This window comes from Vigna angularis, chromosome 8 (assembly GCF_016808095.1).
Source record: "Vigna angularis cultivar LongXiaoDou No.4 chromosome 8, ASM1680809v1, whole genome shotgun sequence".
In the NCBI taxonomy this organism is placed as follows: Eukaryota; Viridiplantae; Streptophyta; class Magnoliopsida; order Fabales; family Fabaceae; genus Vigna; species Vigna angularis.
In genome coordinates, this window is record NC_068977.1 from 28,510,449 (window position 1) to 28,582,537 (window position 72,089).

At 32.9% G+C, this 72,089-nt stretch overlaps 2 protein-coding genes across 2 annotated transcripts; both read left to right on the top strand.

Moving 5' to 3' along the window:
- The first annotated feature begins 35,599 nt into the window (after window positions 1-35,599).
- On the top strand, window positions 35,600-39,487 carry LOC108344122 (polygalacturonase). Its single transcript, XM_017582588.2, has 5 exons — window positions 35,600-35,731; window positions 38,009-38,065; window positions 38,196-38,504; window positions 38,606-39,124; window positions 39,251-39,487. Exons 1-5 carry the CDS (start codon window positions 35,600-35,602, stop codon window positions 39,485-39,487), a joined length of 1,254 nt encoding a protein of 417 aa, XP_017438077.2.
- Window positions 39,488-59,733: 20,246 nt separating this feature from the next.
- On the top strand, window positions 59,734-62,590 carry LOC108345438 (transcription factor LAF1). Its single transcript, XM_017584034.2, has 3 exons — window positions 59,734-59,988; window positions 60,681-60,810; window positions 61,733-62,590. The coding sequence occupies exons 1-3, from the start codon at window positions 59,853-59,855 to the stop codon at window positions 62,334-62,336; spliced, it is 870 nt and encodes a 289-aa protein (XP_017439523.1). The 5' UTR covers window positions 59,734-59,852; the 3' UTR covers window positions 62,337-62,590.
- The last annotated feature ends 9,499 nt before the right edge of the window (window positions 62,591-72,089 follow it).

The window sequence follows — 72,089 nt, forward strand, 5'->3', positions numbered from 1 at the left end:
GTAATTTATAATTTTTATTTTTTACTTACTAAAAAATTATAAAATAGTTAAGAATATTTTAAAAAATAGTTTTTAAAGAGGGTAAGGTACAGTGACAAATGTAGTGGAATTTATAAAGTCTAAAGAACCCTTCTAATCAAGTTATACTAGTTTTTGTTTTTGTTTTTTTAGGATTTGAAAATCGGAATTAATTTTTACTGAGTCGTAGTAAATTTGTATTATGACATTTTTATTCCAAAAAATAAACTCCTGTTTTACAGAAAGAAATGTACTCCTTATATTATCGAAAAAAGATCTCTTAGCAACATTGAATAGCTGTGAACAAAACTAGGATATTATTTTCATCCCTTATGACTTTTGTGTTATTGGTAGTTATTACTTTTTGGAATATTTAAACTATCGTCTTGGAGATGATGAATTGAGGTTTTAAATTTATCACAGTTTTTGAGACTTTCATTAAAATATTTGCCTTGTAAAGTCTCAAACTTAAATAATAAACAATAAATAAAACCAACTATTTGTACCACTGAAAGATGAAAAAGAAACTTACATGTCATAAAAGTAAAAACAAAGTAATTGAAGAGGGCTGTATAATATTTTAAAATCAAGAAAATAACAAAAGTAGTTGAAATAGCTAATAAGTAATATTATTTTCTGACTAACTTTTAGCCCAATTTAATTCTTGATTTACGATAATAATTTCTCTATTTTTAATCTTAATTTTACTTATAGTATATTTTGTAATTTTAATACAATCTTAGATTTTTATTTTCTTTTATAGACAAATATTATTTATTAACTTTTTAAATGAATTCACAGTCTCTTTTACTTTTTTTTTTTCCTTTCAAAATCAGCCTTATATAATAAATGAGTACTCACAGCTTCTCATACACTCATTCCAATTTTTAAAATTTTTACTATTAAGTCAATTTTATACAAGACCAACGGATTGAATATGGATAATATTTACACGTACCTAATCTGTAATAAAAAATTTACATGTTATCATTATGTTATTTGTTAGATATTCATTTAAAAAACATTCAATGAATATTTTAAAATGTGATACTCAAAAATATTTATGAATATTTAAAAATATATATTTTTTAAAATTTAAATAAAATATAATATAAATTAAATTAAAAATAAAATTTAATTTTAATTATTAAATTTACATTTAAATTATTTTTAATTTTAATTAAATTTAATTTAATAAAATAGAAATATGTAAACACAATTGTATTATATTTTATACCTGACTTATCTTTAATAAGTTCTATTATTTGTTAAGTTAATGTAAAATCCCAAAATATATAGTATAGACTATATTAAAGAGAAGTTACATGCATGATAAAGTAATACAATTATTCATCTAGAGTATAAAGTGTTACCTTTACAGTCATCCAAAAACAACTATAAATTTAAACTTTATATAAAAACAAATCAAAGGAAACTTAAAACTATACACAAGATCACTATTAACTAATCCAACTACTCAGCAGCATCATCTCCATCCAATGTTTGCTCTAGAGAGACATCTTCTTGCGCTGCTCACATCCAAAGGATGATCATTGTAGAAGAAGAACAACAGAACATACAAAACACAAGCACACAACTGGGTAAGCTAGTTAAACAAAGATTAATCATACATCGGATTAGTTAACTTCATATAAGCATATTATTCATTCACATCACTTAAACCATTCACACATAACACCACACTGACTTTGACTGTTTGGACTTAGAATGATTGCCGAGCTATGGCGGATTGTGCATTCGTGGTGGCTTCTACTGCTTTGCAAAGTCGTTGTCAATGGGTTTCACCCTACCACACTCACGAGGTTAGTCCGTTATCACTCACCTTGGATCATACTGGAAGCACCCAAGACTAGGACCTCCTGTTACTCCTCACGACATGGATCGATCCTCTCTACTTGAGAATGAAAGACCATTGGAGTTTTAAGATAACCCCCAAGACTAAGCTCCTGCATCCATTCTAAACTTACTTGAATCTCAACTAGAGATTTCACTTTGAATCACAACATAGAGCACCACCATATCTCCTCTCCTTGAGGATAATGGAATTACGTCCATTAAACATACTTGAACTTATACTTTTAAATACAACATACATTAATAACCACTGATATTACATGATACAATTTTAACTTACTTCATACAACACTCAATATTTCATTTAAAACAACTTAAGATCACACGAAAAATTAAACTAGAATTGAACCCCTCGCACAGCGCACGTCTTTGCATAGCGAAACCATAAGCATCTCGCACAACGACCTAATTTGCCTTGCGAAATCCTTAGACAGAGACCAACTCCTCATAACCACTCGTATAGCGTCCCAAATCGCTATGCGAGACCCTCAAACAAAGACTCAGACTTCCTAAATACTCGTAGAGCGAGACCCACTCGATGTTCGAATAAAAAGAATAATGGTTCTAGACCCCAACCAGTCGCTTAGCGATTTGATTCGCTATGCGGATTTACAAACAGAGAGTAAACCTCAAACTTTACTCGCATAGCGCACCCAATCGTTGTGTGAGTGCCTTGGCAGAGAGCACCTCGGCAAGGTGACTCGTTATGCGAATCCATTCGCACAGCGAGTCTGCATAATCTACAGAACGAAATTCTACAGAATTATGCAACTCAACCTCTCCTTACCAATTCTACTCAACTTTGTCAACTTCTAACACTCCTAATTCGTTGTATATACATAATTAGACTTGACTAAGTGATTCTAGACCTTACTAACCTCAATCTAAAGTGTTTATGCATCAAATCCCACTCTAAAACCTCAATTCCATCAACTTAGATACCCAAATCCTAATTGACCACTTTGAACCTGATTTTAACCAGTTTGTTGACTCAAACAAGTCACAAATGACCTGTCTAAACTATCCCAGCAACTTCTAACAACACTTGACCTCTAATACTCAAATTCACTACCTCACTTCCGATAAATTGACTTAAAACAAGCACAATTTACTTCACTTCATAATTCATCACTACCACAACAGATTATTCACATCAACTACCTCCAACATACACAATTACAACACTTATAATTCATCCAAAACAGTTCATCAACAACATATTACATTTTCATACATTCCACATTCCAGTACATATTATTTAATTTACTCAGGATACAACCAGTGATACAAAACAACATACTAATTCAGAATTTATCATACACACATATCATATAAACAACTGAAATAAAGTTTCTAGCTTCCCTTACCTCAGAGGCACACAAATCAGCTCACAAATATCTCAACCGTACCTTGTACCACAAGGGAACTCAAGAGAAACCTACAACTCACCAATTGGTGATAAATAACAGCTCTTAGAACCTAAATTGAGCAGAAAATCAAAGAAGGAAACTGCGAGACACATGCAACAGTACTATGCTGCATGATCCAAAACCAAGAACAAGAGAAAAAAAAGGCAAACAACTTACCAGCTGGAAACATAGAATTGATCTGTCAAGATCGAAGCTTTCAACGCCAGGATTATCTAGGCACCTCCTGATCGTCGAATAGAAAACTCAGCGGAGAGAAAGAGTAGAGAGAACTCTGAGGAATAGAGTTCTAGAGAGATGAAATGTTCTTAGAATAATGAGAAGTGTTTATAAAATTCTAATTATATTATAAGATTATTTTAAAGTAAAATAATCTGTCTCATTATTTTAACACACCTATCTACTCTGTAACACTCTATTTTTTAGGTCTTTACAGTTATGAGTAATAAAATTTTGTAAATATCAATTATCATCACCGATTTTATCTATAAATATATATGGATATTTTTGTTATCTCCGATTTCACATGTGTTTAATTATTTTATTTTAAACAAACTAAACCATTAGCCTTTCATGCTCACTCATATTGAAAATTATAATTAATTATATCAAAATAAAAAACAAAAATATAAAACTGGAGATTTGATCATTGTAAATTTTCAAACATAAAATCTAACGTTCCAGAGAAAAAAAAAATACAGAAGCAAAATCACGGATAAGTTAAAAGGAAAATGACTAGTTTAGTATAAGATTTTATAATTCATTGATTGAATCTATAAAATTTAATATTTGTCAAAAAAAATATTAAAGTGGAATATTACCTGGAATTTTAAAAATACGATGAAAGCTTAATAGTTTTATTTATTTAAATAATCCATTAGGAGCATGAATGATACTCCTCCGGATGGGTCATAAGCATTAATTAAGGAACTGTACCATCCTACATATTTTGGGTCACAATTATATCAGATTGTAAGAACACCTAATCATGATATTAGCCATTATGCATGTAATGATGAAGAATTTAAATTTTCTAGTACCACTTTCTACTGTTACAAAAAGAAAATTACAAAACATTAATTGTGAACATCATAAGATGTTTATTTTGCTAAAAGTGATTTCATTTTTTTTTCTTCTAAAAAATGTTTAATTCATCTTAAAAATATATATTTTGATACACATAATTTTTTTTACGTTTTCTTAATATTTAAAAAAAGAAAAGTTACAAAATTTTAATTTTTATAATTATTTTATTTTTATATTATATATTAAATAAATATAAAAATGTTTCACCTTTTAATTTTTTTTTGGTAAAGATGTTAATTTTAGAAATGTGTCAAGGTGATGAAAGAAAGAGAGAAAAGAGGGGCCATGTGTGTTGTCAAAGTAAATTGGAATAACTGGTGATATTGTACTTGCAATGATAAAAAGATATGAATGAATGAGTCAAATCTCTTTAAGATGCTGAATATTTGTTGCATCAGGACCAATGAATCTTTCCTCAGACTTCAGCCTGCAATAAATTAGACAGATTCCTACTCATGGATGATTTTGATTGATCCCAAACTGTTCACAATCATGCCTTCAAGTTACCCCAATAGTTTTATGTTTTAATTATCTTTCAAATTTTAATGATGGTTTAGATTCATTTTTGGGCCCACGGGGAAGAACTTTAGAGAATTAAACTTAAAGTAATATATATTTTATGAACAATACAAAACATCAATTATTGAGAAAAGTAATCCAGTTTTATGCTGAAATCCTTCAAGAGTCCTAGCGAGAATTGAAACAGAAAAATGGATTTGAAGTGGGTTCACAGATTTTCAGTTTGGATGCCTCATTAAGGTTAAATTTTGTTACTTATTTTGGTTGAAAAAAATTTAAGATGGTACCTCTTTAATTTTTTTCTTCAATCTCAATATTTGAATTTAATTAAGTTATTGGAAACATAAAAAATTGGCTAACGGCACAGAAGCACACTATGTGTGATTTTTAATATTTAAAAAAAAATTGTTGTCCATGTCTATGGTATGATACATGATATTATCAATATCACATGATGATAAGATATATCAAGTATATCTTCAATTTAAATATATATATATATATATTTTAATTGTCTCAATTTTTTTAAAATAAAATAATATTTTTTATGTTTAAAAGGATTAAATTGAAATTAAGATAATAGCAATTGACACTAACACATGACATTGTCCTGCCATGTGATACTAATAATGTCTCGTGTCACATTAAAGACTTGACATGTGGAGTTTTCAAAAATTGGAACGCAGTTGAAACAAAGAATTAAACGGTTTTAACTTGAAAGTGGAGATCAAGAGAGAAATTAAACCCCTAATTAAATGGATTGTTCATTTATTCTTACACTTCTATAAATTTTAAGATCACAGTCTAGTTATCCATCTCGTTTTGGTCCATAAAAATTGAGCTAGGTTGGCCTATCCTGAAGAAGAAAGGTAAACTAATTTCTTTAACCTCTTTGATATAACATTTGGCTTGTAAGTTAGTTAGTCCATAAATTATTTGTTTTGTAACTTTTTTCCTTTATTATAGTATGTGAAATTTTAGGGGGCATGACTTTAATAACCTTATTTTTATTTAATTGAATTAATAGAAATAATAAATTCTATAAGTCTATTTATTAAAATAAACAATATTCAAAATTTTATAATTTCTTATTTTTAATTAAAAGTATATTGAAATAGAAATGATTTTGAGTTGGACTGAAATAAGGAAAGAAATACAAACAAGCAATTCTTGAATGCACCAAAGAAGAAACACTAATGAACAAGTTACTTATAAGACACATAACATGTTGTATTAGATTCATCGAATTTTAAAAATTTAAGTAAATGCAAGCTATGAAAAGAAAATATTGGTTGATCCATCATTGGCCCTTGCGAGTCGACCATCGTTGATCCATACAGATTAATCTATCATTAATTCATACGAACTACTAGTTATGTGAGACAAGCCTAAACAAGTCAACAGACTAAAATACTTGACTCATCTCACATTTTTTTTCTTGCGAACCTATGAGTCGATATATAATGTCATTTATGATAAATTTTTTCTACACCCTTATCTAATAAAATTCCACTTTTATCATATTTTTGATAGTATAAGTGGAAAATAAAAAATGACTTGCATATTGTATGATTCAAAAAATATTTTCTTCTTAAAATTATATTTTTGAATTGCATGATTCAAAAGGTAAAATTAACTTTTAAATTGTGCTATCCGAAAGTTAAATGAATTTCGGATTGTACGATCTAAAACTCACTGTTTTTTTCATAATCCTCTTCGATTTTTGGAAGTTACTTTTCTAAGTTTCAGATTCTCAAAATTAAAAATGACTTTCATATTACATAATTCAGCAAAGAAAATAAAGGAATTTCTTATATGTGGGTGCAGAGGAAAATTTATGAAGGTGCAAGAAGAAAACTGCAAAACGGATTGGGGTGAAACTTTGAGTGGGTTTTGTTTTGGAATTTTAAGCCCGTCATAACAATCAAACAAGGGTACTTCATACACCACCCGACATTGCTCCCTGCACCACCACATTTTTTTTAAATTCCAAAACTATTTTTTATATTTTAAAATATTCTATATCCCACCTCTATTCTTTAACGGATGTCAACATCCGTTGAAATTTTTATTTCATCAACGGATGTGTCACATCCGTTTAGTTTTTTTTTTAGTTTTAAGTTTTCTAATTTATTGTATTTTCAATTAATATATAAATATTATTTAATTTCTTTAAAATTATTACTTAATTATTTATAAATTAATTTTATTTTATTTAATAAAAACATTATTAATAATTTAATTTATGTATAATTATTTAAATAATAATTAAAATATTTTTAGTAAATGTATTAAAATGGTGTCCCGACATCCCTTGAAGTTTTTTTTTTATTTTTAGTTTTTAAATTTTTAATTTTTTGTATTTTAAATTAATATGTAAATATTATTTAAATTTTTTTAAATTATTACTTAATTATATATAAATTAATTTTATATGTAAAATAATTATTATTAATTTAATTTATGTATTATTATTTAAATAATAATTAAAATATTTTTTATAAATCTATTAAAATGGATGTGTCACGCGATATTTGTTGAATTTTTTTTTTCTTTTTTTTACTTTTTAGTTTTTTAAATTTTTATATTTTAAATTAATATATAAATATTATTTAATTTTTTTAAAATTATTATTTAATTATTTATAAATTAATTTTATTTAATAAAATAATTATTATTAATTTAATTTATGTATTATTATTTAAATAATAATTAAAATATTTTTTATAAATCTATTAAAACGGATGTGCCACATCCGTTAACATATGTGACGACATTTGTTGAAGTTTTTTTTTTAGTTTTTAGTATTTTAAATTTTTATATTTTAAATTAATATATAAATATTATTTAATTTTTTTAAAATTATTACTTAATTATTTATAAATTAATTTTATTTTATTTAATAAAATAATTATTATTAATTTAATTTATGTATTAATATTTAGGTTTAATACCTAATTTTGTCCCGAGTTTGGTTCGGAAATCTCAATTTAGTCCCTCGTTAGAAAAGTAATATTAATGGATCCTTACTTGTACATTTGTGAGTCAAGTTAGTCCCTTCCGTTAAATATAAGCAAACGGAGTTAATGGAATGATGATGTGGCAGTAGTTAGTGGTTATGTGTCAAAATGCAATTGTCTGCGTGGCAGCTCCCTCTCAGATCAGAAACCAGGTTTCTTCCTTCTTCTAGATTCACAACAGCGTCTCTACTTCAAACAAAAGAAGCCAAGAAAGCTGCCCTTACCCCTAATTCATCTCCTCTTCTTCAACACAAAACAGAAACCCCCACTTTCTCATGGCCAAACAAACACCAGGCCATGGTTTCGCTGACGCTCCCCTCCCACCGGTCGGAGCCACCGCCGATACCGCGTCCTTTCGACCTCAGGCCCCACCGGAACCACTGCAGATCACAGCGCCGCTACCTTCTCTTCTTCGCGCGCCAGGCCGACACACTCTCCTTCTGTCTACCGCGAAAAGCCCTCCGCCAAACCGGCCACCGCGCCTTTTCCGCGACACTGCTTCGTCAACTCCAGCCACCGTGCCACTGCTTCTCTGATCCCGTCTGCTCTCTCCGACATTGGCAACCTAGGGAGAGGTTCGTCTTCCTCGCACGTCCAAACCTCCACCCGACTGGCAGCCGTGAGCCACCGGAGCCGTCACCAATCGAGGCGAAATCTCTCCTCCTCCGTCGCTCGTCGCACGCGGGAAGTTCTCTCCCTTCTCCGTCCATAGTCGTCGCCACCACAAAGGCGCAAACTGCCGCCACCGAGGCTGCTGCGATGGGTTCTCCTATTTCTCTTTCAAGGGTTCTTTCGTCTCCAGCATCACCACCGGACCGAAGCATTCTTCCCTCTCTTTTTCTCATTTTTTTAATTTATTTACTGATTAATTTGGCATTGATTGATTCGATGTTTTACTGGGATTGAAAATGACGAGTGTGTGTTGTGTACATCTGAGTGTGAGGGGTGAATGCTGGATTTGTTCTGCCCTGTGTGTTGATTGGGTTATGTTTGTTGGGGGTAGTTACGGTCGAAGAGCAATTCGATCGAAATGATTTCGCGGGCGACAATCAGGACGAAATAGAAGGTGTGATTGAAACGAAGGTGACGAAGACGAGACGAAGAAGAGTAAGAGAGTGAGAATGAGCGTGAGTGAGTAGCGAGTGAGGAACCTCGGGTTTTGGCCATTTCATATATAAATTTAGGTTTAATACCATGTAAGCACGCACACAATTGCGTTTTGACACCTAAGCACTAATTACTGCCACATCATCATCCCATTAACTCCGTTTGTTTATATTTAACGGAAGGGACTAACTTGACTCACAAATCTATAAGTAAGGATCGATTACAATTACTTTTCTAACAAGGGACTAAATTGAGATTTTCGAACCAAACTGGGAACAAAATTGGGTATTAAACCTAATATTTAAATAATAATTAAAATATTTTTAAAAAATCTATTAAACGGATGTGCCACATCCGTCACATCTGTTAACGGATGTGGCCACATTCGTTGAATTTTTTTTTTAAATCAAAAAGTAAACTAAAATATAAAAGGCTTAAACCCTCTCTTGGTCCTAATTTTTGCATGAAAATCTCAGTTCGGTCCTCATTTTTTCAACTGTCTCAATTGAGTCTATATATTTGTAAAATATCTCAATTGAATCCAAATATTTGTAAAATTGAGCCAATTTGGCCCTAACCGTTAAGTTGTTACAAACGACGTTAAAATGTGCTGAGGTGGTTATGCTGAGATGGATATTTTATTAAAATAAATATACTGGCAGTGATGACATGAAATTTAATAAATTAAAAAAAAATTAATACGTCAAAATATTTTATTACATGTTGAACGTTCTTCTTCTTTCCTCTTTTTTTGCTGGTTCTGTTTAAAAGTTGCAAGGAGGAGATGGTGCTACTCAAGGAGGCGATGACGCGACTCAAGGAGGCGTCCTTTCTTTCGTTGGGCCTAGTAGAGTTCCTCCTTTCTCGTGGTGCGGCGAGACGTTTTGGGTGGATGATTTTGATTTCTTGTTTTGCAGGTTTTGATTCACGGCGTAATCCTCTTCCTCTTCTAAGATTGCGTTAAGGTTTCAGTTTTCTCTTCTAAGATTGCGATTAGGGTTTCAGTTGTTCTGAAGATTTGGGGGTTTTTCTGTTCGATCATCTGATTTCTTCTTCAACTTTAGATGTAGGGTTTCATTCCATTTGAAATTGGGTTTCCCACGTTCTTGTGGTTCAATTAAGGTTGATGGGTGCGATACGAGATTCGTCTCTGGAATTGAGGGTTATATTTTGAGAAATTTTGGGTTTTTATGCGTTTTAAGGTCTTGGTTCGGAGTGGCTGTGGGTGGTTGCTGCAAACGGAGCAGCCATAGAGGTTGCGGTGATGGATGACCGTGGAGTTCTCAGGCTTGGGATGGACTGGCGGATTTCTTGGAACATAGACGAGTAAAATCGAACGCTGTTGATTCAATCCTTGCTGGCGTAGCGCTCGGGTGCCGTCGCAGCGACGGAGGCGGAGCGAACCTCCGAGGAGAAGAAGCAGAAGTCGTCGAGGGTGCATGACTCTCCAACGAGGATGATGACGTAAGCAAACCTTGCGGTGACAATGAGAAGGCCGATGATGAGTAACTATGTCAAAACATTTTTGAGTAAGGCCGGCTTCCCTGTGGCAGGCTCTGTGGAAACAGATTGTACACTTTTCTTCAAGAAAATAATAATTACGAGAAAAAAAATAAATTAAATAAAAATATGCTTTCAATATTTCTTCAGAGTGAATGAGTGGTTAGCGTCGAAGGATAAAACAGAAAAAAAAATTAAATGAAAATATGCTTTCAATATTGCTATGGATTCCTACTTGAGTTCTATGAAACAGTGATGAAAAAGAAAGAGAAGAAGTGATAAAAATAAGAGGAACGCGGTGTGGAGGTTAGTGGTGATGGAGACAACAGGTTGTTTCTCGAGAAAGAGAGCAAGGTTTGCCTTCATCCACCCACAAGAGACAAAGAGCTTCCAAATGGTATAATTTTTCTAATTTTTTTTAATTTATTAAATTCCATGTCACTGACAACATATTATTTTTAATAAAATATCCATCTTAGTATATCCACCTCAGTACATTTTAACGCCGTTTGTGACAACTTAACGGTTAGGGAAAAATTAGCTCAATTTTACAAATATTTGGACTCAATTGAGATATTTTACAAATATATAGACTTAATTGAGACAGTTGAAAAAATTAGGACCGAACTGAGATTTTCATGCAAAAATTAGGACCAATGGAGGGTTTAAGCCAATATAAAATATGTAAACGGATGTCAATATTCGTTCATGGATGTCAACATCTGTTGAAGGTGAAATAGATGTTGAAATTTGTTTTATAACAAGGACAAATTAAGTATAGAGTGGTACAGGGAAGAGTTGGTGGTGGTGGAGGGAGCAATTCTCCAATCAAACAAGATGAGGTCCAAATTGCATTTGCTCAACACTTTAACTACAAAAAAAATTACATATATATATATATATATATGTATATATATATAAATATATATATAAATGTAAACAAAAATTCTTCAAAGAATATTTGATACTTAAAAAGAAAAAGAAAAAGTTTATTTTAATTCATTTTCTTAATGTAATACTGCTTCTATTCCCATCTAGAAGAAAAAAAAACTAACACTATTGCATTAAAAGGATATAGCCTCGGTTATTTTGGGTTATAGACACCGGTTCGGGAACCGGTGCATATCTAGACGAGGTAAAAAGGTTACCTCTTTTTGCCTCGGTTGTGACCCGAATCGAAAAATGATAGAATTTTGCCTCGGTTTCTGCTGAACCGAGTCAATATCTTGGATTCTACTGCCTCGTTTGAGACCTGAACCGAGGTAGTATAGTGAGTATAGTGTTTTTCGATTTTCCAATGTTCCAGGCCTTCCATCACATTAACTTATTATCATTTTCTCTGTTGCATCTTTCAATCTCAAACACTGTAAAACCACAACCAGAAAAAGAAAGCAAAATCTCACAACCAGAGAGGAAAATATCCAGAGAGGCTAAAATCATATTCAGATTCTTTCATAAATATAACAGAATCATACAATACAAAAAAGAAAACACAAAAATGGAGCCAACAACGACGACTTTGTTGAGCAACGGCGGTCCGACGACTGGCCTCGGCTCCAACGTGAGGTTGCGAACGACACTTCCCTAGAAGCGAATCCGCGAAGAGGCATCAGATCTGTAGATCTGAGATTGGAATGAGAGTCGGTTGGGACGTTGGGGATCTCTGTTGCGGGTGAGCCGGGCCTTCAGATCTGTAGATCTGAGATTTTTCACCACCAAAAGCCACCGCCAACAGCAACCACCAAAAGCAACCGCCAACAGCCACCGCCAACAGCAACCGCCAACAGCCACCACCAACAGCAACCGCCAACAGCCACCGCCAACAGCAACCGCCAATAGCCACCGCCAACAGCCACCGCTTCACTCCAGAGACGGGGCCGCTTGCTCTTCAGTCCAGAGATGGGGCCGCTTGCACAGGCGAGGTGGTGGTGGCTCCTTGTAGTGGTGGGGCAGCGCCGGGGCAGCGACGGGGCCGCTTGCTCTTTGCTCCAGAGACGCAATGGCAGGTGAGGTGGAAGCTGCACTCGAGCCGTCGCCCAGGACGAGGTGGTGGTGGCTCCCGGCAGTGGCGAGGCAGTGGCGGGGCAGCGGCAGCGACACTTACAACAGCAGAAGCGAGATTGGAAGAGAGAAAAGCGAGCTTGGAACGAGAGAAGCGAGATTGGAACGAGAGAGAAGCTTCTAGGGAACGAGAAAAATAAAAGGAAAGTGAGAGAGCTTCTAGGGAACGAGAGAGAAGCGAGAAAAATAAAAGGAAGAAGAGAGAGCTCCTAGGTTTTCTCGTGCTTCAGTCCAAGTCCAAGCCCATATGCCTCGGTCCATTTGGTAACCGAGGCAGTAACTTTTTCACCTGAGGTATATACCTCGGTCTATTTTGTCAACCGAGTCAATATATCTTTTAGACACCGGTTATTTAATAACCGAAGCATATAATGATTTGAAAATTACAACTCTGTCACCGCGTCTGCTACGCTTCGGTTCCAAAAAAACCGAGACATAATGTACGAGTTAAAAATGCGATTTTGTACTAGTGTAATTATATACTTATTAAAAAGGTCAATTTTAGTTGTATTAATTTTTACTAATATTTTAATATTCTTCCTAACACGTAAATAGAATGATCGTGGAACCAAAAGTCAAATATTATTAAATTTGGATATATGTTAGAAAAAATATCAATAAATGAAATAAAAACTGTCATAAAATTTACATATATTTAAAACAAAAGAAATGCGATTTTTTTCTTTATATATAATTGCATAGTAATAATGAAAATTGTGAAGATTGTTGAATTGATTAGTTTTTAAATTTATTTATATAACATGTGTAAATTAAGTCTATTAAAATAATGATTAAGCCAACTATTAGGGGATAATGCTAAAAAGATGCTAGTCCCTAGAAGGTGGGAAATACTAAATAAAAAAGTGACCAATGTAGACATTGGAAGTGAGTTGAGAAAATGCATTGGTATTTTCTTTACAAAATGTATAAATCTTGTTTTGATGAAATAATTACTTATTATAATTATAATTCGTAACATGTTTGTAAAAGCTTGTTTAAAAAATTAGAAGAAAAAAATATTTTTATTTTATTTTATTTATGAGCATCATAGAGTTAAAAAAAAGTACTCTCAATTAAAAAATGCTTACACAAACATATGCAACAAATCTAAACAAACAAGTTTATCATTAATGGCCGGTAGTAATAAAGTTATTATATACACTAAACCAAAGAATATACCCCTTTAAAAGAAATTATATTCCATTATTCATTTAAGTTAGTGTACGATTTTGGCATATAAAATTCAAAAACAAACACAAAGTGTTGGTCAAATTCTTGATAATGATTGTGTATAAAAGTTCGTAATCATTGTTAATATTGAAGTTGCTAACTGTTGACATTAGTTCGAAGTTTCGAAAATGGAGAAAAATAATTAATAGAAGATGACTTAATACCCATGCGTAAGCCAAAAAGGCTTTTGTTGAAATGCTAGTTATTCCATGTATGGAGCATCTCTTTCATCTGAAAGAGAAACTAACTAATAAATTAATTTAGGAAAAGAATCCCATGCAAGGGTTTTATTAGGGTTCTTCATGGTTGGTTTGATTTGGATATTTTAGCCATTTGACAGCTATTCTTTCAATTTGAAAATGAATGTCTTCTTCAATAATCTGACAAATTAAGCACTCACAGATATGAAAATGTCAATCATTGTAAGATTTTGATTCTGTTGGTCTGTCGTTGAATTATGTATATGTATTCTTAAATCTTTGTTCTTTCGGACACGGTTTGAGTTAGTTCAATTTTGATCTAAACGTGTCTCTAAATCTTATTCTTAATGTAATGCTAAAAGGGTTTGTAACTAATCATATGGGTTATTTAATTAAATTATTAAGAAACTATCACCAGACATCAAATTGTGATTAAGTACATATTCTGAGAAACAACCGCACACTGTTATACAACGAATGATTATATATGAAGTTCCAATTTTCGTAACAGAACACATTTCTATTTAGATAAAAGAAAAGTAGGTGAGTCGATCGGATTTGATAAGATTTAATTTAATTACTTAAATGTAATTTGTAAGACCTCATTAAAAACGTATCAAAAAATCTTTTGAACGAACGTTAGGTGTACAACAAAGAGGATTCGGAAATCAAATAGTAAAAGATAGCTGTCGGCAGATGAGCGAACACTCGTTTTGACGTGGGACGAAAAACTTGATTTTCAGAAAATTCACGTCACACTCTCTGCATACACCCTTCTTCCCCAAACTTTGAAAATCCCATTTCTCTTCCTTCTCACTAAAAGCTCTCCCTTCTCTCTACGAAACCTCACCCTTTCTCTTCTCCGATCTCCGTTCAGGCACCGTAGAAGCACTTCCGGCGTCAAGAGCTTCAGTTTAAACCGATCGGTTTCGAGTTCTGAACTGGTAAGTTCTTCTTCTTTAGTCTTTCGTTCTCTGACACATGCAAACCAAGTTCTGGTTGCATGAGTTCATAGTCTCGTTCTGAACCATTTTGGTCTGTTGTTGGTTTAGTTTGAAGAATTGTTGGGCATTGAGGGTAGAAGGAATTGTAATCAGGCGAACCGTATTCTGTCTCTAGGAATGTTCGTTCACGCTCAGAGGTAAGGGAAGCTTATGTAATTTAATTTGTATGTTGCTGTGCTGCATGAACGTTCGTTGATTTGATGATTGAAAATAAAATATGATTGTACTATGTTCTGATGTATGAAATATATGAAATTTCTATGATATGGATTGTAGGAAGTATGAAAATTGACTATGATATGAATATATGAAGTTATGATTTGAGAAATTGGATTGAGATAAATGATTTCTGAATATGAAATATTTGACATCCGGGCACTGACGAGGGCGGGGAGTGACGCCGGTGCAAGAGGCATGGTGCAGGGGGCACAGACAAGGAGCGGCTCCTGGCAGTTTCGAGTGGAAGGGGTACATGGACGAATCGAACATACACCGGAATGAGAGGGATCTGGAGACTGTGTAGGTATGAGACTATACAGTTGAAAGATAGCTTAAAGGAATTGATTTGACTACTCATATCACCAAATGCATTTGCTTTTCGGTAGCCTGACTCATAAAATTTTTTAAAATTTATATTCATCTCGAATTATTTAGACTTTAGATTGTTAAGATGGTGGGTTATTTTGATTAGGCATTTTGGATTACAAATTTATATTAAATTAAATTTTTTATAATAACATAAAGAAATTAAATTTAAGATGGTGGGTTATTTTTTAACTAAAAGAAATTACATTATAATTTTAATAATTATAATTGTAATGAATTATAATTTTACATAACTTATTCTGAAAATTTAATAAAATAATATCATTTAAAAATTTAAAATATTAATATTAAGTCTGAATTGAATCATGATATCCATAAAATTTTAATGTGGTATTCAAACTCGAACATATTTATCTATTTTATTTATTTTTTTATTCAATTTATTCAACCGTAAAGCAAAATTTAGTTTAATGTCGAATACAATTTAGTTTATTATTAATACGTGTTTAATAAGGGAAATATTTTAACATAAAATTGTTATTTTATTGGTGGTGGATGGAGTTGAGGAAAAATGAGATGTTTGTGTATTACCATCCTTAATAAAATGCCACGAGGCAAGCTTAAAGAAAGGTGATTTGACCATTTTCTTTCTGTAAAATGACCGATAAATATTTTATTTTAATTAATCCATAAATCACCAGTTAAATAAAATGTGATCAGATATATTTAATTATTATTATATCATCTTTATTAAATTAAATATTAATTCATATTAAAAAATAATTTTAAATTTATATATTACAAAATTTAACTTTTTTAATTGATGTGAAATCTTTATATATATATATATATATTAATATAAAATTAAAAATTAACAAATAATTTGACAGTAATTCGACAGTGAATCACGCTATAAACTTAATAAAAAATAATTTGGGTTAAATATGTTTTTAGTCCTTCAACTATCAAGCGATTTTGTTTTTCATCCCTATTTCAAACTTTGTACGTTTTGATCCCTCTCCTTAAGGAAATCATAATTTTTGGTGCTCAAAAACTAACGCCGTTAAATTTAATCTCACGTGGCTAACGGTATGCCACGTTCTTTTATGGTAAAATTGAAAATCTGTAAAAATAGTCTGAGCTGGCTAACGACCCTCCTCCCTCTCTCGACCTCCACCCCCAACACCATCACCTCTGCCTCGGTCTTTCACCTCAGCCCCGCCGCCCTCCACCGCCCTTCGGCAACCTCCGCTGCCCTCCGTTTTTTCTATCAGTTTTGCCGAATGAAACTATCTTTATTTCATGGTATTAATTGGGATGTAATAAAGAAAGTAGAAGAAGACGATAAAAACAAGGTGGTGAGACAGAGACGTTACTGCCTCGGTTTTTAAGGTGATCTTTATCATACCTGAGGGAGAAAATCTGGAAAAAAGGGAAATTTATTGCCAGTTAAGGGAAATTTACTTCGCTCCACCTCTTTGCAGTTCATCAGCACCGGTCATGGGCATCATCGGGTGTACGGGAACCAGGCCGGAATTTGGCATGGCATGATACATGTGTTGTTTCAAACCGTTTCAGGTTCCATTTGACTTTCCTTGGAGTCCGAATCAGCAACAGAGTTTGAAAGTTTAGTCTTTACTGGGGGAAGGTTCGGAAGAGAAGGAACGTAGGGCGCTGATGAGGTGGAACAGTACGATGAGGAAACAACCGGGGCGGGAGAACCCAGATCCGAAACGGAAACGTTGTCTTGGAGAACGAGTTGATCCTTGGGTCGTGGGTCGCGTTGGTGTGTGTCGTCGGAGTTGTCTAATCCGAAGAGGTAATCAGGTACTTCCGAGACCATGGAAGAGGCTTCAGAGCGGCCACGCTCGAGACCCGAAACGCCACCGTTTAGTGCGTCGAGGAACCAGTTCTCGCGTTTGGCTGAGCCGTTCAATAGCGAGCTGATGCTACTGGTTAGAGAGTCTTCCCCTTCGGGGAAGAGGAAGAGCCGAAGCCGCGCCGATCACGGGTTCTGATTCTGTGCCACGCGGTCAATGGCGTTGTGATATGCGTGGATGGGTTTCTTCTCTGGAGCGCGATTTAGGGTTGAGTTTTGTCATGGTTGGCGATGGCGACTTGCGCGAGAGGTTGGTGGTCGCGGGCTTGCGTGAGGACGAAGTTGAAGGGGAAGGTGGTGGTCGAAGAGGAGAGAAGGAGAAGAGGGTGGTGAATAGTGGCACACCGTGAACGTGGCACAAGATTACTGTGAAAGCTGGTATCATGTGTGGCATACCGTTAGCCACGTGAGATTAAATTTAACGGCGTTAGTTTTTGAGGACCAAAAATTATGATTTCCTTAAGGAGAGGGATCAAAACGTACAAAGTTTGAAATAGGGACGAAAAACAAAATCGCTTGATAGTTGAGGGACTAAAAACATATTTAACCCAAATAATTTTTATTAAAATAAATTTTCAATAACTCTAATATTATTTAAAAATTATATTTTAAATCCAACTTAATATTAAAATATACTTTATATTATATAATATAAATCTACCTAATATTTAATTCATGGAAAATTTCCAACAAAGAGTAATATTTATATGTATCCAAACGAAAAATAACACATTTCTTAAATAACTATAAAACGTATATAATCATAACAAAAAAAACGTCTAAGTAATTCTATTTATTATTTGATTTTTTAAATAAAAAACACTTTTTAATTTTATGTTTTTCTTTCTCACTAACAACTTACTTAATCTTGTTTTAATTAAATTATTTGTTCTCTTTTAAAATATGAGTTAATGGAGAAAAATTGATAAATAAGCTAAGAATCAAGTTATCTCATTAATGATAAAATCAAACAAAAAAATTTAAAAATAAAAAGTACTTTAAAATTAATTAAAAATATTTAAATTTATAGTATTCAAATTTTAAATAAATCCTAGATAATACATCCAACAAATTATTAAATTATAGGTTATAGTTTTAAATGTATTTTTGTTTTATCCTTTTGACATTCTTTAAATTTGAAGTGTATTTATTTTTCGTACTTTTCTATATTTTGAACACTATTTCCTTACTGTCACCGACACCATTTGAGAGACCTTGTCAATGGAAGAACTTCTCCCACATCATAATTGCTTACCATTAATTTATTGCTTATTTTCATCATAACAAGTACCAACTCCAATACTATTTCATCATCATTCCCACAGTCGTAACAATTATTCCAATACTTTCTCTTACAAAATTAAAATAATATTTTTATACTTTTCTTTTATTTGTTTATGTAGTTTCATTTATACCGTGAAAGTGTCGGTCGCCCAGTATATTAGTACTGTAAATAAATTCTTATTAAAACAATTTTTCTAAAATTAATCATTGTAATTTTTAATTTTTAAGGTACTGGATCTTTGATTGAATTAGAAGATGTAAAATAATAGAATTAATGTTATTATTTATTATTAATTCAAACAATTTTTAAAATTTTTTCTTACAACATCTTTAAGTATGCAGTGAATGTAATCTCATATCTATATTTCTTAAATAGTTTGTGTATTTTTTTATTTTATTTTGCGCGCTTTCTTTTCTTTTTGTCTCAACTAAATAAGCTTGAATTCCTTTTCCTTTCCGTGTTTTTTCTTTTCTTTTTTATTTTGCAATGCGAACTAACTAAACATAAAATATCCTAGATTTTAATGTTAAAAAATAAATTATATTTTCCAAATTATAAACTAAATTAATGTTTAAAAAACTTTATTATTATTACTTATTTTTTACTTTTACGTGTGACTTCTAACTTATTGGAATCCATTGTATACTTTTTTAAGTTTTATCATGTCCAGAAATCAAATTAATATATATATATATATATATATATATAAAATTATTTTTAAGACACAAATTTAATAACTTTTTTAATATTTTATTTATTGCTTATTTTTATAATAAATAATACTATTTTAATATTTTTTATATAATTTTTTTATTTTCTAACTTATTAACATAATATAATTTTATCATGGTATAAATAAATTTTATTTACTATAGTATAATAATGTAATATAATTATTATGAATTTTTGTATCACCATTTAAGATATATTGAAATTTAGAAAGATGAAAAATCTATTTTACATTCTAATTATTTTTAGTTCTTGATTTTTTATGTGATTTTGATCAAAGTGATGTATTATCATTCAAAAGTTGAAGTAAATAAACATTATTTTTTTTAATTTAAATATTCATTATCCTTTTATATATATATTTTTAAATATTTATAAATTTTATCAACTAAGTTTCTATAAATTTAATAAATATTTTCGTTCTCATAAAATTTTGTTTGGTATTATAATTTAAAATATATACAATTATATTTTTATTTCTAAATATTTGATAATATTATAATTTCTTTATTATAATTTTTTATTTTTTAATAAAAATTAATTAATATTAAAATAATAAAAAATGGGATATTCTATACCTCCATCATTAAGAATGAAAATGAAACAAAAATTTAATATCGACGTAGAGAGGAGGATATATTTTTTTTTCTAATAAGATTATGAAACTCATATATGTAACATTCCAAATTCTCAGACTTAAAAATTTGTAAATTATGCATTGAAGCATTACATTTTTTTTAGGCTCGGATTTCAACTATAAAACTATAACTTGAGTTCTTCTATCTCTTCCTTCCCTAACACTGAGTGAGACGACATTTATTCATCTGCTCCCGTATAACGAATTATACAATCATCGCGCATACCCAAACACAAAAACACAAACAAGTAGGGTGAGCTAACATGCAACCAATCATTTATAAAACATGCATGCAAACCTCATATAATAATTATGTCAGACATACTCATACCATCATACAACAATCACATCATACCTACTCATCCATTACTTTGATACACATGGTAAAATGACATCACATATAAAAGAACAATTAAAACATACCCTTTAAAACCACGACTCACACACTCACACGACTCATCCGGATTTGTATAACTATCGCACTATTGGTCGTCTTTGCACTTGCATAGTTCAGCTAGCCCTCCCCAACACTAGCAAGGTAAATCCCCCAACCTGTCTATGTCTAAATTCAAAGACTATAGACGAGGACCTCCCTCTACTCTCACCACTTACATTGTTCTTCTCTATTTGAGCATGAACAATGCTTTGAGTGTAGGGATAGACATACCAGTTCAGAATTCCTTACAGTTATACAGCACAACAACACCCCACACAATCACTTTCAGTCATCTCTCCCTGAGATGTCCAATTCATACTCACATACATCATTATAGTTCACAACCTCGTTATTTCCAACCACTTATACCTCATACATAATGTACATGACAATTGTTAAACATACAATATTAATCATACATGCACATACTTCATACATAAATCACATCATATTATGCATTCCAAACATATACTTCCCACATAAATCACATCATACTATGCATTTCAAACATTCCACTCTTCAAAATACAACTACACATACAATTTAAGAATATAATTATTCAAGATTTTTACTCAATTCAATAATTTACTATTTTGTAAAAACATTACTCTTCACTCATATCATTAATTAAATATCTGAACCCATCAAACTAATTAAAAACATGTTTAGATCATGTGGTAAAATATTTAGTTCAATCAAAAGGTTAATAAGGTAGAACTCATAATTTTTGTATAAATGGTCCAAAAACGGAAATTAGCAATATTTACATCCATGAGAAGATACGAAATTAATATCTCTAAATTTGTAACTCCGATTTTAAATCTGAACAGTCTAAGTCATTAACTATGTGTTAGAAACTACATATTAAAATTTCATGTTAATCCAACAGTTAACTAGATAGATATTGAGGTTTTACCGAGGTAACTCAGGTGCAGAATTTTAAGTGGTTTTCGGTTATACTCAAAAGGCGGAACTAATTTCTCTAAGCACAGACATCTAATTACAAATCTGAACGGTCAAGATGACTTAATATGTCTTATGAACTACATACTAAAGTTTGGACTCAATCTAATGGTTAAATTAGTCATAATCTATATTTTACTGAGAGGACTTAGTAACAGAACTACATGGGTAATTAATTTACTCAATCATGCATAATTTATTTATCCAAGTACAGACTTCTAATGATAAATCCGAACGGTCAAAGTGAAGAAATATGTCTTAGGATTAATATATTAAAATTTTAGCTAAATCCAACGGTCCAAATAATTATAAGAAAAGTTTTACCACAGTAACTCGAAAATAGGAAAATTATAATCATGAAAACTAAATTTATACAAGTGAATAGATAACTACCATTACCAAAATTTAACATGTTCATAACTCATATTCACTATCATAACATGGATAAAAATCATATATAATAAAGGTTAGCTCCCTTACCTCTATTCCAGACGTAATCTCGTGCTTAGAAATTGTTCTCCGAGAACTTCCAGAATTTCCCCTTTGCAACTAGAATTTCCTCCAACTATCTTCTCTCAAAATTTTTCTAAATTTTTGGTGCAAGTTTTAGCCTTCCCATCCTTGCTATTTATAGTCCAAAATTTTACTATTCATCATTTTTTTTAATATTATTTATTATTTTAATTTCACCACTTACATAATGGATTCACCACTTACATAATGGATTTATAATGGAGTCATAATGAATTCCTTAATTATGACATCAATTATGAATGTTTTCTCCATTATCAATATTTTTAATTTTATTTTACATTATTTATTTTTTTTATTTTTTTATTAATTATTACCACTAATAATAAAATTGTTACTATTAAGGTAAATATTTTTTTAAGGATCTTACAATATCTATCTCCATATATATATATATATATATATACATAAAAGTTTATTGTGCTAATAGATTTGGTAGATGTGTTTAAAGTGATTTTATCTTTCTTTTTTCAGATGTTCATCCATATTTTTAAAATCGATTCAAGTCGGTCCTTTTTTGTTTAATAGTGTAATTATCCCTCTGTCCAAAACTGGATGAGTTGTCTTGTTATTAATTGCATGGCATGCTAAGATTAATTGACTTGGTAACGTATCTGAAAATGTTAAAAGTTTAAGTGATTAGGTAAAAGGAAAGGGTTAGGATTCGTGCAAAGCGCCACCACAAAACCACTATGCTGCTGTTAGCGCTACCATAGGTTCATCTTCTCGCGTAATCAAACCTCCATAGCCACCACACCATCAACCTCCATGCGTAAACATCACACCATCTTTGTTCCGAATTGCAAAATCAACATCCACCTTCACTATGCACCTTCAACAACCATGGTGACCTATACAAAATCAGAAACACATCAAATCCTAACTCGTGTCTTACCTCCACTGCAACCATGCTCGTTCAATTACGACGGTGCCGGCAGAAAAATCCTAAACCAAAATTGCAACCTCTTCAAACCCTAATCGCGAGTTCCTTGATTGAAAACCTGCATAAAAAATCAGAAAAGCCTAGAAACTAAATCGCCTAATTCGAACATCTACAACCAACATTCGAAATCCCTAACTTAAATCGCGCCACAAAGGCAAGTTCATCTCCTCCATCACCTTTGTGCACCACAAGCAATTTTCGCACAAATAAAGGTAGAAAACCTTGGTTTGAGAAGAAGAGAGTTTATTGCACCACAACCATTCTACAATTGCATGAAACCTTACTTTGGATGGAAAGGGGCATGCCATGTGACAGTCCCTCATTGGTTGAGTTTGTCACGACTCAATAAGGGGACAACTTATTTACTTTTGGCCAGGAGATAATTATATCATTAGCATTTTTATGGCCATAAGCAAATAAGACCATCTTGAACTATTTTTACAAAATATATGAAAACAAAGTAGAACCACCTTAAACATACCTACCAAACATAGGGTTGAAAATAAATATTAAATTATATATATATATAGTTATGTCAAAAATAGTTGCGATAATCATAAGTTATGAAATTTTAATTTTTAAAATATAACTTTAACTAATTAATTTATGTATAGAATTATGTTTTTTCTTTTTTCTTTTAAAAAATGCTCATAGAATAGTTTCTTAATTTAAAAACTTACGAATTAAGATAAAAGCTAGACTATATACTGTCAAATGTATTATAATTACTTATTACTTATACTTATATTTCCAGCATCCAATGTATTTTTTTTTATGATATCGTTGCTTAACAATGTTAAACAATATTTTTATTTCTAAATTAATAACATCTTCTTTAAATGTAATAACAATAGGAACATTATCTTATTAGTCGAAGCCGCGATTGCATGAATTACCGTTAATTTTTTATCTCTCTCGTGTCTTTTCATAATAAATATACGCGTAAAAATTTAATTATATAATTAGTTACTCTGAATTTATTAATTTATTATTTTTGAAAATGATTTTTTTTTCTTTATTATTTTCACGTCAAACAAATACACAATTTTTACTCTCTTTTTTCCTGCACTGTGTTTTATTTTTTTCTCTTTGAAATCCAACGTAGGGTAAATATTATAATTATCAAATATAAAGTAATTAAACAATTAATTGTCCAGTGAGTGTGAAAGCAATCTAGAAATGTAAATGTGTTTGCTTGTGTGTTCTTTTGGCACTCTTTGGTTGCTCGTTACGTAGTGAATCTCAGTTCTTTACCAATAATGGAATTGTTTACATTCAGTGTAAGATAAAATAGTAATTTTACATTATAGATACACTAATACAAAAATGGTTTTTTATACCTCTTAAAAAAGGCTTTTTATACCTATTTTTTAGTAGGTATAGAAACAAGGGGTATAGAAAGTTTACGATCTTTTATACCTATTTTTAAATTGGTGTAGAAAGTTTTCATTTTTATACCTGTGTTATTCATAATAGATATAAAAGTCTTATATTTACACCTAATACTATGAGAGCAGGTATAAAAAGTCCTCGATGTTAGAGAGAAAATTTTCTTTTTATACCTACTGGTGCTATAATAGGTGTAAAAAGTGACATTTTTTTTGTAAATATTTTATTTGTATGTACTACTATCCATATTCAGACCTGCATAAGATTCAATCCCAAAATACAATTTAAATAATCAATAACAAGTAAAATAATCAATATTATTTTCATCAACAGATCAAAATGTAATATCTACCTAACAAAGTTCCTAACTATAGTTACTTAACATATTACACATAAAATAGTTCCTAAACTCAAAATGTAATATTGAAACATCCAATCATTTACAAATGGTTAAAAGAAATGCAGCCCATTGCTCCCGAACATCCTTTATGACATGTTGTTCCATTGGAGACGTGTCATCAAATATCTACACAATGAATAGTTTGAGTAAAGTTATAATATTAATGGCTTAATATCTTAGTTATAAAATGTTCACATTACCAATTTCCATGAGTCAACGATATTTGCGGATATAATTTTCTGCATGTCCCTCATGACATAATATCCGCACTCAAAGCTTCCCGGTTGACGTGAGCACTACAAGTTAAATTTATAAAGTATCATAAAATTTATAATTGTATTTATAGTTTGAAAGATTAACTACTTACAGTTGGTGCAATGAACTACAACTTCTTTCTAGAGACGATATGTGTTCCCTGCAACCTTGAATATGCCTCAACCACTCTATAAAGTTAAATGTACATTGAAATGAGAACTTAGTAAAATCAGATATGTCTACACTACAAATAAATTATTAAAAACTTACAATATTAGTGTATTTTTAATTGCCAAAGTGTGAGGTTTTTTGTGCAATGAACATAAGAGAACTACAAGAAACTGTTGAGGAAGAATTAATAACAATTGTCAGTGACCCCTGTAGATTCAAACAATAATAGTGTTAAATAACATTTACATAAATAAAATTTATTAATAAAAATTATATACTTACTGTTGCAAATAAGGTGCTAAGTACACTTGCTTTTTTCCGTTTACAAAAGCCTCTAAGAGGTAGTTTTGGACCTCTTCACCTTTATTCCCAACTCCTTGAATGGCAACAGGGTCAATAAAACCATAAATGTGATCATTCTTCTTTTCAATGGTCAACCGATGTAAATACCTTAAACATTGAAAATGAATAATGTTAGAATAAAATATTGAATATATTTAAACTTCATAAATGTAGAAATTTACTTACAACAACCAAAGTTGTAGTACTGATATACATAACATATCAGTGCCAGAGAGAATTTCAAAAATATCCCTTTGACATATGAAGAAAGAGAGTGAAGATGTCCTGTTTGTGACTTCAGGAGGCATTTGTAACTCTATAGGAGAAAGGGAGATCTTCACTGCCAACACACCAAGTTGTTCTAGAATTATGTGTTGTTGCGGCTGCAACTGTTGTTGCAGTGATTCATTCATATATTCATGCCCTTGTGCTTCAACCTAGTATACATATTTAAAAACTTACAAAATATTAATATTACTAATAAAAAAAACAAAGTGCATAACTAAAACAATTACCTTCTTTACAATTGCTCTTGATAATCTAAGGGGCCAAAGGATAAAATTTCCAAGGGCATGTCCCACTGTCTGAACATCCTCAGTGGGCACAGGGACTCTAGCTGTAGCATTTCGTACGTCTACAACCACCACTCTCATCATATCAGCTGTAATGGTTTCATGGTGTATGGTTGACCCCAATGTATACATTTTACCTAAGTTAACCAAATAATATTTGTAAAATATATCAAAGAATATGATTCAACAAACAAGTACATTTAGACAATATAATAAGATAAATTACCTAAGGCCACCAAGCACTGTAGGGCATCATCACTAAACAACTCGTAGTCTGCATCAATAGTGGGAGAAGCGTTTTGAGGAGAAACATCACAACTCTCCTTTGTGCTTATACAAAGATTAGAAGGTTGAGGAAGATTCCTAGGTTGGCTTGAGGAGGAGGCTAATTCTGCTCGCACATCTGCTAACAATTGTGCCCGCATATCAGAGTACTCCTTCTTCAATTGTGCTCTCATATCACCGTACTCTTTCTTCAATTGTGCCCAAGTATTTCACTCTGTCTGGACCATACCACAATTCATTTCTCTGCTCACTCATCAACACAGATAACACTACATATTAGTCACACAACACAACCCAAAAAAACCAAAACCAGTAAGAAAAAATATGAAAAGCACAAACAAACAAACACTTGAAATTTTGTATTCTCAACTTTCTTCACTTTTACTAACTTCTTCAACAAACAAACAAACAAACCAACATAAACAAGGAGGAACTTATGAACTCAAAGGTTCACGTCTAAACATAACTAAGATCCAATCACATTTCCAAGACTAATTCAGATTCCAAGAGGTTTTCATCACATAATTCAGATTCCAAACTAGATTCAAAGTATTATATAAGAGAGTAGCAATTCTACCTTATATCAACTAAACAAAGATCTATCCATCAAAGGAAGAAATCTGAAATTTGGATCTTAAACAAATTTAAAGTACACAAGTTGATATGTTTAAATTTACTAAAGATAAGCCAAGATTAACCAAAGTATCATTGACAGTTAGAGTGAACAACATATTGAGTGTTAAACAGCAAAAAACTTCACGCCTGTTTAAACAACCTACTATTAGATATATACTCTTTATACATAACTACTGACAATTATATTCTACACATAACTTCCATAATTGTCCTTGATGATCAGTTCCTATTATATATAACTTTATAGTAGCAAAATGTGATTCAAGAGAATAAATATCACTCCTTAATACCACGGGAGTCATTTTCTGGTTTTTAATCTTGTTTAACATTAGTTCATTGCTAAAATTCTTGTCAATCTGTTCTAGAGTCATTGCAAACCTTTCCTTCACATTCCAAATTGCAGAACTAGCTTGTTTAAATGCTTGTTACTTAGTATAATGGTCAGAAACGAATTTAAGTTGTGTGAGTTGATCAAACTAGGAAAAGGCAAAGCTGAAAAAAGAACTGCGCATGTGATTTGGATACCTTGAAGAATGTTTTATCATTGAAAATTAATATTTTTATAATTATATATTTATTTGATAACTTATTTTCAAGAATAATGTAATTATCAAAAACATATTTTTATAATTAAAAATAAAATGAACAAAACAACGAATGTAAGTGATTGTATAAATTTATTTGGAATTCATGGTATTATTGTGTAAAGTAAATAAGAGTGAAAAAAATTTGTTTGAGGATCTTCTTAAACTCAACACCTCTTTAATAATATAAATATAATCAAAACATTATTATTTTGTAGTGTTAAATAAATTAAATTTTGTGTTTTGTGGTGTAAAAGTATCATCCGATAAGAGGCATTTCAAATGACAAGTCTGCAACATAATATCACAATAATTGCCTCTGTTATTCCTTTGTGAGCTAAAGTATCTTACAAAGTTAATCAAAAGTTTCGTCCCTGATCAACTAAGATGTACAAAATAAACAAGACAAGTAAAATTAGAATTAAAGCTAACTAGCTAGATCTATTCTGCTATTCAGATTACCCATGATAGTAGCTTAATTAGACGACATGAATAGTTAATGGCTTTCTAAGAATACAAAAAAACTCAGATGTGCTGATTTCTACGAGCAACACGAAAAGCAACTCTAGCTGTTTGATGAATCTGTGGTTGGTTTTGGGTATGAAGAATAACCTTCACAATAGTAAAGAAAACAGTCGTAGCACCCTAAGTTCAATACCTTGAACACCATATTAGCCACCAACCTCTCTACTCTACTACTTTTAGGATAAGGTTTTTAGTTTCTTATAATGGAGCAGTCACCGAGGGATACCCTAGCTTAGATCTAAAAGAATATGTATGCAGTTGCACACTTCCTCAGCCAAACAACATATAAAACAACGAAACAGATGTCTGCAACAGCATAAATATTTTGCACACAATGATACAAGCAAAATTGATTGCCTTAACAAAAAATTTGGAGAAGAATTATCCGTATAAACCCTAATTCATAAAAATGTACCACCCACGGCAGACCACCTGACGACGGCACACCACGGCAAGGGTTTCACCCACACAGCTTGAAACGCGGACGAACAACTTCAAACGTGGACCAATAGATTCACCCAACCACCTCGACAACTTCAATAATAATAACGAACGATAACAATGGCAGGAGAATGAAGAAGAATGGAGGAGAAGGAAGGAGGGAGAACGAAGGATGGGGAAGAAAGGAGGGAGAATAAAGGAGGGAGAACAGGAGACAGAACGAAAAAGAAATTGCACTAAGGAAGAAGAGTTGCGGGAGGGAAAAGAAATTGAATATGTAAATAATCCATACCTGTTATAATTTTCAAGCGGTGTAGATCAATAATTTATACCTATTTTAAGTTAAGAGGCATAAAATAAAGGATTTTTTATATCTATTATCATTGCAACCGGTATAAAGCTATTTGTATTTTTTACAATTTTGCCACCGTATCAGTTTTTATACCTGATTTCATTATAACCGGTGTAAAAAAGTTTCACATATTTACAAAATTGCCACCACATCACTTTCTATAGCTAATAAATTTTAACAGGTATAAAAATTAGCTATAAAAAGTATATTTTTCACTAGTGATAAGATGAGACTAGATAATAGCATATAAGAAAGTATTACATTATATATATATATATATATATATATATATATATATATATATATATATATATATATATATTATTGTCAACTAACATGAGAGGATAGAAACAAGTGAGGAAGGTAACTGGATGGTGCAAAAACAGATAAAATAGTAATAATGTGCTGCAATTAATTGGATCCAATACCAACATCTTCAAATATAGATGAAAGTGTTTTAGTAGGATCAACTGTGTATGGATTTTTTAAATTACTCAAGAACATTCAAATAAAATTCTAATTACACATATATATGGATTATTGTATATATTATGTTAGAAATTTAAGATAAAGTCAAAGTATTATTAAATAAAATTAAATAACATGATTAATATAGTAGAAAAATTTATAAATTTATTGTTTTAATTGAAAGTGGTATTTAAACTTTTATATGAATTTGTTCAGGATACATTGAAGTTAAACTTTTTGATACTTACTTTAAAAATAACTTAACCATAATATAAAGATGATGTTAAGTTGGAAGTTCAACATTTTGGATTGAAACCATATAAAATTTGATATATATAAATTTTGAAAAAATGTACATAAAAAATGAAAAATATTATTTTTAACTCAAAGTTTAATTCCTATAATAAAAAACTTTGATACTGTAACATCCCAAAATATAGCATATTATTATATAAAAGAGTCATCACAATAAGGATATGATAAAATAGTTATTGAACTTTCTATAAAGTAAAGTTTTACAGTCATCCTAAAATAACCATAAAATTTAAACCTTATATACAAACATCCTAAACAAAACTATTTACAATTACTACTCAGGAGACATCTACTCTACAACATCACCTCCATCAAGAACCTGCTCCAGAGACACCTCATCTCCCTCTGCTCACACCCACAGGATGATCATCGCAAAGAAAGAAAACCAAGAAAACATACAACACAGACATAGGTAGAAGGGTAAGCTAGAAGAAAAACAAGTAGTAATATGTAATTACAATTACAATTTCAAGTAGATCAACACAGCCATATCAAACCAAAATAACTTTGCATTTAACCAACACTTGACTTGACAATCTGGATTAGTATGAATATGTAGGTATGGCAGTTCGTGCACTTATTGTGGTGAAATAGCTGGCCCACCCCAAGCTACCACACAAGGTTAGTCCGTTATCACTCACCTTAGGCCAAGGAAAAGCCCCTAGGCTAGGACCTCCTGCTATTCTAACGACATGCCTCACCCGTCTCTACTTGAGAATATGTGACCATTAGATGTCAGGATGAACTACAAGACTGAGCTTCCCATATTCAAACTTACAAACTCGACAATCACCACTGAGAAATTCCTCCTTGGAATTCTCTTCACACAATTTGAAACCATAAACCTTACTTTCATACTCATATAATACTCATACATAATCATACATTATCCACAAATAAATTAATTTCATTACTCCAACCAATAAAGAACAAAGAAGAGAAGAATGCATGATAACCTGGATCAGTCGCTCCGCGCACGCACTCGCTGAGCGACCACAGACTTTACTCGCACAACGTGTAGCTTGCTGTGCGAATCACTAACAGTGACCCAACCTCCAATTCACTCGCTCAGCGACTTAGCTCGTTGTGCGAATAAAATTCCCAATGGTACTAGACCCCAACCTCTCGCTCAGCGACCCAACTCGTTGTGCGAAAGTCCAGACAGTGGCCTAGACCTCCAACTCACTCGTTAATCACATCTTTTCGCTGTGCGAATCATCAAACAGAGAGCCAACCTCCACAATCACTCGTTGAGCGAATGGAGTCGCTCAACGAGTCTGCATAATCTGCAGCACCAATTCTGTAGAATTTCCCTTCCTACCTAGAATTTACCAATTCCAAGGATTTTGCCCAACTTCTAATCCTCTTAAATTGTTTTATATACTTAATTATACTTAACCAAGTGTTTCTAAACCTTACTATCATCATTCTAAAGTGTTTACTAATCAATTCCTACTTCAAAACACAAAATTCATCAACTTATGGACCCAAATCACATTCTACTATTTTTAGCACAATTTTGAACAACTTAGGGGCTCTAGAGAGTCCCAAATGACTTATCTAAACTAATACAATTGACCATTTGCGTATCCAATCCCCAAATCAAAATTTCACTCTTCCTCTTCCTTAAAACTCACCCAAAATCAAATGTAGACAATGCATACTTAGCATAAACCGTCTTATCACAAATTTCTAGTATACAATACATTCCATCACAGTCCGAACAACATTCAATTTCGTTCATAAGCACCATTCATTAAACCACACTCAAAGACAATCAATTTAAACACGAAAAGTGTACTTAAAAACCTAAATACCATTCAAATAACATAATACTCATAAATTCATCACACAAACAAACTTAATTACAAATTAAAGTTAATCTAGCTTCTCTTACCTCAACCAAACTTGCACTGCTCAAGAACTACTCCGACCTTGCCTTGCACCGCAAGCAAATTTCTAGAAACACCTGCTCAAATCGACAAATTGATCGGGCAGATATGTAGACTTTGACGCCGTGATCCCCTAGGTACCTCCTGATCGTCAAACAGTGGATCAAGAAGTGAGAAAAATTAGAGAGAAGTGAGAGAACTCAAGGAAGATAGTGTTCTAAAAAGATAGAGATAATTAAAATAATGAACCGAGTTTTAGAAAATTTTATTTATATTATAAAATTATTTTAAAATAAAATACTCGGTCTCATTATTTTAATACACCTATCTATTCTAATATTTTATTTTCTAAGTTTTTACATATACGTTTTATCTTTAAAATAGGTTTTTGAAGATGGAAGAAAAAAGAAATATTTTAACTATTTTTATTTTAATTTTTTTAAGTGATATGAGATTATTAAATATGATATATATAAGATATTTTATATGAATTTTAAGATTTGAGATTTATGATCAGAGTTTCGGATTTATAATTATTTTTAATCACTTAAATTTACTATTTAGCGGCTAACCTTTTTTCAATTTGGAGGACTATTTTAATTTTTAAGTTTAGAAAAATAAAACCAAGATTGCTCTAAATTTATATAAAGTTGACTGCTGAGTTGGCCTGTGTGTTTGTCTCTGATGAGATTCTGAAGTTCCTTTCACCAACCTAAATGCCTATTGGAGATTAGTTCTTATTCAATGGAGTACATAATATTTCTTTTTGCCATATGATTTCATTGAGAAACTTCCACATATAATATATTTATTAAGTTATCCTACACGTGCATACCAATTCGTTTTTCTTAATTTGAAGATATTATGGAAAAGTATTTTAATATTTTAAAAGTTGATGACTTCAGTTCAGCATAATGTTTATTCGTACATGATGAAAATATCTGGAAATAAACTTTCTCGCGGTGATTAATTATAAGATATTATTTTGGAGAAAGTTAAATTAATTAGTTAAGCACATTTTTACAAGTGGCCAGAATTTTAATTCCTACATTGAGATAAGGAAAGTAATTAAGTTAAAGTTGAAGGACTTCTTTTAATATTCAACACTACCAAAGTCTTTACTTATAATTACGTGGACTTCGAAAAATTAAAAGTCTACATCTAATGTAACATCCCAAAAATTCACCCTTTAAAATTCAAACTCAAAAAAGATATTATAATAATACATTTACAGTAACACCCGTAACCTCATACTTAACCCTATACATATATTTTAAGCTCAGATTTAACTACAAATATATAACATTGAATCTTTCTAATTTGGTCTTCCATCTCTTTCTTCATTTGCACCGGATCACGCAACAATCCTTCATCTGCTCCCGTACAACAAATACGTTATACGATCATCGCAAAAATAAGATTTTTCCGATACATGCACAAATAAGTAAGAGTGAGCTAACATGCAACACAACAATTATAAAACATGCATAAATGCTTTGATATAAACATCATATAAAATTTATGTCAGACATCCTCATATACCATCATACCACAATTCTTACTAGACATTCATCCGGATGATACGTTGATGAGCAGTCACGGGAGGTTATGCACTTGTGATGACTTCTACTTTTTCTTACAAATACCCTTCCAAAATACTTCATACCATTCACAAGGTTAGTCCCCTCACTATGTCCAAAACCGGCACATAGACCAGGACCTCCTGCTCCTCTCACCACATAATTCATCCTTCTCTACATGAGACTGATGAATTATTAGAGTATCAGGATAACCTCCAACTACGGGACCCTCAACATCAACATATACACTAATAACATAACCTTTCAGAATCTCTCCATGAGATTCATACCATACTCATTCCTCAACTCACATTATACCATTACAAAACCTCCCCACAATACTCATATCATGAGCAAATGCATGATCTCATATCAATGTCATAGAATACATTCATCACAATAATTATCATATCTCATGCATTCACACATATCACATTACATCATATATTCCAAACATTTATAATTATCATATCTCATGCATTCACACATATCACATTACATCATATATTCCAAACATTTATACGCATAATTTCATTCAACTTAGAATCCAACACTAATTGTAGAATACATTTGAACGAGCACTATTCACCAAACTCCACTGAACGAACACTACAGCACGAACGCTACTGGACGAACGCTACTGCCGAACGTTAAGATCAGTTCCCTAAACCGAACGTTAAACAATTGGACAACATATTGAATTCATCACTGTTTGGACGAGCGTTCAAAGATCTAACATCATCAGGACCGAACGCTTATAATCTAAACCTAAGAATACCTGATCCAGGTCGAACGCTATAAATTACTAATCACATAATAATAACGAACGCTTAAGATTCAATCTTAAGACTATCAAATTAATACCGAACGTTCTGTATTGCTACCAAAGGATACCAACCTAAGAACGAAAGCTTATAATCATTATTATACCAAAACCGAACGCTCGAGATTCACACTTAATAATACAACTTAAGACCGATCTCTATTTATAATGGGCACTACCAAATATCGTCGAAACCGAACGTTCACTATGGACAATTACTAACTGGGAATGAACATCAGTAAAACCGAACGCTATCTATCATTAATACTGAACGCTTACGATCGGAGCCTGAGAATACCTAGTCCAGATCAAACGCTAACTATCACTTATTCATCCAGGTCGAACACTGATAATGCTAAATTTTACCATTATTTAAGCATCATTTTAGTAGCAAAATCAACTCCTTTCTAACTTATAACTTGTTAAATCCTCTTCTTTTGTCTTATTTTCTAAATAATTATGTTTTTGGATACTTTGATGAACTTTCATCAATAATCCCTTATTTTGTAGCTAAAAATGAGCTTGGAAAAGTCTCCAACAAATTATAAAGCTGAACCAACCACAAGGCACGCAAAAACGCTCGTCCAGCCAGGCAGAGAGGACGCTCGTCCAACAGTGGAGGACGCTCGTTCAGCCAGACAGTGGACGCTCAACAGAGAGAGAAGAGGACGCTCGTCCAAGAGCTCATGGAGGACGCTCAGCAAAGAGAGAAGAGGACGCTCGTCCAGCGAAGAGAGCAGTGGACGTTCGTCCAGCTAGCAGAAGTGGGCGTCCGTCCAGCTAGCAGAAGTAGACGCTCGTCCAGAGAGGCGCTCAGTGGACTATCAAATGATGTACGAACGCTCAACGATGCTACCCGAGAATACCAAGTTAAGACGAACGCTTATTCTGACTAATACACCAAGGCCGAACGCTCCAGATTACTTTCCAAGAATACCAACTGAAAGACGAACGCTCTAGATCTCCATTAGAGACTACCTAATTAAAACCGAACGCTAACATCACTAATACATCGAAACTGACCGTGTAAGATCCAAACCTAAGAATACCGAATGCTCATGATTGAAACTTAAGACTACCATTTGAAGGCCGAACGCTCGACATTGCTGAGAATACTTGACTAAGGACGAACGTTTAAGATTTCTAACTTTATTTATGGACGAACGCGAACGTTCGTTAGCTTAGAGCACCAAACCGAACGCTCGAATATTTTTGGCCAACACGGTCGAGCACAGTGGACGAACGTCCAATTTTGACTCACCAAAATTTGGACGCACGCGCGTTTATGCAGAATTCTGCAGCGTTTTCCAGAAACCCAGAAACCCCAAATGTTCATCCCCAAATTCCCAGATTTGCATCAAATACAGTATAATTTAACAATCAAGGAAATAGATTTAGCTCCCCTTACCTCTTGAAGACTTCCTTAAAATTTTGGGATTAATCTCCCTCATACGTGCAGTTCAAGATCTACCCTTCCACTCCCAGATTTTTGTTATAAGGATTCCACTTGATTTTTCTTCCAGCCGTGAATTCTTAATGGGTTGGCTGCTCCTATGGTTGAAGGCTAGTGCTGATGGAGGACGGTGCAGTTGCTGATTGTCCTTTCTACTTGATAGTTACGTTGGGAAGATTGGAGATGTTGGATGTTCAAGGTTGTTGGACGCTTGAAGGACCAAAGTCTCCCACCATGGTGGCGGCTGGAAACGTGAATTATTCTCCAAGCTGCTGGAACGTTGGACGGTGTTCTCTCCAAACCATTAATAAAGCTCTCCAAACGTGTGTTATTTCCTTCCAGTTGGTGTGGGTCGTGGCAGCAAATGCTTCATCTCCAAGCCGTGGTGAGCCGGGTTGGCTCACCAACCCACATAATTTAATTTAATTATTTATTATTTTTGTGTTTCAATATTATTATTTATCATTTTTATTATTATATTGTAGATGATGATAAAGAAGATGTTTTAAGACAGAAAAATATTATAAATTTATCTATTTAAAACTCTAATATTATAAATGGACAAGTGATACAAAAATTATCAATATTAAAAACTTATTTGTTCGTCTTTTGTACATGTTTTTGGATTACGCTAGGATTGTATGATATTTTTTTTATTTTGAATTGTCTTTGAAGTTTAACATCCTTTTAGAGCGAAGTTTATTTATATTTGAATTCAAAAAAATTATAATTTTTTTATTTAAAAAAATATAATTAAATGAGATAGTGAGCTAACCCGTTTAATCCACCAACCCATGGTGGATCGAGCTAGGTTCAAATTTTTTCAGCTTACTAATAAGTGAGCATTGGATTGAATTATTAAGTAACCAACCTGTGGTGGACCAGATCGGCCGAATTACCGGTTTTGATAGCTCGTACAATTTTATTGATTTGATAGGCTTACATGTGCCAACTAATCTCCATTATATTATCATGTTCAATTCATGAATCCCACAATTAATTAATTATCATAAAATGACTCAAAACTTTTTTATTCTTTCGTTTATTTCTTTTAGTCATCATAATATATTCTATTAATCTTAAAAGATAAATTCTAATCTATTAATTTATTAACTGGTATTTTTCCTAATGACGTGAACATGAACTTGTAAAAACATATTTGTGCAACAGCAATTTCAAGTTAAATTATGAAAAATCATGTTAAAATATTATTTAATGTAATTTTAAATGAATGTTTCCATGTTTGATCTATAGACATGGTGAGTTTATTTAGTGAGGACATGGAATAATGAAGAATCTAAAATTTAGGTTAAGTCAATTTATGAAAAACTTACACAATACAGTATAATAATTGGAGAGGAGTCTAACCAAATACAATTAAGATAGAAGATTTTAACATCCATACTTAGTTTACTTTTTTTTTTTAAAAAAAAGACTCTACAATGGAAATTTTTTATCTTTCCATTCTATAACTCCAAGTTTCTAAATCCCTAATTAGTCCATGTTCTCACTATCTCATCTTTCACAGTTTTTAAATGTAATTATTTTAGATTAAAATAATTATTTATAATAAAAAATAGTTAACTGAATAAATAAAATCCACCAACAATAAAATAAAAACTGCATTTATTTATATAATAATAATAACTTTATTATCATAAAAAAACAACATAAATAAATTCTCACGTGTGTTCCAATAGTAGTTATAACGTATTTTAAAATGTAATATATTACACAATATATATATATATATATATATATATATATATATATATATATATATATATATATATATATATATATATATATATATATATATATATATATATATATATATATAGATAGATAGATAGATAGATAGATAGATAGATAGATAGATAGATAGATAGATAGATAGATAGATAGATAGATTTACACATATATTTTATTTTCTTAATATTTATATGTTATTCCAAAGAAAGATAAATAGTTTTAATATAATTTAGATAAATTATAATAATGAATAATTCATTTAATAATTTTTTTTATCAAATTAAATATGTAAATTAATACTTTATATTTTGTTAAATTATAATTATTTTAAAATGAGTATTCGTGATAGAAAAAAAGAAGTTAGAAATTACATTTTGTTATTTTGAGCATGGATTGAAAACATCATGTTGACCAAACAAAAACATGACTTAAATTGAATTATTTCTTCCACTCTGAGATTTTGTAGGGAGAATATAAGAATAGGTTGTTCCTGAGTGATCTAAAGTTAATAACTTATAACTCAATCCTATAAATATATTAAAAATCTAAAAAAGAAAAGACACATTTAGATAGTAACGTATGTGTTATAATTGCTAATAAGATCAATGGTTTTGGATTCATGTTGCACTATTATAAATCAATTCCAAACATTCTCCAAAAATATTTCACTCAGTACATTTCAAAGTGTAGTATAATTAAAAATCAATAGAGAATATGAAGATTTCTATAATCCTATTATTTCTCTGTTTTACTACAATTAATTTCTATTTAACTCAGTCAACAACTCTTCAAATATCACAATTTGGAGGAAAAGAAAATGGTAATATAGCTAAGGTATGAATATTGTGTAAAAGAAAAACTAACATTGTTTGATGGAAACCAAACATCACTTCATCTAAAACTATATAATTTTTTTGTTATTACTATAATCTCTTCAATGATTTGTCATTTTCATATTCTTAAGGCTTTAAAAAGTGCTTGGACTCATGCATGTGCATCCACATCTGGTGTCATAATTGTGATTCCAAAAGGGACATATCAAATGACACATGTATTGTTAAAAGGTCCTTGCAAAGCTCCCATTGAACTCAACATTGATGGCACAATCAAAGCACCGATAAAGCCACAAGATGTTGGTGGTGTCGAAATTCTCAGGTTTGATTATGTTAATGCCTTAATCATGTCTGGAAATGGAGTCTTTGATGGACAAGGTTCTTATGCTTGGAAACAAAATGATTGTTCCAAAACCTTTGATTGCAAACTGCTTGGCATGGTAAATAAATATTATTATTGACATTCAAATAAAATGCAACACAAGCATTTATCAAAATTAAATTTCATTCATTTTTGTATTATTTTATCAAATGTCAACAGAATCTTGCTTTTAACTTCCTCAACAATTCAATAATTCGAGGCATTACTAGCAAGGATAGCAAACAATTTCATATTAATGTTTTGGGATGCAATAATCTCACATTTGATGGATTTAAAATAAGTGCTCCACGTGATAGCCCCAACACTGATGGCATCCATATTGGAAGATCAAAAGTTGTGAATGTTCTTAATACAAACATTGCCACTGGAGATGATTGTGTTTCACTAGGCGACGGTAGTAAACAAGTTCTTGTCCAAAATGTGAAATGTGGACCTGGTCATGGTATTAGTGTTGGAAGCCTTGGAAAGTATAAGGAAGAAGAGCCTGTTAACGATATTACAATTAAGGATTGCACATTGAAAGGAACTGACAATGGAGTGAGGATTAAGACTTGGCCTAGTGAGCCAGGAACAATAACAGTTACTAACATGAGATTTGAGGATATTACTATGGACAATGTTAGTAACCCTGTCATCATAGACCAAGAATATTGTCCATGGAATCAATGTACCGAAAAGGTATTTGGTCTCTTATATGTTCATGTACACATTTATATTATTGTTTAAGTTGAAAAATATTTCATACAGTACAAAAAGGTGACTTAAAAAACTAATTATATAATTTCTTCCTTTTTGACGATCCAGTATCCATCAAAAATAAAGATAAGCAAAGTTACCATAAAGAATATTAAAGGAACTTCAGCAACTAAAGAAGGAGTGATTCTTTCTTGTAGCAGTGGTGTACCATGTGAGGGTGTAGAGATATCTAATGTTGATCTCAAGTTCAATGGGACTCCAGCAATAGCTGTATGCAGTAATGTAAAACCAAAAATTACAGGAAAAGCCCCTGCCTGCACAGCTCCAAGTAAGAAAAAACAGTAACATAAATTTGTTTAAAAAATCTATAAATTTTTTGTATGTTCCTTTTAGAATTGTATATCATTGTAGTTATAATTGTTAATTTATTGATTATAATATATCTAAAAAAATTTCTACTTTTCATGGTATTATAAAGTTTAGAGAATGATTTAAAATTCAAGCAAAAAAAATAATTCTTATAGTGATTTAGAATTCTTTTTGATTGATCTAGTTATTAAAATAGTGATACTTAGTTATGAGTGTATGAAAGCTTTTATTTGAAAGGACTCTTTATTTCATAGCTTAATTCAAAGTATTACTATCTTTTAAATTCAAATCTTCTTTTAAAATAATATTCACAAAGTTACACTATAGGAATGAACGAGCTCACTCCTCCAAAACTCCAAAATCATGGCTCTAATAACATTAATGTGACATTCCATTTTTATTCTTGTAAAATGTGAAATTTAACAAAAACCTTATTTTATTTCAAAACATATTTCCAATCCAAAACTTAGGATGCATTTCAAATATTAAAACTTAGAAAAAACATTTTTTTCAATTTCTTTCTAAAAAAATTCCCAAAAATTCTCTAGTGCATCTCCTTACACATATGCATCTTCCACCATATCTGTATCAACATATGTTCCATATAGCAACACGTTATTCAATCATTGAACAAATATAAACAACCAAGGGAAATCTAACATGCAAAAGATCATTAATAAAATATGCATAAAATTATTGCTAGACATAACAATAATAATATTATCATGCAATAATCATACTAAAATCAACCATCACGACCTCATACAAAACTAAACTCTATCATTCATATGAAACATTGATACAAAATCTCGAGGGGTCGTGCACTTGTAAAGATCTCCAATCCTCATCCAAAGCCTTGGCCAATACAATGTATACTTGCTTTGACATTAAATTTAATTGAATGAGTAAAATAGAGCAAAAAGAATCAACTTAATTGGGTAACTGTAGAAAATGTTTTGCACCAAACAAATAACAAATGTCAAGGTTATCAATAACCTAAGCTACTGGAATATTACGTGGAAAATTGTTCAAATTATAGGCCTCAGATTTAAGATTTGATCAGTCAAACTGAATAACAATATATATAGAACTCATTGTAAAAATTTTAATTTGATCCAACGATTAATGAAGCGGAAATATTAATTTTACCGCGATAACTTAGAAATAGGATTAAGGTAGTGCTGAGTTCTCTAAGAAATACTAAACTAATTTGTCTAAGCACATACATCCAATTAATAATCCAAGCGGTCACATTGAATCAAGATGTCTTAGAAACTGTATATCGAAATTTCAAGTTAATTTAACGGGTAACTAGGTAGGAATTGATGTTTTATCGAGAGGACTCAGAAACAGAATTAAGATGGTGTTTAGTTCCCTAAGAAATACAAAAATAATTTCTTTAAACATAGACATCTAATTAATAATTTGAGTGGTCGTATCGAATCAATATATCTTAGAAAATATATATCAAAATTTCAGGACAATCTAACGATTAACGAGGTGGGAATTGAGATTTTATGAAGACAACCCAAAAAACAAAAAACAATGAAAGCTAGAAAAGAAAACCAAAAACCTACAAGTGGATACAATAACTCCCCTTACTAAAACCCAACATGCTCATATCTCATAAATTCATATTCTTCATCCTAAAACATACCATTATCATACAAATAAGTTGATCGGGGAGTAATGTGAATGCCAAACCCAATTCCCATGTTTGGTTTTTGATAATGACAACACATATATGTTCCCATGACAACATCAGAAATGTGTCTTTATGTTTAGACATATGTTGCTAAATTGATTGTTATGCATACTCACTATGATGGTAAATATGTTTACATTTGTTGTATGCATTCTCATGTTTTCGTATGTTAAAACCACTTGCACAAAGCAAATATGTATGAAGTAATCGATTACACTGGTTTAGTAATCAATTAAGTTCATCAGATAACTTATGCTTAAAATTATGGCAAACGACACAAGTTTCAATCCATTACATTAATTGTAAAATCGATTAAAACTCATGCATTTGCAAACACCTTTTGAAAATATGCAGTGATGAGTTTTGAAAAGAAAAAGTTTTTAAAATTGTTTAAGTGTAGGACTTAACCGATTACACTGATTATGTAATCAATTAAGTCTAGTATTCTTTGAAAACTGTATTCAAGCTAAGTCATAACTGTAATAACGGTCATATTTTCAAATGTTTTGAGTTACTCTAATCTTGCAATTGATTACATTATTTACGTATTCAATTAAATCTGTTGTAAGGCAATCCTGATATAACTTTGATAAAGCGTAACCGATTATATTATTTTCGTAATCGATTAAAGTATGTCAAATATAAGAAAATCTATATACTAACATGTTGCACATTGTTTTAAAAGACTTTTTGACACTTTGATCATTTAAGAATTTTCATATATGATACTAGAGAGTTTAGAAAGAGATTGTAGGTGTGCCTAGTGCTCTAAGAATCAAGATTCAAATGTTTTGAAGATTTTGAAGAATTCTTGAAGGCTAGCATTAAACGTCTATTAGCTGATCACTTCTGCACAATTCAGGTGTATTCTTTACTGATTATATTTTGTTTTGTAATCAAGAGATTGTGTTGTTTCCCTATGTGTGTTGCTAGGAAGAAGAACTTGATGTTCTTGGTACTTTGAGAAGAATCTCAAAGGGTTACTACAATGAAGAGGATTGTTCTTTTGTAGGTTGTGTTGTGTGCTATATTAGATTGGTGAGAGTTAGAGAGGATATTTATATTTTGACAGTGGGTCGCTGTAATTCCTTGTTGTAAAATCTCAAAATCTTTATAGTGGAAAGTCTTTCAATCTAAGGTTGATTGAAAGAGATTAGATATAGGCATTGAGGCCGAACCAGGATAAAAAGTCTGTATTTGTTTTCTATCCTTAATCTCTTTATATCCTTAATCTCTTTACTGCACTACTTACATAATTGTATTGTGCGCTTTTAAAGATTATCTAAAGTTTCCAAAAAGATTTAAAAAGAAAGTGTTTTTATTGATTACCAATTCACCTCCCTTATTAGTAAGGGAAACAAGCCATAACTATTCTTACAAAAAAGAAAAGATTTAACTCCCCCTACCTTTTGTTTTCAACAACTTTAATCCTTTTCTTCACGAATATGAGTAGCTCTATAGACAAAGATAGCCTTTGCACTCTGAGAATCTCTCTACACTCTAGAGACTTAGATTCCTCTTACAATTAAAGGTGGTTCTCTTGTCCTTAGTGGTATGTTTTTCGCTTCTTCATTCTTTTCTTATTTATAGCAACCCAAACTTAACTCTATCCATCTTACTTAACACCATACTCAATACCATAACACCTGACTTAACACCACACCCAATACCACACCTAACATAATAAGTATTTTATTGTAGCATTATATATATATATATATATTACAATAGCGTTAATGTAGCATTATACATATTTTACTATAGCATTATACACATTTTTACTGTACCATACAAAATTATCTATAAAAATAAGGTTTAATTAGTCAGATGGCGTGTGTCTAGTTGGTCTTCACTTTTAAAAAAAATTTAATTACGTCATAACTTTTGAAAAAAGTATCTCAATTGGGTCATTTTTGAAAAAAATTACTAACTGCATTAATGACATGCCATATCACAATATGTGTTTTTTTTTTATTTTTTCAATTCTTTTAATTTTTTTTTGTAAATAATTTTATTGCCGCGTGTTAGGTCTCTAGTGTGACATATGGTACTATCAATGTCACGTGGCAGGATACCGCCATGTGTCAGTATTAGTGTAAAGTGTCAATATCTTGATTTGGAGGGAGACATATTACTCCATTTTAACAAATAATGGGATTAAATTAATCAAAGAGACATATATAGGGACTAAATTAAAATCAAGAGAATGACACTTGGCAGTGACAATGACATGTGATAGTAACAAAAACTTTAACAAAAAAATTTAAAAATATAAAAATTGAAAAATAATTAAAAAGTTATAAAAAATTGAAAAAAAGCTATAAATTGACATATAAATGTAGTTAATGTCGTTATTTTTTTTAAAAAGGACCAAATTGAGATATTTTTCAAAAATTAAGATGAAATTAAAACTTTTTTAAAAGTAAGAGAACAATTAGATCCACATCCACAAAATTCGAAACTATCCGACTAATTAAACCCTTGAGGTATCATCTAAATGTCATGTAATAATCTGATTTGAAATTTATATAATTATAATTTTGTTCGGAATATTAAACATTAAATATATTGTTTAGATAGAATACTTTATAATATCAAATTTTCTTTTAACTTTTTAATAAAAATTAATTAATTGATATTTAAATAATAAAAAAACATATATGAGAATGGGTAAAAGTATCTTTCTATCAAGTGGGACAAGAATGAGACAAAAGTTGTATTCTTGTTCGTTATGAGAATTTGAGTATGAGGTAGAATATTCACTTAAGGGTGAAAATGAGAATGAGAATATCTATAAACTTTTACTTTAAATATGACTATTTGATAATGAAATCCGTCCATTTGATAATGAAATCCATCCCGGTCTTTAACGGGGAATCTTAGAAATTGAGGAAAGGAACCATTCCCAATTGTTTTATATAATTTAATATATAATTTTTAATTTTTTTTTATAAAATTTATATATATTTTATATATTTAACATCTTCAAGCATTCTTTTTACATCTATTTTATAATTTTGACACCCTAAATATTTGTCGAAGATATGCCACTGTAACTAATATTATAAAATTTAGAAGATAAAAGCTTGTTGGAAGAATTTTACATAATAGAGTTGTCATAAATATACTATATAAAAAAACTAAATTTATGGAAGAAAAAAATTGTCAATAATAACAAAAATAATAGTAGTTATAATGTTATTTTAACATATAATATATTGCAATATATATATATACACATATATTTAATTATCTTAATATTTATATGTTATTCATTAGAAAGATAAATATTTTTAATATAATTTAAATTAATTATAATAATGAATAATTCAAAATACTTATACAAACCAAAAAACAACATTACAACTCAAAAATCACAAACATGCAATAAAATACAAACATGCATAACACAAGTCACTAATTGAAATTGAAACACATACAAGCACATGACACTAAATCAACACAAACACAAGTAAAAAGGGTAAGAAAATTGGGTTGCCTCCCAAAAGCACTTGTTTAACGTCATTAGCTTGACGGGTGAAACCAATGAAGTACAGATGTTGTTGTTGGTGTGCTCCTTTCACCAACTCTTCTTAAATCACTTTCTAGTCACCAAATCAACTCTCATAGCATAAGAATCTTCATTGTAGCTCTTCCACTACCTTGACATCTTTAAATACTCATCAAATAGTGGTGGTGACTAGTCTTTCTCTTTTGTTTCTCCCTTTATTCTCCTACTTTCACTTAGTACTTGGAGCATACACAAGAAAGGAAGAATTTGGGGCAGTTTGTGATGCTCAAGCTACTTGTCTCCTTATGTCCTATAGTTCCTTCACCCTCAAGGTCTACATGATGCTTTGGAGGCTGCAGTCCTCCTTATGTGAACATCTCCCTGCATACACTTAGACACAACTAGGCTAAAGCCACAAATTAGCCCAAATAAAAGTGAAAATCTATTTACAACAAAAGAGTTAGTTTTATATACAAAATCAAGTCTACATAAGTTAGAAACCTCACAAAAGTCTAGTATTGACACGAGTCCCCGGCAACGGCACCAAAAACTTGTTAATCTCTTTGGCAAGTGCACCAAATCGTTTAAGTAATAAACTGTGGTAAGACCAGGTATCATTTTCCCAAGTGACTCGTAATACTAGAAAATTGTGTGATTAACAACTCATCTAGACTCAAGAACAACTCATCATTTAAGAATATGTGCAAAAAGATAAATTAACAAGTAATTACAAGGTTGGACTTTGGTATTGAAGGCACTTGGAAATGGAAAAGACTAGAAATGATATGAAATAACATTGTTAAGGTTAGTTTTCACCAATGCACTCTTGTGTATAACCAATTTCATCTCCTCTCTATCAATTTACTAAAGTCAATCCACTAAAACACTCTAGCCCTAATCCCTTAGGTGAAAGAGCCTAGGTTTTCCTTATCAAACTCCAATCCCTTGGACAATCTAACAAGCAAACCCGCATTAGGAACTAGGATCTAAGACAACATGTAAATCATATCCCATCCTTGGCTCAATGACCCACAAGGACTCTTGTTTCAGTTCAAGATTTCATATCCCATCCCTGGCTCAATGAAACCCCAAAATCAAGTCATGAACGTCCTCATTACATGCAAGCTTTAAGATAAAAAACAAGAATACTAGTAATAGATAGAAAATGCATTTATAAATACGAAACAATCATTCATTACACAAGAGTTCACAAGCTACATCTAACCCTAACAAGATGAATCCGGTTCTCCATTTCCATGGAGAACCCTAAAGCTTACAAACATGGAAGATGGAAGAAGAAGGAGACCCAAAGGAAGAGGAGGAGATGTTCCCACAAGCTCCTCGCGCCCTCTATGAGCTCCAGACGTGAAATCGCGCCTCCAAAGAACCGAAAACCCTTTTTTCTTTCTGCCTTGTGAGTATATATACTGTCCGAATTCTTGCTTAAGCTAAATTATTCTCGCTTAAGCGAGAATAAACTTCTTGAAGAAGATAGTCATTCTCGCTTAAACTTCTTGATATTTATTTTTGTAATTTTTTTTATTTACAGAGTTTTTTCCACACTCTTTTGATAAAGACAACATCAATTTTAGTAATAAAATAGTCTTTAGGGCTCAGTCATTTATTTATACTATTTTTTAATAATATATTTATTATTTACTTACTCATTAGAATGTTTGACGCTCGTTTACCAAATTTTTTATTTACTCATATTCTCAATTTTTTTATTTGCATAACTTTTTATCAATTAAACAATTTTCACTATTTTTCAATATTTCGGACTAGTTTGATATCTCCCATGTACTTTTTATGTTATTATAGTCTTAATTATATATATTTTCTTTTGTACAGTGTTTTTTAGTAATATATCAGTTTTTTTTCTTTTACACAGTATCTTTCAATAATATATTAAATCATTTCTAGGACTGATAATGATAATTTTCAGCTTTTGATATTTTTATTTATTTATTTTTTCCTTGTAGAATTTTATTTTTAATGATTTTTTATAATTACTTTTATTTAGTAATTTGTTCTAAAAAATGTAATTTGACATCCATAATTGTATAAAAATGTTTTATTTACCAAAATATTATAATTTAATTATATTATTATGAATTTCAAAAGGTAAAAGATGTATGTCAAAATTCCAATCATTATTAGTTTAAATGTTCTATATGAATTTTTATTTAAATAATTTATTATAATTTTTATTAATATATAAAATAAGATATTTTATGATAATTTAAAAGAAGGAACATTTGAAATATTTTAAAACTTGACTATTTGTTTTGTTTTTATAGTTTTATAAAATTATATTGTATTTTATGAAGTTTGTTTGATTAACATTTACAAATTATTAGTTATTTTTGCTGTTATAAAATTTTATTTATTTGTAATTACGTAAAACTTTACATAATGCTTACTGTGTTATCTAAATGTTGTGATAATCTGATTTGAAATTTGTATAATTATTATTTGACATTAAATATGTTGTTTAGATAAAATATTTGATTATACCATGTTTTTTTTCGTAAATCTTTTAATAAAAATTAATTAAATGATATGAAAAGAATAGAAAAATAGGTATAAGAATGGGTAGAAAGTATCTTATGTTGGGTGAGAATGTAAATTTTTTTATACTTTTTGCTTATGAGGATATGGAGATAGGCATAATTTTTTATTTCGGAATGGAAATGAGAATGATGATGTTTATAAATTTTTATTTTGGGACGAGGATGTGATAATGAAATCCGTTTCAATCTCTAATGGGGCTTTCGAGGAAGATGAAGGTGGTCTCGGCCACTCCCAAACTTTTTTATATAATTTTAATTCTTTGTAAAATTTAAATATATTTTATATATTTAATACCTTTTAAGAAAAAGTATACATCTTTTTAAGAATTTTGACATTTTTAAATATTTGTTGAAAATCCACCAGTGTAATTAATATAAAATTTAAAAGATAGAAGCTTGTTGGAAGGATTTTACATAATAGAGTTTTCATAAAAATACTATAAGAAAAAACAAATCTATTGAAGAAAAAAAATTGTCGTAATAACAAAAATTTGTTAAATAGAAATAGTTATTTTCAGACCCATTAAAATCACCCAAAACCCATATTAGTGGAAAACAAGTGTCGAGGAAAGGAAGCTAGAAATCAGATAATGGAAGGCAGGTGTGAGCAGCTGAGTGACCGTTCGTTTTGACGATGGAAGAAAAACTCTAAGTTTTCAAACTTCACGTCACTTTCTGCATGCACCATTCTTCCCCAGAATTCTGAAATCTCCCCATTCTCTCTACATCTCCTTCAGCTTCTCTCTAAGAAATTCTCACATTTTATTCCTCCGATCACCCTTCAGGCACTGGTTTTACTCCTCTGATGTCAAGAGCTTCAGTTTAAGCCGATCGGTTTTTGGTTTTGAGCTGGTAAGTTCTTCTCTTCACTTAGTCATGCGTTTTCTTGGACATGCAAACCAAGTTCTGGTTTCATGTGTTGATCATTCTTCTAAAATGAGAGGTTCTGATAGTGTTTTAGTTTACTTGGTTTAGTTTGGAAATTGTTGAGTGTTGAGGGTAGAAGGACTTGTAGTGGTGAAACTGTATTATGTCTCTGTGAACGTTTGATTACGCTCAGAGGTAAGGAAAACTTATATAATTTGATTTTATGTTTGTTTGGAATGTATGTATGTTCGTTGAATTGCTGAATTAATAGTAAATATGATTGTTGCTATGTTTTGACTGTATGAAGTATGAAAATTTACTATGATATGGATGTATGAAATTATGAAGATAAACGTTGAGAAATGAATTGAGATAAATAAGTCTCAGTATGAAATTCCCTATGAAAATGTATGTTTGCTACTGAATGGTCTTTGACCGTTCGGTTTTTCTCGGGGACTCGTTTAGAACTGGATTCTTTCATTTGGAGGGAATTCTCGTTGAGGACCAAGTGTCTTCGTCGTCAACCAAGGATATTTGTTCCTTGACATTCTGATATAAATTTAAGTATATCTATATGTAGTAGTATGTTCGTTCGTTCTTGAACATTAGTTAATTGATATCATATATTTATCGCTGTATTCTATAAATTAAGTTGTGCTTGGTCTTACACCAAGTACTCGTACTATTTCATGCTAGGTCTTTCACCAAGTGCTCCTACGATTTAGTGCTAGGTCTTTCACCAAGCGCTCGAACTATTTAATGCTAGGTCTTACACCAAGCGCTCGTACGATTTAGTGCTAGGTCTTTCACCAAGCGCTCGAACTATTTAATGCTAGGTCTTACACCAAGCGCTCGTACGATTTAGTGCTAAGTCTTTCACCAAGCGCTCGTTCTCTTTTCCGTAATCTATCTTGATAATTAGGGTGTTCGTCCAAACTCAATAGTATTCACTCTCTACCGTGCTCGGTCTTTGATTGGCATTTAGTTTTCTTTATGTTAAACTCATAAATAAGCTAATAATTATAGCGTTCGGTTTCTTCATATGATTCTTTTAAGTACTATCCTTTGAATGTCTTGCAGTGTCTGTCTCCATTGGTTTCGACCTAGAGTCTTAGTGCTCGGCCTAGGCTTTATGGTGTTCAGTCTAAAAGCTCATGAGTCAGTTCATTAAATTGACTCACTTTGTAAATAACGTTCGATTTCTTTTAGTCTTGAGAAATATTATTGTAATCGGTCTCTTTCCAACCCCGATATTCACTCTCTTGGTTTTGATCCATTTTGGAACTGGAAACCTCTCGGTCTCACTCTAAGTGTTCGGTCTTGTTCGGGGTGGAAGATGTACGTTCGGTATTTTGTATCCTAGGGGATCTTCGTTCAAATTGAGGTTAAAATAATGAAAAAATGATAGAGTATGTTATGGATGAAACATATTTGATTTTGAAAGAGAAGTATGAATATTGGAATTGGTAAAGTATGAATGAATATTAGAATATCTCATGAATGAATATTGGAATTGGTAAAGTATGAATATGGGCATGCTAAGCTGGTTGTTTATCTTGATATTCCATGAGTGCTCGTTCTCACTTAGAGAAGGGTAAGTCAGGCGTAAGAATGGCAGGAGGTCCTAGTCCTTATGGTTAATTTGGACAGATAGGACTAACCTCGGGTGGCAGCTATTGAGGTATCCCGATTACTACATCACCCAGGTGCACGAACGTCGTAACTACACAGAGTTCATACAGTCCGAACAGTCAGAGTCTAGTCTTAGGCTTTGCATGTATAAGGGAATGAACTAGCTCGATTATTTTGAATTGTGTGAAATCTATGTTGATACTTGAATTGAATTATATAAGCTTACCCTATTTTTTGTCTTGTCTGTTTTGTACGTTCGGTTGTCTTTCTGTTGTAATGATCATCCATGTGGATGTGAGCAGAAGAAGACGAGCTGCTAGAAGAAGCGTTGGAAGAAGAAAATTTAGTTGAGATAGAAGTTAAGACCGAACAGTAGAACCATTCGATCAGTATTTTAGTTTAGTTGTACGATGATCGTTCGATCATCTTTTCTTTTTTCTTTTGTATGACTGTTCGGTATAGACCTTTTGTAAACCATTCGGTCTGGATTGCTTATTTTGTACAATTTTAACTTTCTTGACTTTCTGTAAGGTCGTTCGGTCATACGCGTACGTTCTTTATTTTGTAAGACTGATCTGTAATATTATTAAAATGTGATTATTCTATTATATAGTTTTATACTGTATTTTTGGATGTTACAGTTACCTTCGAATTTTATGGTCAAAATCCAATGTAAAAATTTTAGAATTCTTTATTGATGAAATTTATTGACCTATATCTAACACCTTCGAATTTAGATGAATTTTAACAATAACAAAAATTCTAAATTATAAACAAATTTTACTGACAAAAATATTTCTATAAAATTTATTTTTTAACAAATTATTTTTCCGTCAATAAAATGCAATCAATAATTACATCATTTTTTTTAACGAAGATATCTTACATTTAGGAGATATTTTATATGATTTGAGTAGACAATGAGAAGAATATGTGAACGACCTGTTTTTTAGATGTAAGACCGCGTGACATGTGTGGAATATTGAATAGATATTTACAATGTAAACCATAATAATGCAAAATAACACTTCCAACTTTTCAGATTTTAAAGTTGAATAACAAACATAATCCAATTTAAAGTTGCATCTCGATGATAACGGTGTGGGTAATATGGAATCACAAATATAAAAAACTAAAATGTTTAATATTGTATTATTTATTATCGTCTTTTATATTCTGGTTTTGTAACTTTTATCTTTACAGTCTCACAAAATTATATATTTTTATTCTTTATCCATATCTCCACTAACATATCAATTATAGAGTTAAATAAGCAAAACATGTTGCATATTTAATAAAAAAAAACTGAAAAAAGTACGAAAGTCAGAACATTGTAGTATTCAAATAGCCTCGTTCATGTAATTAATAGAAACTTGAAGGACCAAAATGATGAATTATAATACTAGAAAACTAAAAGTATAATTAAACTAAAATTTGTTATGTTTATATCTATTTAGAATAATAGCCGGATTACTTCACTCTTAACTAAATTTTAACCAAGTCACAGTGACAAACTTATTTAAAAAGTTGATTTTGAAGAGAAATTATTCTTATTTGAATGTTTTATTGTAAAATTAACAGTAAAACTCTCGCTAATGATTGTTTCTTTTAAGCTTTTTAACGAAAAGTTAATGAAGTTTTCTTATCATTTTAAGCTCATATAAACTTGATGCTCTTACTTGATAGGTTCTAACATAACTTTTATATACCATGTTAAAATGTGGATTTTAAGTTTAACTTAATTTTACAAAAACGACTTATAAAATAAAGTTTGCATTCACTTATATATATATATATATTATAAATTGGTTATACGATTTCTGTCAGAATCCATTAAAAACACACCCAAAAACCCCAAGTAGTGGGATCCATGTACCAAGAAGTGAGTGAGCGTCTCAGTTAGTGGAGAACAGGTGGCTGCAGGAGAGTGGACGATCGTTTTGGGCGACGACAGTATTTAAGGTCAAATTTCAAATGTCGTGTCACTTCTCTGCATGTCTTTCTTCTTCCCCACCCTGCTAAAACCATTTTCTCCTTCTCTCTAAAATCTCCTCCTTCTCTCTAAGAGGTCTTAACCATTTCTTCTTCCGATCATCTCTCAAGCACCGCTGGAACACTCTCGGCGTCAAGAGCTTCCATTTAAACCGATAGGGTTGTAATTCTGAGTCGGTGAGTTCTTTCTCTTTAAGCACGTTCGTTTAAGACTCACATGCAACCCTCTAGTTCTGGTAGCCTGAGTGGGTAATATTATTCTGAGTGTTTTTGGTTTTTTATGTGGTTCAGTATTCCTAAAACGTGGCCTTCGGACTTTAAGTCTTTGATAGCAGGGAGCTCTAATTCTTCATAGTTGAGCGTTCGGTTACGTGTCGAGGTAACATAAGCTTATATAATTTAGGTTTAATGTTTCGGTAGATCCTTATTTTCGGCATGAATCTCAAATAGGTCCCTTTCCTTTTCGGCGTCTCAATTGAGATCTTTTTTGTGTAAAATTGGAGCAATTAGGGGTCTGCCGTCAAATTGAACAAACGACCGTTTAAATTTGGTCTACGTGGTATGACGTGGCATTAAAAACTAATTTTGTATTAAAAATTTGGATTGCACAAACGTGGATTCAGATTTAGAGAAGGGCAAAGTGGGCAAAATCTAAAACTTTAATTGTAGTCCCCTGTCAAGGGTGAGTGCTCCTCAATACCCAACGGCAAGGCCAAGATGTGGGAGGAAGACCGCCACAAACAGGGAGGAGGGATGGATGAGTTGCTCGCAGCATTGGGCTACAAGGTTCGTGCTTCCGACATGGCAGACGTCGCACAGAAGCTTGAGCAGTTGGAGATGGTCATGGGGAGTGCCCAGGAAGAGGGAATTTCCCACCTTGCTTCCGACACCGTTCACTACGACCCTACAGATGTCCATTCATGGGTCCAAAGCATGTTGGCCAAACTCAACCCAGAACCCACCAACACCATCCTCGATCCCTCCTCCTTCTTGATCGAAAACCCCTCCCACTCTTCCTCCATCCTCACCTCCAACTCACGCGTTTTCAACGACGACTCCGAATATGACCTTAGAACCATTCCTAGAATAGCCGCATACCCTCCTCAAAACACCACAAACAACAATTTAGATTTTCCATTGAAGTTGTAACATGTATCACAGGACAGATCACCCACCAATTACCCACTGTTTCCAGAAGCCGGCTCATAAACTGAGTTTTCCTCAAACTCTCACACTAATAGAAAGAAACAGAGAGAGAGAGAGAGAATTAAGGAGCAAGGGTGGCATCCGTCCGGCGTGGGTGGATTTTTTGCCTAAAGAAGAAAAGGGGTTTCCCCTCCGCTCTTCCAATTGAAGAAGAAAAGAAGAAAAGGGGTTTGCCTTTTTTGCCCTTGAAGATATTTGATTTCACTTTTTCTCAATCCATTTTTTAATAACAAAAATCAATTTTTAATAACACGTAGGCAAACTTAAACAGCCGTTTGTTTAATTTGACGGCAGACCCCTAATTGCTTCAATTTTACACAAAAAAGAACCCAATTGAAACGCCAAAAAGAAAAAGGACCTATTTGAGATTCACGTCGAAAATAAGGACCTATAGAGACATTAAACCTATAATTTAATTTAGCTTATTGTGTTGAATGTTTGTATGCTTGCATGATACGTTTGATTATTTGATGAGTATGAAATATGATTGTACTGCTGGTTTGGACATGTGGATGGACATATGATATACGTTGTGAACTGAGTTGGAATAGCGTTTAATTTTCGAACCATAGTATTCTGAGCAAAGGTGATAGTATGGTCGAGCGTCATTAGCGAGCGTTCGATCTTTCTTGGGAGTGCATGCTCTTACTTGAATTATCATGCGTTAGGGATATTGTTTAAGAGCCTTTCTGTAATATGATATAAGAATAGGTAAACTGTAACCGAAAGTTTGTATTCATCGTTCAGTTTTCGTTGAGCATCCGTTCATGTTAAGTTCTTCTTTAGACTTCCTAAACAGTTTAGTTAAATGTGTTATATACTATTTAAGGTCGTAGACATTGTTGTTCTTTTCATTCAGAATAAGTTGTGGCTCAATTGTGTATATATATTCATTTGTTTTCTGTGAGTTTATTAGCGATCGGTCTTTGACCAATCTTTCAGTTTCAGTAGCGCTCGTTCCTGATAAGCACTTGGTCTTGGACCAACGCTCGTTCAAAAGTGTTCGGTTTCTACAAGGCTCAGTCTTAAACCAAGCGTTGAGTCTTGTTTTCTGTAATATAGTATTACTGTGCTTAGAATCAAAGTCTTTATTCAAACTAGATAGCGTTCATTAATTCATAATTTCTCATCAGTACTATTATTTAGTATAAGTCAGTGTTGGTCTTTAAAAAGTTTTCGGCCTAGAGTCTTAGTACTCGGCCTAGGCTTCATGGCGTCCGGTTTGAACTCTTAGGAGTTTGTTTATTAAAGTAGATGAGTAGCGCTCGGTCTTGTTATACCACTCGTACTTGGGTTATGATAAGAACGTATGATCTTATTTCATTGGAATATGTGGATGATAAAGTCTGAGAGAATTTGAAATGTGATGTGTATGAAATAGTTTGATTATGAACGAGTATTCCAGGGAGGGATATCTCAGAAAGTGGTTATTGATTGGTAAAGTATGAATGTGGGCAAAGCTTAGCGGGCGTTCATCCTGATATTCCATGATTACTCGTTCTCATGTAGAGAGGAGTAAGTCACGTGTGGGAATGACAGGAGGTCCTAGTCCATAAGATTAACTTGGACGGAACAGATCAACCTTGGGTGGCAGCTGTTGAGGGTATTCCAGTTACTACATCACCTGGGTGCACGAACGTCGTAGCTACACAAGATTCATACAGTCCGGAAAGTCAGAGTCATGTGGTCGTTATTTGCATGCATGGATGTATGAATTATGATGTGGTCGTTGTTGGTTTTGTTATGAATGTTGTATGTTGTGATTGAATAAATTAAATTACATAAGCTTACCTTGTTTATTATTTTTGTCTGTGATGTGCGTCCTGTCGTTGTCCTATTGCAATGATCATCCATGTGGATGTGAGCAGAAGGAGAAGAGCTGCTGGAAGAAGGATTGGAAGATGCGGCAGAAGTGAAGACCAAACCTTAGGGACGTTCGGTCTATCATTAGTTATGTTATAAGACCGTTCGGTATAATTTATTTTGTACACCGTTTAGTCTAGTAGTAGCTAGCATACGTTTTTAAATTTCCTGTTATTATGTGAGGTCGTTCAGCCATAATAGTATCTCGTTCCATGTAGAACTGATCTATAGTATTGTTAATATGTGATGATTCTCGTATATGGTTTTACACTGTATTTTTGGGATGTTACATTTAATGGTATCAGAGCAGTTTTATTCCTTTATCATACTGTAGGTTATGAGTATACTATGTTTCTACTGTGTACTCAGCATTCGTTTAGAGAGTGTTAGACTCGTCAAATTAAACTAATGGTTCTTTTTCTCTGTTAATCAGAGAAGATGGCTCCTAGACCTCCTCTTGTTTCTGCTGAGCATAATCCATCTAACAACACCAAACTGTTCGAATCAATAATAGAGGCTCTTCAATAGCAGAACGCTGCATTAGTACAATAGAGTACAACTGCTTTACAGAGTTTGGAAGCTACCAGAGCAAACTCAGAAGCGACCCAATAGTAACTAATGAAGATCATATCCACTACGAGGAACATCGCTAGGACGTCCACTTCCACCACGACTCATCAGACCGAGTGGATTTTAGAGAGTTTTCTACAGCATCACCCAACCAAGTTCAATGGGAAGTGCCTTTCTGATGAGGACGATCAGTGGCTGCATGATATGGAGGGGATTTACAATGCTAAAGGGTGTCCGGATGACAAGAGGCTGGCCTTTACCGAGTATCTATTGACTGGAGGGGCTAGTTATTGGTGGACTAGCATGAAGATGATATTGGCGGACACCCAAAGTCCCATCTCATGGGAAGTTTTCAGAAGCAAGTTTTATGAAGAGTATTTTTCAGACAACGTTCGTTTCGCTAAAGAGGTAGAGTTTCTTCAGTTGGTGCAAGGCGGAATGTCAGTATTGGAATACACCAACAAGTTCAAGCATTTAGTGAGGTTTAATATTATGGCTACCAGTGAAGAATGACAATGTTTGAAATTCGAGAATGGATTGAGAAGCGATCTCAAAGTACTGATTTCAAGCCTATGTATTAAGTCTTTTTCGACAATGGTGGAGAGAGCCAAAGTATTGGAGAAGAATATTTCAAAAACCGAACAGCAGAAGAAGCAGCAACAACAGACGACTAGGGGACCTATCTCTTCCAAGAATAACTTAAATCTGAGGAGAACTCCTTACGCTCGTCCAACACTACCCTCTAACTCTAGTGGGTCTCCATTTCAGTCATTGGTTGTTGTCGGTCAGTCTAGACAGCAAGGGGCAGTGACTTGTTTTCATTGTGGAGGACCTCACTACAAGTCGTCATGCCCTTAGCTGGTAGGAGGAAAATTTTGTGCTCGGTGTAGAAGAAACGACCATCTGGAGAGCGAATGTAACATAGGAAGACGAGCGTTGATGAGGCCACCGAACGTTGGAAGCTTAGAGACGTTTGGTCTGATATTAGCTTTATATGTTGTAAGACCGTTCGGTATAATTTATTTTGTACACCGTTCAATCTGGTAGTAGCTAGCGTACGTTTTTAAATTCCCTGTTATTATTTAAGGTCATTCGGCCATAATAGTATCTCGTTCTGTGTAGAGCTGATCTATAGTATTGTTAATATGTGATGATTCTCGTATATGATTTTACACTGTATTTTTGGGATGTTACAATTTTTAATACAATTATATTTATTTTAAGAAAAATATAATTGAAATACATTTTATAATTGCAATAAAAAATACTTAAATGTTTCTATTATGAAATCTCGCTCTTTAAAACAAGCCACAATTTAAATATGTTAAAGAGATAATACTAAATGTTAAATTGAAAGTAATTGCTAAATATTAGAAAAGTATGCCATTAACTTTTTGAATCATTTCATTTTTAAGATGAAGCGATATCACATCGATCATCAAGACGTTTTTTTAATATTTGCAATATTAAAAATTATCCATTTTTTATAATCATTGCTTTTAAAAAATTATACACAGAGCCTCACCACGTGATTTATTTTTATAACAGTAGATTATCAAAATTAATGGTATAATATATTAAAAGTAAATAATACTATATTTACTGACAATTTAAACCCTTTTCTTATAATTTATCTTATTTCAAAGGCTCATATACAAAAAGTTTATTGATTTTTATAAATTTTAACGATTACTTTGCCTCATAATTTCCAAAAATTCAAATCTAGAATTATGCAAATCACAATCCAATAAACTAACAAATACTAACAATTATCGATTAAAAAAAATTCCAATGAACTCCTTAGACTGTGAAATAGAATGCGTGTTATAAAACGTAAACAAATCGTGATCAATATTTGACTTATATCAAATTTCTTAACTCGTGTGTCTTAATTCTCTTAAAATAAGACTCGTGTGCCTTATTATTTAAAGAAGTGAAAACAAAAACCTACTACTTCACAATAACTTAGCTAAGAAAATAAAGAATGATATTTAAAGGTATATCTTATTGCAGAATATTGAAAACCTTTCATCTGTATCAATATCAGTTATCATAATTTTTTTAACTTCTTTTAATGTGTAATAGCATAAACTCTTGATAGTCAAGAAACTCATTTAGATTTTATTTCATAAATTAATTATAATTTATTTATTAATAATAGAAAGTTTTTTAAATATAAAAAAATTAATTTATAAAATGCTGTGTAACTTAGTCCATTAATATAATAATTAATTATTTATGATATTTAAATTAATTATTATTTAATGCTTTTCTTATAATAATAATTGATGAAATAATCATAAACTTTTATGTAACTAGGAATTATGAATGCAGAGTCAAATCTTATCCTAACATTATGACAATCACTAGCTAGCATAAAATTATTCCTGTGTAATAAATTATTTGTAGGAGCTGGTATTTATGTCCGAACCTGCATACATCATCCAATCATGGATGAGAAACACTCGTTTTCTTAGCAGCATTAACTTCGTAATAATATTTTGATTTGATGTTTGTATAAATAATGAAGGAGTTTCTTTATACCAAATACTCTTGTCTCTTTCTTTGTGCCATCATGTTCCATAGCTGCATGTTCATTTCTAGTCCTATAATTAATCATATTCCATCAAGTATATTAACCTAATTTGGTCTTCTTTTTTTTTCATTTGTCATGTCTTCCAAACTAAGAAAGATATATTATCCAATTCTACTATCCGACACTGGTAAAAAATGTAGTTGTTAACATACCTACAAGACAAATGCATAAGAAAAACAAGATCTCTGTCCTTCTTTGAATGATTAACATGTTCAAGAATTTCAATGATATTACAATACCATACCAAAAATGTGATTAAAATAAAAATCCTATCATCTCAAATTAGTGCAGTTTATTAATGCTGTGCTATTGGATAATTCAAAGAATTGATTTTATTCACAAAATTACATGGAAAAATGTTTAATAAGTTTTTTTATCATAATATTTGAGGATTTTATTTAATATGATTTTTTAATTTTATTTTCTTATATCATTTTATTTAAAAGAAATTAATGTTTTTTCGTTAGATTGGTATTGATATAATTGGGAAAGTAATCACATCTTAGTGATTCTGAACTTCTTCAATCCTTTATTCTTATACTGTGGAGGTACGATAAAAATAAATTAGAGAAATTCAGAATAATTAATATATAATATTCTTTCAAAAGTTTGTTTAGATAAAATAAATATTAAATTAAAATAAAATATTGAAAGATCACATTAAATAAATTCCTCAAATATCAAGAAAATAATTAATTAAGCAAAAAAACATGCCACCACCCAAACATGCTATTACTAAATTGTAAAACATGAATTATAAATGCATCATGCAAGTTCTTTAATCCTTTTTCATAAGACTTTAAGAAAATAAACGAAAAATGAATAAGGGGTCTATTTAAACGGCTTTAAAACACTTACGAGAAAAAAAATAGTTTTTCAAAATTAAAAAAACAATTTCTTTAAAACTTTATCTTTTTATTTTATATACAAATTAATTTTAGTTTTATTTTTCTATCATAAGTGTTTGTGGAAAAGTTTATTTAAACAAAATCTATATAACTACTTTTGTAATATTCAATATTATGTTAATCGGTAATGTACATGAAAATGTTTACTTAATTAAGCCTCGAAATTATTGAGGCTCAGGAAAAAAAGTCTCCTCTCCATGTTTAAAGGAGACAAAATTCGCATTAACTAAATAAATTTAATATGTAGATGAAGTTTGAAGATTCTTCTCTATCTTCAACAAGGGCTTTGCATAGAATAAGATTTTGATATTAGGTAAGAAAAGAAATTAGACATTAAAGTACCTGGTGAAGGTTTAATTAAATGGCCAGGACAATGATTTCTTCGAAAGTACCTGCAAATAAACATGTTTAAAAATGGCCATTCACAAAAAATAATCATGTTGCATTTGGGGGGTTTTGAACTGTGAAGTATACTTATTTTGATGAATGATTGAGGCCGAAAAAATTGACAAAAAACAGTGATACCAATGGTACAAAACTAAGCCAACAATTTCCAACTTGGTACCTTTCTATTGAGGTAGAAATAGAAATGGTTTCATATAATAGAATATATTTTTTTAAGTTATCATTTATGGAGGGTTTTCATATACTTTGTTTACATATATTTGTTTATTCTCTTTCCAAGTCTCAACTCTTTATTTTTGCCATAAATTATGAACATGTACTGCACAATCACACATTTCAATTGCATTATATATATCAGTCTGCTTGTGCACTATTTCAATGCCAAATATTCTTTCCCTTCTCTATTCTTCTCTATTCTGTATGCCTGTTTGTTCTCTCTTTAGTTCATATCTTCTCTAAGGAAACCAATCTTACCATTGAACTCAAATTCTGACAAAAAAAGAAAGAGGAAAAATGGAAAAGCAACCATTGGAGAAAGCAAAACCAAAATACAGAAAAGGGTTATGGTCACCTGAAGAAGATAATAAGCTCAGAAACCATATCCTTAAGCATGGTCATGGATGCTGGAGCTCTGTCCCCATTAAGGCAGGTGAGACCTTTTTTATTCCTTGAGATCCTTTATCCCTCGTATCAGTAACATATTCATGACCCTTTCAAACTAAGGAGCATTTATTGGTTTCTTAGTTGAACTTGTTTGAGGTTTGGGAAATTCAAGTGGGAGAGTCTCACGTTAATTAGATATAAGAAAGTTGAATAACATATAAGAAAGAAGACCCACATAAATTTATTGTTGTAAGGTTTTAGGTTGTAAGTAGAATTAATCTCATTGTATGAATTGGATTCATATATTAATGATGTATGTCATTTTTTATCGAAAGAACCGTTTGTGAGCAAGTTGAAATGTGGACATATGCTTCATTGTCTTTTTGGCAGTAACAAATTTGACAGGTCCAATGAAGTGAATTAACAGTTTTAAGAGTTCAGACATTCTTTAGCAGAAGCAACTTTAAGAACTTTGTCCAATCAAAATTCAAATTACAAGAGTTGAAATGTGGTTATAAAAGTTCAGAATCTTCATTCAGACAACCTATGTCTTTTTCATGCTTCTGAGTAGCAAACTTCTATGCTTCATAACTAATTAGAATTACACTTTACCAGTAAAAAGGTGTGAAGAAGATATAATATAACTTTTAATATGCTTTATTTTTGCAATATTTATAAAGGGTAAATTTGTATTTATTTTATTTGATGTTTACTTACTAACTTCACTTACATTTGTAGGCTTGCAAAGAAATGGAAAAAGTTGCCGACTAAGGTGGATTAACTACCTGAGACCTGGATTGAAGAGAGGAGTTTTCAGCAAACATGAAGAAGATACAATCATGGCTCTTCACCACATGTTAGGCAACAAGTAAGCAAAATGTTGAACATTTTAATTATAATGATTTCTAGTTTACTTGCAACGTTCAAGTAAAATAAGTAACTTCTGTAATATTTTTTAGTTGGAATAACGACAATAACTTAGCTACCTAATAATTAGTGTAAATTGACAAGTCAAGGAAAATATTTTCTTTTCTTCTAACTTTTTTCGAGGCATTAAGTTATACAATGTAATTGGATAAGCCAGCTAGCTATTTATATTTATATTTTTACTTTTATTTTGTAGAAGCAATTGGGTCCTATTTAAATACTATCAAAAGGGAAAAAAGGATAGGATGGTCAAACCATGAACTGGCATGGTTAGGAAGTTCAATTTTTAAAAGAGGGAGAGAAGAGAATGTGTACATAGAAGGACAGTTTTTGTAGTATTTTATTCCCTTCACTTAATTTAAATTAATTTTTTCCAATATTAATTGTTTTAGTCGTCTCCATCATACATTATTAACAATTTATTAAATATTTTACACGCAAATATGTTTGTGTATTCTTTCCCCATGTTTTGTTTTGATACGGAATTATTCTTTATAATTGTGGAGGGCATTTTAATATAGTTTAAAGGACATTGTGATCTTAAAAATTCAAAGATCGATATTTTATTCTGCATTTATAAATAACCTCAATTTGAAAAAAAAAAAACTGATTAATTTTTTCCTATTATAAACTTCATTATATTAATTTGTGTCATAGCTTCATTCCCCAATTTTATAAAACAAAGTCAACATGAACCATGTTTGACATCTTTAATTGCTTTCAACTGTTCAAAACAAAACCTTATAGATTAATCACAAGGAAGGTAAAATTTTATTGCAGTTCTCTTTGCATTTTCCTATTTCTTTCACCAAATTTTATTTTATTAATAGAAATTGCTGAAAACAAGTTGTTATATTGGTCAGGTGGTCTCAAATAGCACAGCATTTGCCAGGAAGGACTGATAATGAGATAAAGAATTACTGGCATTCATATCTGAAGAAGAAAGTGATGAAAACTAAGGAAATGGAATCTGATAAACAAATTGAGCATGCTAGTTCAAGTTCAGACACAGTGGAAAATTCACTCTCTCCACAGAAACTTGCAACTCAAGATCCAAGTCATGCATTGCTACAAAACATGGAAAAAACAGCAACACACTCTGACAACTTTTTCTCGCAAAACTATGACTTTTCCAAAGAGGCTTGTCAGAGTTCCCTACCAAAACTCTTATTTTCTGAGTGGCTTTCAGAGGATCAAGTAAATGGTGCAGGCTCAGTGAATTCTGATGATTCTTTGGTATTGGGAAATGTATTTGATCAAAATTCATCTTTCCAAGAAGCTATAATGCATTTGTTGGAAGGGAACTTTGGTGAAGAGTATCATAATAGTTTAATTCACAGTTCAACCACTGAGGTGTACAATTCACAGCTTAAGCCATCAAATCAAGTGGATGGAAGTGATTTCATTCACTGTATTCCCGGGAATGATTTATGCAGCAATTTCAGCCTAATCAATCGTGCTATGTAAGTACCAGGAAGGAGTTTACAAGCTGCTCAAAAAGGAAGAATAATTTGTAATTAGACATACAGAAAACAAGACAAATTTGATCACTGTAAAGTTATACTTCTAATTGTTTGAATTGTACTCCTACCCCACACAAATAAATTCAGTAAGATAAGAAAAATATGCATTTCATTGTGATTTTTGCGGTGTTGTTTAAGCATACTACTCATGTATATTTGCTTCAAATCAATCAAAATATTGTGGTCTTCAATGTTCTTTCTCCCTGTAACTGTTACACGATTTATTGCTATGCCAACACCATTATTGCTCAGAGAAAGAAGTTTGATGATCGTGTTACCCTAACATTTTCTTAGATTTTTAACAACACACGAAAGGTTATCTTTTTTTAAATCTCGATCAGCTAATATAACTACCTTAGTTATAATTGTCTCTCTGCTAATTTCAAGCACATTATTTTATCTATTTCCTCTAACTTTGAACCAACATGTTATACCGGTGCTTCCAAACAACCCGAATGGGTCATTGCCATGCATGCCAAGCTTGATGCTCTACAGACTAATAATACTTGGGTGTTAACGACTTTACCTTCAAAAAAAACTACTATTGGTTGTCGTTGGGTTTCCAAAATCAAATACAATTCTGATGGCTCTATTGATCGTTATAAAGCACGCTTGGTCGCCAAAGGTTATAACCAACTTGAAGGGTTAGATTACTTAGACACCTCTGCGCCAATTTCCAAACACACCACCGTTCGACTTCTTCTTGCCATAGCTGCTTCCCAGTGTTGGTCACTAAAACAATTGGATGTTAATAATGTTTTCTTACATGATGACCTTCATGAAGATGTCTATATGAAAGTTCCTCCTGGCCTTAAAACCACCACCACGAATCAGGTTTGTAAACTGCAAAGGTCTTTAATTATATGGTCTTAAACATGTCGGTCGACAATTGTATGCTAAGCTCCACCATTTCTTACTTTCACATAATTATACTTGTTGTACTTCTGACAATTATCTTTTTTTGCAACATGATGGCAACTACACTACGACGCTCCTCATTTATGTTGATGATATCATCATAACCGGCAACAATGATGGAGAAATTCAACGCATTACCAACCTTCTCCACTCTACTTTTCTCATAAAGAATCTTGGTGATCTTACCTACTTCCCCGACCTTGAGGTAGCACGCAACTCCAAAGGAATTCTCCTTAGCCAACGAAAATATGTTCTGCATCTTCTTGTTAAAATCGGCTTGCTCGATAGTTCCCTTGTTCCTACTCCTATGGTTCATAAGAAATCACCTATAATTACCGCTCAGTCTTTGCACGATTGATAATGCTAAATTATACCATATTTTAAGCATCATTTTAGTGGCAAAATCAACTCCTTTCTTACTTATAACTTGCTTAATCCTCTTGTTTTGCCTTGTTTTCTATATATTTGTGTTTTTGGCTACTTTGATGTACTTTCATCAATAATCCCTTATTTTGTAGCTAAAAATGAACTTGGAAGACTCTCCAACAAACGATAGAACTGGACCAAGAAATTAGCACGAAGAAATGCCATCAGCAGTGCAAGAACGCTCGTCCCAGGAGAGCGGACGCTCGCCCAGAAGGCAGAAGAGCGGACGCTCGTCCAGAGTGGAAGCACGAGCGGACGCTCGTCCAGGAGCTCATGGAGGACGTTCGTCCAAGATTCAGGACGCTCGTCCCAGCAAGGTGGACGTTCGTCCAAGAGAGCGGACGTTCGCCCAGGAAAGAGGACTCTCGTCCAGGAGGACGCTCGTCCAAGCCAGAAGAGGACGCTCGTCCATGCAGAAGAAACGAGAGGACGCTCGTCCATGAAGAAGAGGACGCTCGTCCATGCAGGAGGACGTTCGTCCAGCAGAACGCTCGTCCAAGAGGAGGACGCTCGTCCAAGAGGAGGACGCTCGTCCAGAGGAGAGGACGCTCGTCCAGCCAGGCAGAGGACGCTCGTCCAGAACGCTCGTCCAGGAAGGAGGACGCTCGGCCAGATTGAAGGACGTTCGTCCAAATGCGAGAGGCTTGCGCTCGGGCGCGAGAACAGAGGGGCGCCCGGGCGCGACATTTCGCCAGTTTTTAATTTTTCCAGAGAGTCTCGCGCCCGGGCGCGAAAATGGGGCGCCCGGGCGTGACTTTCCAGTGAGTCTCGCGCCCGGGCGCGACTGACAGAGGGCGCCCGGGCGCGACTTTTTCTGATGTGGCAGACAGCTTATTTAACCCAGAAACGCGAAGGGTTGGATTTTTTTGGCTGCCCAAACACGATTTCTCTCAATTGGAGCTCTTGGAGGCGAGCTAGGAGCTGTGGAAACAGTCCTTCTTCAACCTTGGGTCTTCCTCCTTCTTCCATTTCCACCATTGTTGTAAGCTTGAGCTCTCCATTCATGGAGAGCTAGTTTCATTATTGTTGGGGGATTGATGTAGCCACTGAAATCTTATGTAAACCACTATGTTTTGAATGAATTTATGCCTCTTTCATTGATTGTTAGTGTTTAATTCCTTTTCTTAATGCTTGTTGTGAAATTGCTACCCATTACATGATTTTAGGGTTTGCTTGATATTGGAAAATGTTGGGTAAATCTGGACTTGGATTAAACACCTAAAGGAAATAGTATCTAGGAATAGAGCTAGGACCTTTGGTTGTCTTAAGATCTCAATTCTTAATGCAGAAATAATTGTTAGGTTTTCCAAGGGATTGGAACCTAATAAGGAAGTCTAGGCTCTCTCTACCAAGGAATTGGGTTTGAGTAATTTAGTAGATTGACATTGGCATATTAATGAAGAGGAAGTGATTTTCTATACATAAGAGTGAAGTAGGTGAAATCATACCCCCAACAATACCATTTCATGTCATTTCTAATCTTTCCATTTTCTAGTGTTTGAGTATCTAAGATCACTTTTATCAATTATGTTTCATGTTTACTTTAATTGCACAAAAACACAAATTATGAAGCATTCTTTAGTCTAAGTTAGTTGGAAATTATACGATTGTTTGGTGACACGAGTCTCTTGGGAAACGATATCTGGTCTTACCGGTTTTATTACTTAGAACGATTTGGTACACTTGCCAAAGAGTTAACAAGTTTTTGGCGCCGTTGCCGGGGACTCGTGGTTAATACTATACTTTTGTGTGTTTCTAACCAACTTAGGCTTTATTCTTATATTCTTTTTACTGTGAATAATTTTTGTTTTCTTTTATTTTCGGATAACTTGGTGCTCTAGTATTGTTGTCTCTTGTGTATGCAGGGCACAATCCGTACTAGGAGCACAACATCATCTGAACCCCTCCTTTTTGACCCTGAAGTTGAGAAAAACTGCCCATAGAAACAAAAGTAGAAGGAGAAGATATGGCTGCCAATCCAAATGGTCATGGTGATGGCCAAGCTAGACGCACCTTGGAGGACTATTCTACATTCTCAGGGCCTCTTCACTTTAACAGCATTTCTAGGCCAAGAGTTAATGCCGCCAACATGGAGATAAAGCCTGCTCTCATCCATTTGGGGCAGAACAATCAGTTCCAGGGCCTTTCTCATGAGAATCCGTACAATCATTTGGCCACCTTCATTGAGATATGTAATACTGTGAAGATTCATGATGTTCCTGATGAAGCTATAAGGCTGAGCCTGTTTCCATTCTCGTTGGGAGGAAACGCCAAGGTGTGGTTGAATTCTTTTCCTGAGAATAGCTTCACGGCATGGGAGGACGTGGTTGCCAAGTTCCTCAACAAATACTTCCCACAGTCAAAAGTTAATAAAGGGAAGCAGGAAATCTCATCTTTTCAGCAAGATGGTAGTGAAACTTTGAGCCAAGCATGGGATAGGTTCAAGGGCTTACTACGAAAGACGCCCACTCATGGGTTTGATGAGCCTACCGTCCTGAATATGTTTTTGGGGGGCCTTAAATCACAAACCAAATTAATGTTAGATGCCTCAGCTGGAGGAAACATCAGATGGAAGACACCTGAAGAAGCACATGAGCTGATAGAGAATATGGCTTCTAATGACAATGAAGTGCAAAATGAAAGGGCTCAACTCCAACAAAAAGGTGTTTTTCAACTACAATCTCAGGACGCCTTGTTAGCTCAAAACAAAATAATGACCCAACAACTCGAAGCTCTCATGAACAAGCTCTCTCAACTCCCTAAAGAGCTCCAGAATGTTTCGCAAGTTCAACATCAAGGTTGTGAGCTATGTGGTGGAGATCATATAAATGGTCAGTGTGCCATGCAAGCCAATTTCCAAGAGGTGAATTATATGGGTAATCAAGACCGCCAAGGTAACTACAACCAAGGATGGAGACCTCACCCAAGCATGGGCCAAGGACAACTTGGGCCATCAAACATACCACCTCAACAACAATATCAACCACATCCCTCCGTATCTGACAGGACCTCAAAGTTAGAGGACACTCTTCAACAGTTTATGCAAGTGTCCATCTCCAACCACAAGAGCACTGAAGCTTCCATTAGAAATCTGGAGATACAAGTGGGTCAACTTGCTAAGAAGCTCGAGGAAAAACCTGAAAAGAATTTTGTGGCCAACAATGAAGTTAACCCTAAGGAGGAATGCAATGTCATTACAACAAGAAGTGGAAAAGAGGTTGGGGTTGATTACAAGAAACAACTACCAAATAAAGAAAACAGAAGCAATGAAGATGAGATTCAAGCACACAAGGAAATAGATCAAGAGATTGTTGGGAGAGAAGAAGAAAATAAAGCAAAAGAAACAGAGAAAAAGCAAAAAGAGAAAGAAATAGTGAAACACCTCCCTTACCCAAAAATCCCATCTATTAAAGGGAAGGAGAAACAGTTGGCTCGGTTCAAGCAAATATTTGATCAACTTGAGATCACCATGCCATTGACCGAAGCACTGCAACAAATTCCTGCTTATGCGAAGTACATGAAGCAAATCCTCAGCAAGAAGAAATATTTAGATGAGGAAACAATTGAAGTACAGGGAAATTGCAGTGCCATCATGCAGAAGACTCTTCCTCCAAAATTTAAAGATCCGGGGAGTTTCACCATCCCGTGCACCATTGGAGACCATGATATAGGGAAGGCTCTCGTTGACTTGGGGGCTAGTATCAATCTGATGCCCCTATCTATGCTTAAGAAGATTGGTGGTCTTGAAGTCAAGCCTACAAAAATGATGCTGCAGCTGGCGGACAGATCCATCAAGTATCCGTATGGTGTCGTGGAAGATGTGGTGGTCAAAATAGATAAACTCCAATTCCCGGTGGATTTCGTAGTTATGGACATGGAAGAAGATGCAGAGATACAACTCATACTTGGAAGACCTTTCATGAAGACAACAAAGGTTGTCATTCATGTGGAAGAAGGAACAGTGAAATTAAAGGACCAAGATGAGGAAGTAACTTTCAACGTCTTTGGAGTTGAGCAGCAAAATCATGAAAAAGAGACTAGTATTGAAGCCACTGATGAAATTTTATCAATTACTAATCTAACAGAGCAAGCTGCCAAGTTGGTCAAGAGGAGCCTCAGCTGTTTATCCCCAAGAGTAAAGGGAGAGGAAGAAGAAAAGGAAGAAGAACTAGTTCACCAAAACTCTGTGAAAGCAAGCGATGAGCCCAAACATGGCAAACCAGTGAAATTCAAGAATAGGTTATGGGTCATCAAGAACATCAAGATAAATGGAGTACTTGAGATCGAGGCTCCATATTCTAGGAGAGTCAAGTTGGTGACTAGGAAATTACTGAGAGGATGTTGGTGTCATGACAAGAAGAGGCACTGCAACATCAAGAATCAAACTTGAGCTTAATGATGTCAAGCTAATGACGTTAAACAAGCGCTTTTGGGAGGCAACCCAATTTTCTTTTCCTTTTTACTTGTGTTTGTGTGGTTTTTATGTTGTGTGCATTAGTAGCTTATGTTTTGTATGTTTGTGTAGTTTTGCATTGTTGTGATTTTTGAGTTTTGTTGTTGTTTTTGTGGTTTGTATAAGTGTATTAGGTTAGTTTTAGCTTGTTTGGTGTGTGAGTGCATTGAATGAAGGTCTAGAACCAAAAATCACATGGTGAGTGGCCAATTTCGCAGAAATCTGCATTATGCAGAAAACTGATATGGCGCCCAAGCGCCCCTGCTGAGGGGCGCCCGAGCGCGACCTGCACGAGGGACATCCTGCACAAACTGACCGAGTGGCGCCCAAGCGCCCCCTGCTGAGGGGCGCCCGAGCGCGCGATGCACCCGTGGCGCCCAAGCGCCCCCTGCTGAGGGGCGCCCGGGCGCGAGCTGCACCAGGGGCGCCCAACACCAAAAATTCTGGTTCTTCACTTTTTGTTTTTTTCTTGATTTATGATGAGTTTCCCATTCTTTTGCACTCTTTCACACACTCCTTTTGATGTGTTGTTACCCCTTTTTGTGTTGTTGTACCTTTGGGAAGCTTAATTCTAAGACTTCCCTCTTTGTTCTTGTACTTTTGTCTTTGTTTGTTTTGGATTTCTTTGTCTTGTTTCTTTGCTTTCTTGTGCATCTTTCTTTTAGTTTGTTTTATGGATTCTTCTCTTCAGTTGTTGACTGTGGGATACTAATTTTGCTTTGAGCTTTCTTGTTACAGGATAAGATCTTCCTTAGGAATTAAAGAGTTTAAAACCACCAGTGGCCAACCTTTGAGGCATGCGTGAGTTGAGCACCATATGAAATGAAGATTTTGTTGCTCGTGTAGCATGGCCTGGGGGCCAGGCCCCTACTGATGGGGGAGGTGGAGCAGTTGCGGAGTATAAGCTACTGTTGGAGGAAGATGTTGCAGATGAAAGTGAAGCTAGTGTCCTACACTGCTGGAGCTGCAAAGAGTCCATTTTAAATCGGTTTTTCAGTTTTAATTTCCAGTTCTTATTTGCTTTCAGTTTTTGAATTTGGATTTCTTTTTGACTTGCCTAGTGGATAGTTCTTGTGCAATTGGTTTGGTGATTTGAGTGAATCATTTGTTATGCTTGAATTGAATACAAATCTGTTGTGCTTGCTCTTTATCCATGAGAATTGTTTTGAAAATCTGATTGAGATTATGTGGTTGAGCTTGTTGAACAGAGATTGTGGTTGCTTGTATCTGTTTAGATAGATGCTTGGTTTTAAGTGTGATCAATATTCTTGGCATGATGTTTATCAAATTTTGGAACCTTGAGTAAACCTGTGAGATGTTGTGCCTCAGAGTTTATTGATGAATGTTATTACTTTGGAAGCACAGTTGATTTTGCCTAAGTTTTTCTATTTGAACTATTTGCTTGCTTGTTACAAATGATCAAGGCCATCTTGTTCTTCCACCTCTTCTACATTTTGAGCCTAAAAGCCAATGTATAACCTTTGAACCTTAAAGAAACTTTCTCACTCCTAAAACCTTAAGCCTATTGAAAAATCCTTAACCTCCTTACCTTGAGTTGAGATGAACATATATGTTAGAATGAGGAGAATGGTCTAAGTTTGGGGGAGTTCTTGTCAAAAGGAGAGCATTGAGAAAAACAATAAGTTGAGTAAAAAGAAAAAAAAAAAAAGAAAGGAGAAGAAGAAAAACAAGAAAAATGAATTCAATGAAAAAAGAGTTGGGAAATAAGTTGAGAGTGGTTTATTCAATTTTGGAGCAAAAGAGAGACTATGATACATCTTGAATCAAATTGTTTGATCTCTTGGCTCAAGGTACTTTGTTGTCCAGAAAAACCAATTTTTCTTCTTAGCCCAGCCACAATACAAGCTTCAAAAAGTCCTTGTGATGTAACTTGCTTGTTAATGTGTTTGAAATTGTTGAAATGAAAGGCAAAGTTGATTTGTGTAACATTGTGATATTTGAGAGTTAGACACACATCCTTATACACCATTGTGCTTGAGTGAAACACTTTCCTTGGTGAGGATTGGTTCCATGCACTCATTGAAAACAACTTGCCATGTTTGTTGATCTATCATTTGCATCTATCTTGTGATTTTGAATTTGTGAGCACCATGATTTAAGTTTAGCTTGCTAAGACTATATTGTCTCTTGAATGTGATTTATAAGTTGAGCAAGCATGATTGATATTGTTTATTTGATTGAAACTATGCTTGAGTTGCTAGACCATTGTGATTGAATTGTTTGCTAGGAGAAGTACTTTTGCTTGAGGACAAGCAAAGTTGTAAGTTTGGGGGTATTTTGATAATGCTAAATTATACCATATTTTAAGCATCATTTTAGTGGCAAAATCAACTCCTTTCTTACTTATAACTTGCTTAATCCTCTTGTTTTGCCTTGTTTTCTATATATTTGTGTTTTTGGCTACTTTGATGTACTTTCATCAATAATCCCTTATTTTGTAGCTAAAAATGAACTTGGAAGACTCTCCAACAAACGATAGAACTGGACCAAGAAATTAGCACGAAGAAATGCCATCAGCAGTGCAAGAACGCTCGTCCCAGGAGAGCGGACGCTCGCCCAGAAGGCAGAAGAGCGGACGCTCGTCCAGAGTGGAAGCACGAGCGGACGCTCGTCCAGAGTGGAAGCACGAGCGGACGCTCGTCCAGGAGCTCATGGAGGACGTTCGTCCAAGATTCAGGACGCTCGTCCCAGCAAGGTGGACGTTCGCCCAGGAAAGAGGACTCTCGTCCAGGAGGACGCTCGTCCGAGGACGCTCGTCCAAGCCTGAAGAGGACGCTCGTCCATGCAGAAGAAACGAGAGGACGCTCGTCCATGAAGAAGAGGACGCTCGTCCATGCAGGAGGACGTTCGTCCAGCAGAACGCTCGTCCAAGAGGAGGACGCTCGTCCAGAGGAGAGGACGCTCGTCCAGCCAGGCAGAGGACGCTCGTCCAGAACGCTCGTCCAGGAAGGAGGACGCTCGGCCAGATTGAAGGACGTTCGTCCAAATGCGAGAGGCTTGCGCTCGGGCGCGAGAACAGAGGGGCGCCCGGGCGCGACATTTCGCCAGTTTTTAATTTTTCCAGAGAGTCTCGCGCCCGGGCGCGAAAATGGGGCGCCCGGGCGTGACTTTCCAGTGAGTCTCGCGCCCGGGCGCGACTGACAGAGGGCGCCCGGGCGCGACTTTTTCTGATGTGGCAGACAGCTTATTTAACCCAGAAACGCGAAGGGTTGGATTTTTTTGGCTGCCCAAACACGATTTCTCTCAATTGGAGCTCTTGGAGGCGAGCTAGGAGCTGTGGAAACAGTCCTTCTTCAACCTTGGGTCTTCCTCCTTCTTCCATTTCCACCATTGTTGTAAGCTTGAGCTCTCCATTCATGGAGAGCTAGTTTCATTATTGTTGGGGGATTGATGTAGCCACTGAAATCTTATGTAAACCACTATGTTTTGAATGAATTTATGCCTCTTTCATTGATTGTTAGTGTTTAATTCCTTTTCTTAATGCTTGTTGTGAAATTGCTACCCATTACATGATTTTAGGGTTTGCTTGATATTGGAAAATGTTGGGTAAATCTGGACTTGGATTAAACACCTAAAGGAAATAGTATCTAGGAATAGAGCTAGGACCTTTGGTTGTCTTAAGATCTCAATTCTTAATGCAGAAATAATTGTTAGGTTTTCCAAGGGATTGGAACCTAATAAGGAAGTCTAGGCTCTCTCTACCAAGGAATTGGGTTTGAGTAATTTAGTAGATTGACATTGGCATATTAATGAAGAGGAAGTGATTTTCTATACATAAGAGTGAAGTAGGTGAAATCATACCCCCAACAATACCATTTCATGTCATTTCTAATCTTTCCATTTCCTAGTGTTTGAGTATCTAAGATCACTTTTATCAAT

Coding starts and splice junctions, on each gene's coding strand:
- LOC108344122 (XM_017582588.2), top strand. CDS start 35,600: ATGGAGGACGGTGCAGTTGCTGATTGTCCTTTCTACTTGATAGTTACG. Junction 35,732..38,008: donor CCATGGTGGCGGCTGGAAAC/GTGAATTATTCT, acceptor TATTTAACTCAG/TCAACAACTCTTCAAATATC. Junction 38,505..38,605: donor ATTGCAAACTGCTTGGCATG/GTAAATAAATAT, acceptor AAATGTCAACAG/AATCTTGCTTTTAACTTCCT.
- LOC108345438 (XM_017584034.2), top strand. CDS start 59,853: ATGGAAAAGCAACCATTGGAGAAAGCAAAACCAAAATACAGAAAAGGG. Junction 59,989..60,680: donor CTCTGTCCCCATTAAGGCAG/GTGAGACCTTTT, acceptor TTACATTTGTAG/GCTTGCAAAGAAATGGAAAA. Junction 60,811..61,732: donor CACCACATGTTAGGCAACAA/GTAAGCAAAATG, acceptor TATATTGGTCAG/GTGGTCTCAAATAGCACAGC.